Below are 71789 nucleotides of genomic sequence, written 5' to 3'. Positions count from 1 at the left end.
ATTTAAAAAAAATCATTCTCCAGGGGCTGAAGAGATGGCTCAGCCGTTAAGAGCACTGACTGCTCTTCCTGAAGACCCCAGTTCAGTTCCCAGCACCCAAATGACAGCTCACAACTGTCTGTAGCTCCAAGATCTGACACCCTCACACAAACAGACAGGCAGGCAAAACACCAATGCTCACAAATAAAAAAATATATAAAAAAATAATTTAAAAAATCACACATCATCTTACTTTGCAAAGCTAACTGTGACTGAGTCATCATGGTTGTGTTGAGACAGTAAGGGAGGGGCATTTGTCATTTGGGAATACAAACTTAGGGGCATTTTCCTTTCTCATAGGTAAATACCATCAATCTCTCTTGTCCCTCTGACTGACTGACTGTTCTGTCCTGTCCTGACTCAGTCCTCCCACAGGAAGGAGTCTGGCAGTCACAGAACTAGCCAGAGGACAGACCAGTTACAGGAAGGTCAGGAGGTGATGGCATTTCCCAGGCCCCACCCTGTTCCACACACCCCCTCCCAGCCAGGCTCCCTTTCTTGAGGATCCTTCGTTTCTGAGTTGCTTTAGTTTAGAAGGTAAGGGTTTTAGAAGCCTACCTCCAAACCCCACTCCTCTAAATCCTATATCGCATACTTCTCATCTGTGGAGATTAACTTTCAGCGTGAGTGTGGGAGGAACACCATGACATGATTCAAGCCCTTGCAGAGTCTGCTGGGGATTCTAGCTGACCCTCCAGTTTCCATGGTTACAACTGAGGTGACCCAGGGAGAACCGGCTGACCCTCTGATATCTCCTCCTTAGATTCGTGTTGGAGCAAACACTGACCACATCCCCAAAGGCAGCAGCAAATAAAATAAGCAAAACTCCAGGAGAGGGGCTCTGAGAGAGAAGAAATAACACCAGCTTTGGGGCTGGCCCGATATCTGCTCAGACCCTGGCCTGACCAACCACTACTCGTGTGACTGGGAATGAATTACCTACTGACTTCAAGTCTACATCCTCCTCCCTGTGAAACAGAGGGTGAGGTAGAGTTGAAAGGACTCAGGTCAAAGGCAGGACAAGGGAACTGGCATATATAAAACATGAAGCCGCCGGTACAGGGCAGGCGTGCAGCGAGTGTTTGTGCTTGCCCTTCCCTTTGATAGGAGATAGAGACTCAGAAGACTGGCATTCTTCTGGGGAAAGGGACAGGCTCTACAGCCCTCCCACTTAGAACAGACTAGAAGGCAGGCCTGGAGAGAAAAGGGCACGGGGTCACACTGCAATTTTCTCTCATTTTTAATCACAGGGATATAAAACGCAGTTCCTAAGGACATTAATATGCTTTATTTTTCAAAGATTTGTTTCAGTTTTAATTATGTGTATGTGGGGGGGTGTATGTGCACTGAGTGCAGTTATCCATGGAGACCAGAAGAGGGCGTCAGATCCCTGAAAGAGGCATCACAGGCAGCTCTGAGCTGCCCAAGGTGTGTGCTGGGAATCAGATTCGGATCCTCTGCAAGAACAGTATGTGCTCTTAACCACAGAACCATCTCTTATAACATGGCTTAGCTGAAGCTGTGGCATATACTACAGAATCTATACAGTGAGTATTCAGAACTTTTCTAAGGTATTTTTAGACGCTGTAACTTACAGAATGCTATTCTGTTCCACGTACTTTATTTTCTGCTTCTCTAATGGTGACTACGTGAGACCTTTACAACTTTACATTCTTTACAGCAATATTTAGAAAGGTTCTGTAGAATAAGCAAACTTAAATTCTTTCATTTGAACAAACGATGACTTATCCAAGATAGTCCATCTCTTCCCTGGCTACAGAGAAAGAGCTAGATGGGTCTGTCTGTCTGTCTACCTAGGAGACAGCCCCGGGTTGGACTGGCAATGTCTCGGGATGAAAGCTGCCGGGGAAGACGGCATCCAGGTCACGGGGAAGGAGCAAAGCCTGCGTGAGAACACGGGTCACACTTTATTTTACACCTGTGAGGGCTCATGGAACCGTCTCTGGAGATAAATCTGGTGCCAGAGAAGCCCCTGGACAGGCTGAGGGCAGTAGGCACAGGAAATGCAGAGGGTCTACGGTTTACCTGCCTGGAGAGAAGAAAGGAAGAATCTACTGAGGAGGTCAACCACCTGATGTGGGCCGGTCGCCATCCCTGAGGTGTGAGGATCTGAGAGAAACAGCTGGCAACCAGCTGAGCCCAGAGCCTGGCAGTTGGTGATTTTTGGGTCAGGTCTCTTTTTGCTCTTAGCACCGAAGAATAAAGGGCTAGCCTCACACAGACAGTGACTCACAGTCACAAGGCTTTCTCGCCCCCTTCAAGGATATAGATATGGGCACTATATAAAGAGAGGAAAAAATCCACACGGCTCGCAGGGAATCCGGGCCATTTAGCCTGACAGCGCTATTCAGCTTGGCTAATAACACCCCCGCCCCCGATTCAGGCACATAGAGAAAGCAGATTTCTTATAAAAGCTATTTGATATAAGCACATATTCTGTGTGCATAGTATGGTCTAAGAACTTGGGAGAGGGACATATCTATTCAAATTCCAATTCCCCAGTTCCTAGCTGCATAACAATCTCATTAGGACACAGCTTCCTTGTCCGTGAGATGAGATGACAGAGCCGTCACAGATCTGATGGGAGTGGGAGGACCATGTCTTTTGAATTGATTGCCCAGTATGGAAGTACTTGGGATGGAGTCTGGTTCTTAGCAGGGGCTGGTGACCCCCAGCAACTGTGGGCAAGGCTGCTTCCTCTCTCCCCCAAAGTTAGTCACGTGCGCTATTTGGTACAAGTTGTTTTAGAGATATCTTTCTCTTCCCAATAAACTTCTCCTAAACCAAGAGATAATTATCCCGGTATTTCCTAAAATAATGCTTAAAACTCATCTTTACATGACCACAGTGCTGAATTCATGTAAATTACAAGAGCTATTAATTAATACTTCAAAATGTTATCTCTTACAGCTACTGTGTTTTACAACCCTGAAGTCAGGAAATTCCCCTGTACCCATAGTCTGACAAAGGACAGAGTACTTAGAATTGAGACTTCCTCAAATCATCTTGACTATATTCTATAGTTGAAATGTATTGGGCTCGAGTGAGTTTTGTCATCGAAATTGCTTCCTAGTTCATTTCAGGCCTGGGGAGCCCATGGCATACCGCTTTGTGGCGATGGGCTGGGTTTCTCTTCTGGAGTGTTGCCCCTTGGTGCAATGAGATGCCACCCTCTCTCCAACTTGTCTGGTTTCTGGAGCAGCCGTTCTCACACAGCGTCCCTACAAACCCGCATCCCAGAGCCTTACAAGATAAGGCAGCATCACACTGTTGGATATGCCAGTCTCCAAAGCCCCACAGAGAAAGGAATGATTTATTCACCATCGGCTGAAGACTGTGCAGCTTTAACCCTTAGAAGTATTCAAAATGCTAGACTCTATCACATCAAATCCAACACTATATAAGCACACAAACACTATCCCCTGAGCTATGTGGGAGCACCCCCCTGAGTAATAGCCAGTGCTGGGCACTGTGGGAGCACTCCCCTGAGTAATAACCAGTGCTGGGCACTGTGGGAGCACTCATCTGAGCTATAGTCAGTACTGGGCACTGTGGGAGCACTCCCCTGAGTTATAGCCAGTGCTGGGCACTGTGGGAGCACTCCCCTGAGCTATAGTCAGTGCTGGATACTGTGGGAGCACTCCCCTGAGCTATAGTCAGTGCTGGGCACTGTGGGAGCACTCCCCTGAGCTATAGTCAGTGCTGGATACTGTGGGAGCACTCCCCTGAGCTATAGTCAGTGCTGGGTACTGTGGGAGCACTCCCCTGAGCTATAGTCAGTGCTGGATACTGTGGGAGCACTCCCCTGAGCTATAGTCAGTGCTGGGTACTGTGGGAGCACTCCCCTGAGCTATAGTCAGTGCTGGGCACTGTGGGAACACTCCGCTTTCATCATTTCACTTAGCCCTCAAGATTAAGGTGATCTCAAGACCAATGTGGACTCAACATTTTCAGAATCTTCTCCAGGAAACTTGCCTGATGGTGGTCAATTCAGTGGTTCCCAACCTTATTTGAAAACGGAGTGCATTGCTAAGAAGGACATTTCTATTAATATTTTTAAGAGAAATACCAACTTAAGCAACTGCTCACTGAATTTTAAGTATTGTTTCCTCAGATTTGGTTTAAAGTCAAAGTGACTCACGAGCAATTTTGTCCATTTGGTAACTCGGAGACCCTTTGAAGCTTTAAATTACAGAATGTCTTTGAGAATTTGGTGCGAGGACAAAATGCACACCTCCCAAGGAAGTAGACTGCTTCCCTTTCTGGTTCTGTGACTCATTGTGCCTCCCTTTTTGTTAGCTCTTCGGGATCACGAACGGGAAACAATGTCAACTCATGTTCCTCTCTCTTTTGCATTTACTTTTTTTTTCTTAAAAAAAAAAAGGATCTGGCTTCTCCTTGTTCTAATTTTTCTTTGTATTTAAGTTTTATTTGGATTTTTAAATTATTATTTGAATTATTCTTTATCTTCTTATGAGTGGTATTATATTATTTGTGGAGTTGAATAAAACAAATTAAACAAATCAAGCCTGATGTGGAAAACATAGGTCATGTGGCCCCTGTGTTATCAGGGGATTATCTTTGGTATAAAAGAATCGTCTTTAAAAATCAATACTATAAATATAAAATTATAGCTTGTGAGCATTAAAAGAGAGGTAAGGGGGTCTTCAAACAGAGGAGGACACTCTTGTAGATAGAATATAAACGCCTTTGCTGAATTTCTTTTGGGATTTATCTCTCTAGATTGCAAGCTAGATCCATGTCTATCAAAAGCAGTAATAAAATCACCCACAGACTGCAAGAAATAAAGGCATGCCCTATGCTAGAGCCCACTCTTGGGAAATTTAATTTACTTAACCATGTTTGAAGGACTACCCCTTCCTTAGGAAGTAGAATTTGGGGTTATGTCTGTTGGTACTTATGGGAAGCTGAGGACTACAGGTTCAGGTATGAGTTAAGGCTGGCTACCGTGAAACCCAGGGAGAGGAGGAGGAGAAAGAAGAAAAGCCATAAATACTTGAAGGAGGTCAGTTTGTAAAGAAAAGCATCTCATTTTGGTTTGCAGTTCTGGACCTTGTTGAGACCAGGCTCTGTTCTTCTCTGATACTTCATTTTGTGTAAAGCAGTGGTTTGTAAATTTCCTCTTCTGTGCAGGGCTTCCACTTTACCTCTGTCCCCTGTAGCCCAAAGCTAATGATAATAGAGCCACAGCACTGGTGGGGGAAGGACCTGTCCCTGCTGGCCTCTCTGAAGCTGTTCATCATCCCAGCAGGGATGTTCTGGGACATCTGAGTACTCCATCTGGTCCCCAGGAATCCGTCCACGAAAGTCACCCTGAATCTCAACCTCTCTCAATGACCTTCGAGGCCCACCCCACCCCAATGGATATGGAAAGGCTCGGGGCCCTCTGGTGCTCTTCCACGCTAGTGTAAGGCTTGAGGGAGTGTGTGCTGGCTTGGGCTCTGCCTAGACAGAAAATCTACTGGGTCTATTCTCTGGCCTGACCAGGTAGGTCTAAGTGTTACAAGGCTTATCACTTCCTGATGGTTATCAGGGAACAGGGGCCTTCTCCGTTGGGTTTCCTTCAGTATGTCTGTGTAAATGGATACTGTTCGTTCGTTCCCAAATAAACACACAAAAACTATAATAACTACAACACTCTTTGGCCTATTAGCTCAGGCTTCTTATTAACTAACACTTACATTTTAAATAAACCCATTTCTATTATTCTGTGTATTACCACGAGGCTGTGGCCTACTGGTAAGGTTCCGGGGCATCTTTCTCTTTTGGCAGCTACATGGCATCTCCCTGACTCCGCCTACTCTTTCTCTATATCTGTTTGGATTTCCTGCCTCTCTTGACTCTGATAAGTCATTGGCCGAAACAACTTTATTCATTATCCAATAAAACCAACACATATACAGAAGGACAGCCCACATCATGTCTGAGGTTTCTATTTCCTTTCTTGAGGATCTGGTAATAAATCTGAGTACAGCAATCTGCCTGGGGACCGGTAGCATCCATGTCCTGCCTTCTTCTTCTTCCTGCCCCTCCTTTTTCCAAACTTAGTCCAAAGGTTGTTTATCTCACCAGGGCAAGAACTTGCTTTGCATGGGAAATTTAGATTTGTGGTGTCAACTTTGACATTTGGGTTCTTTTAAAGGCATAACTGAGCCTGCTGGGTATTTTCTGCCGTACATGTATTCTCCTTTTCTACCCTGCTAACAGAGCATGGATCTTATCTATGGCAGCTGTGTGTCACGTGTTCCTGGGTATCCTGATGTTCTATGCCCACTTGACTACTGCCCGGCAAGTAAAGTGAAGTCAGGATTTCTGGAGTGGCCGCCTGTGGCCGCCTGTGACTGGAACTGTGGGAAAGGACACGCCTTCCCCATACGCCACCCCGCCCCCACTCTTCTTTTATTTCCTATTGTCTCAGATGTGAATTTATTGTTATTCAATAAAATCTGACATTGTGGACAGACACAAATGTGTTCATCTATGTTTCTAGCTTGGGGTGCTCATGACAGACTACAAGGTTTAGGACCCTCATCTGACGGTGGGCTTCTTGCTGGAAGAACCCCTCCAACTCTTCTAGGATTGCGAGCTCTTACTTTTCATTAATTTCTTTGTGTGTGTGTGTGTTCATTGGAGGTATGCCTATGCACCACATGTATGGCCGTAACTAGAAGAGGCCAGAAAAGTGTGTTAGATCCCCGGGAACTGAAGTCGCAGATGATTGTAGCCACCGTATGGGTGCTGGGAACAAACCTGGGTTTCTCTAGAGGAGCAGTCAGTGCTCTACCTGCAGAGCAGTCTCTCCAGTCTCAAGAGCTTAAGCTTTCAAATGCTCACATATTATTAAATACCTTTCTGCCAAAGCAAGGAAAACCATCTTTTCTCTTTCTCTGGAATCTGATGAACTTATCGACAGGGAACTGCACCACAACCTTTGAGAAGAAGCAGAGCAGAGGGAAAGATGTCAGGACATGCTGAAGAAAGGAAGGCCATGCAGAGGCTTCCTGCGAGGGCAAGGCATGTCTGGGCAAAGACGTCCCACACACCTCAGCAGTTCACAACTATCAATACATTCTTGAGGAGTTGCTGCAGGTGGCAGAGCCCTGACCTCATCCCCCTCTGATCAGAGCAATGAGCTTCCCTAACCCCACCCCTAATGAAAGCAAATGTGTTCTTCTCACAGATGGAAAGCGACAAGCTTCAAGTGCATGGTGACAGTTTTGTGTTCTCAGGATCCCCACCCCCGACCCAGTACAAGCCATCCTACCTAAGAGAATCACGGGAGTGAGCTCAGCTAGACACAGTGAACTCTCCTGAGCCATATGAAGACCAGAGACTCAGATCCTGGCATGCTGAGAAATCTATATACAGTCCAGAAAATGGTGATCTACCAACTCTCTCTCATATCAAAGAATCAACTTCAAAGCCACTGCTTTTGAATTTTGATTTAAGACTAAAGAAAGTCGTTCATCATTAAGACAGAGCAGGAGAAGTCATTCCCCACTACAAGGTCACAGATTTGCAAAATCAAGGAAGGAAAGGGGGAAAAACAAACCATGAAATGTCACCATAGACAGTTCTGTTGGGGGAAATCTGTTTGGGTTGATTGCTCCGAGATCACTAATAGAGCCGACCTCATTTCGGAGAGCTGAGTCCACATCCAGCTTCAGGACAGACCAGAGTTTCTTGGTGGGCTCAAGGGGAAATAGAAGGACACAGGGAGCAGGAAGAGGAGCTGAGGGGTTTCCAGGAAGTGTAGAGGGTCAGGATCATGTTTGGATCTCTTGGGTTTACTACCTAATATTTATCCCTGAGTTTTATTTTTTAATAAATGATAAAAGGAATTGCAAAACAGCTTCTGCTGTTAACTCAACAATTCATCTTGTGAAATTGGATTCGCCTGTGTAAGGAACTAGTGTTAGTCCCTAATCAAATTAGCTTGCTGTGGGCCACTTATGTCTCCTAATTTTTTAGGTGCCATAAATGTGTAATTATTTGTTAATTATAAACAAAATCCAGCATCAATATTCTGTGCTGGGTTGTAATAATTGCCACTGTCCCTTTGGTGTAAACATGATAACTATTCTGTAAGGTTCCCAATCTCGGGCCAGCTGGATCGCTCAGTGGGTTCAGGAACCTGCTGGTAAGGCTGATGGCCTGAGTTCAATCCCCAGAACCCACACAGAAGAAAAGGAGAGAGCTGCTTCTTCCAAGGAGCCTTTGACCTCCTCGTGTGCATGGGGGCATGCGCCATGTGCTGTGCCATGTGCCCCCGCCAAACAATCTTAGTCTTGTAAAACCAAGAAATCCGTGTAAGCCTTCTACTTCTCAAAATTTGCATTCTTATCTGGAGTGAAATTTCTCATCCATAAGGCTGTATACCAGGGATTAAAATGTTACACTTGGCAGTGTTCACATCTGGTTTCCTTTGGCTACACTTGCCATGCAAAAATATCACGTATTTATTGAAAGGATTTTTATACACAAGCCCCCATGTGTTGGGAATAAGAAAAATAAAAGTGTGTTTGGGCACAGGATTGCTTATCTCTACACTCCTGTCTTTCTCCAATCTTCCAACACAGTGGGACCTTTTCTCGAAACTTTCAGTGCAGTAGGGCCTTTTCAGGGTCTAAAGAAATGCATGGAGTGTGCTCACTAGTGCAATCCCGTCAGTAGAAAAGCTTACACAAGGAAAAGTTGAGAAGGGCACAAGTCTCTTTATGCGAGAAGTCTTGGTCAGCATCCCCGAAGACGCTGTCTGCATCTTCGTCTCCAACAGGACCCAAGGCTTTGGACTAGAAGCTTTAATGCAATGTGGGTGTTAAGAACTGGCACAGCCCTTCCAATGAGGTTCAAGGTGCTCCTGATAAGCAGGCAGCATTACCAACGCTTCTCCACACCAGGTAGCATCTGTCTACTCCGTGATGAGCTGTGGAATACAGAACTCCCAGTGAAGGGAGCACGAATGACTCAGGAGAGTCCTTCAGATTAAACAAAATACAGGTTTCCCTGGTAGTCAGCCAACCCCTGGTTTGCTGATGGTTGGGCTTAGGCGGAAGAGTTCTGTGAATGTCTATCAAGTCCGGTTCTTACCAAGCCCTCTGCCATCTGAGCTACGTTCCCAGCCCACGGCAAGTTTAGTGTTTGCATCTACTCACAGTGCCAAGTCACTGAAGTCTCTGCCCCTCCAACTTACATAAGTTTTAAATCCCAAGTTACTAAAAATGATTCTTAAGACTTTGACAAGCTCTATTAAATTATGATTGTGTTCACTATACAGAATGCAGGGTTTCGGGAACCGCCAAGGCTGATTGCTTAAGGAATAGGCTGTCTGTAGCTTAGTAGCCGAGTGACTGCCTACCATACAGAGGCCGTGGTCTGGATTCTCTGCACAGCAAACAATAAAGCACCCAGAATATTGCTTTAGTGCATTGATCAAGTTCAAGGCTTTCTGGATGCCCCCATGAATTTATAGCCAGTGCCTCCAAAGGGCCTCAATCTTTTTTTTTTTTTTTTTTTTTTTTGGTTTTTCGAGACAGGGTTTCTCTGTGGCTTTGGAACCTGTCCTGGAACTAGCTCTGTAGACCAGGCTGGTCTCGAACTCACAGAGATCCGCCTGCCTCTGCCTCCCGAGTGCTGGGATTAAAGGCGTGCGCCACCAACGCCCGGCTGGGCCTCAATCTTTTGAGGATGAACTCTTTTCAGGAGGTTTCACCACAGATAGACATACACTGTTTCCAGCCATCCAGTCCTTTAAGGGCCAACTTATCTTCCTTATGAACCATTTATTCTGAAGCTATGCTCTTTTCATTAAGACCAGTCTCTAAACAGGTGGTGCACAGCTTCCCAAAGGTCATACGTACCCTCACACCACACGCTGACTCTTCGGCACCTCCCGTGGTTATGCCCTCCTTCACCATGTAACCTCATGTAGATCTGATGAACTCTTGATGCCTTGTCTTATAGCGACCTGACCCTTCCATTGAGACCAGCTCACTTTTTGTTTACTGTCTAACCTAGTGAGGCACGTGAAATCTCCCAGCAAGCCCCAGTTCCAGCCCTGAAACCTGATCAGCTTCTGTTGTTGAACTTAGTTTCAGGCACTCAAGACTTCCCTACACGAACCAAACCTATCTGTTGCAATTTCCAAATTCAGTCCAGACCAAGAAATGTGTCTGGAAGTGTTGTTAAAAAGCAGTCCTAGGGGACTGGAGCAAAGGCTCAGGGGTTAAGAGCATCCACTGCTCTTTCAGAAGATCCAGGTTCAATTCCTAGTACCCACATGGTGGCTCACCAACATCTATAATTCCAGTTCTGGGAGATCTGATGCCTTCTCCTGTCTCCTGCACCGGCACCCAGGTGTTACACATACATACATGCAGGTGAACACCTATACATGCAACTTTAAACAAAAAAGAGTAAGCCTCGAGCCAGCTACCCTGAAGAAGGCAGTGACGAGGTCGAGAAGCAGGGAGGAGGAGTGGAATGGAAGAGGAGAACAACTTTCTCCTTATCAATAGCATAACATGTACACATCTTCAGATTGTTCCAAGATCAGAGGATGCTGCGCCTGTGTAATGGCTCTGAATCTACAGAACAACGTACAAACAGGGAGAATCAGGACCGTTTAATAAGAGAGAGAAAGAGCTAATGAAATTCAGTGCTCTGCTCTGTCTTTACACGAAGGATCATGCCTAAATTATCCGGAGAATTTGGTCTTTGAAAGACCGGTGTTATTACTAACATAAAAAAATATTGTCATTAACATAAATTATACTGCTGTTGTGACCACGTGGCATGTCAGCAGAGGTCCAAAGTGCGTAAAAGCTTCGTGGAGCTGACAGAATCTGAGGCAGAATCGAGGGAGGGATTTAAAAGCCCTTAATAAATGGGAAAGTGACAATAAATGCCAGTCATTATTATTAGCTGAACCAAGGAAGGTTTATTCAGATCGACATTTAAGTTCATGTTGAAAAAAAATCACCAACCAGTTTTCAATTCAGTGCCAAAGCAGTATTTATTGGTGCCATCTGCTGGAAGTTCCTGAAAAACTGATGAAGCCAGGATGAACCGAATGACAACAAGAAGGATACACTGTACTGCATTCATTCTCTGAACACTGAAGTTCACGTGGACCATGTTTCTGGGATGCGTTTACCAGATTCGATTCTGCCCTGTACACATCTGGGGCTTCGTGAACTACAGTGTTTGCTCGCTCATTCATTCATTCATTCATTCACTCATTCAAGGAAGATTTTGAGTCGTCTATCAGCCCTGTGTCAAGAAGCAGGCATGCGAGGAGGTGTGTGAGGAGGTGTGACCAGCTAACCAGCCTGTCGGGGCTTGCGCGCCGGTAGATCTCCTAAATGTAGTTAGTACACACTGGAATAAACAAAAACTCCAGAGGGAAACTAAGGTAGGGACTTTTTTTTTTTTTTTTTTTGGTTTTTTTCCGAGACAGGGTTTCTCTGTAGCTTTGGTGCTTGTCCCGGAACTAGCTCTTGTAGACCAGGCTGGCCTCGAACTCCCAGAGATCCGCCTGCCTCTGCCTCCCGAGTGCTGGGATTAAAGGCGTGTGCCACCACTGCCCAGCTAAGGTAGGGACTTCTTAAAAGAGGGCGGTGACCTTCTCCAAAAAGTACTGAAATCCACCACTTTTGCAGACAGGGGAAGAGAGAATTATTAAGAAAAGATCCATTTCAGGGAACACAGCCACCAGCAAGTAGAGGCAGGACTCGAGAAAAGCAAGCTCTCTTCAGTCCTGTGAAAGGTCTCTGTGCCACACAGCCCTGACGAATTGCTGGGCCAGACTCAGATCAGGGTAGTCGACTGTCTCTTCAACGGACCATAAATTTCAACATAAAATGTGAATTCCCTGAAAGCAAATTTAACGATCCTAAAACCTAGACCTGCTGTCCCCGCTGATGAATCAGATCGGGCCAGTGGGATGAGCTGTCTCAGCGCTTAGAAGATCCACCCCAGTGGGTTTATTAATCCCGCAACGGCACAATCCTGCAATGTTATGCGACTGAGATTTGTGGATCCAATCTATGGAATGTTGCCGTGGATTTACAGGTGTGTGAAAGTTACCAGTGGTTCTTAGACTTTAAGTGTGCTTCCAAATCGCCTGAAGGGCTTCTTAAAATATAGGTTGCTGCGTCCCATTCCAGCTTTCTCATTCCAAAGGTGCAGGGAGGGGCTGAGAACATGGAGTCGAAGAAGTTCCCAACTGTGGCAGCTGAGGACGGTACCTGAGTGCTTCTGATTTAGATTGACAGTATAAACTTAAAGGCAATAAAGGCAACACAGCCACCAGACTTACAAGCCTCTTAAGATGATTTGTTCTGACCTTAAAGACACAGGGCTATTGAGATGGCCCAGTGGGCAAAGGCATGCCACCAAGTCGGACATCTTGAGTTCAATCCTGGTACCTGTATAGTGTTTCAAATAGAGGATTCACCAGGAAGAATAGCTACAATGCTTCTGGAAGGGCTAGGAGGCACACACACACACACACACACACACACACACACACACACACACACACAAAGAACCAGGACAGTGAGATATTCAGGATTAGTAACTGCAATCTGCTGGCTCTCTAAGGCTAGAGAACAAAGCGATGCCTCAGGCCCATTGGGCATTCATCTCTGCTACTCTTTGTTCCTGCCACCCACTGCCCACCAGCAGCTGTGTCTCTGTCACCCTTCAATCACCAAAGGACACTTAGTCTGTCATTGTCTCCAGTTGCCAGAGAAAGAGCAGGGCTCCTCTTACCTCCTGACGCGCTCCGATGTCACCTGGAAGTTTATCTACAGGAAATTATCTCTGGGTCTAGAATTCTTTGCAGCAGAACTTTCTGCAGTGATGCAAATGTCTTTAAAACTGTGTGAGGTGGTTCAGTAGCCGCCAGTCACCTGGGGGTGGTTCCGTGTTTAAAATGAAGCTGGCGTGACGGAGGGACTGATCTTTTTCTAAGTTAGTGTAGCCGGAACAGTTAGGTGTGGGTATCAGGCTGGACTACACACATCCAGCACATCCAGCACCTGTGATATGCCCCAGATGTAGATGGCTGGATTTGACTAAGGCAAGTAAGTGACCGGTGGACAAGAGTACTCAGGAAGCTACCCTCATCTGTCACTCACTACCCGTGCAATCAGGGACATGATTCTCTATTTCTGGAAGCCATCAATTAAAATAGAATGATATAATTGTGCATGCTCTTGCTTTCTTGCAATCCCAGGTCTTGAGAGGCTGTCATGGCAGGGGTGAGGGGGACAAGCTGGAGACCAGATTACAGAGTGAATTCCAGTTCTGTCACATGGTGGGTACCCAAGGTAAAACAAACAGAATGTCGAGCCCATCTCCTAGGCTTCCAGAGCCATTACCAGAACTAAACGGAAAGATGAAGCCACTCAACAATGCCTGGCTCAGGCGGATGCCCAGTAAATGCTCATTTCCATCATCACTGTTGGATCCGGGTGGGGGGGGGGGTGCGCAAAGATGGGGACAGACCACCAAAGCCTAATAAACCAGAAGCAAACTTTATTCCAGAAACCAGAAAAACAGGAAAAAAAATAAAAAAATCTCCATGGGACACAGAAAGTTTATCAGCTAGCTGAGACCATAGTCAGAGATGGATTTTGTTAGGCTGTGGCAAAGGCTGGTTTCAGAACCCACTTTTTTTTATAGTAGGGGCACCAAGCATTAGGTGTGAACAAAGGAATTTTTACACTCTCTAGGTAAAACTCAGATACAGATTGCCTTACTTTACAATCTCCATCAACAGAGTTTTTCAGTTAAACTAGAGTTTGTACTTAATCTATTGCCTTCCTTGGTACTTCCAGGTGGTGTTTACTGAAGCCCTGTGCTCTTCCCTTTGATGCTGCCAGTTTCACATAGTAAGGATAATGCATAACCCAGAGGTCATATATCTATTTCCTAACATTTGACTCAGCTCATATCCATAGGCTAGCTCTCAGTTTGCAGAGAGATGCTTTGGCCTTGTAAATAGAGCTATGGGTTGTAAAGCAAAATAACCTGTTGTTAATAGTTAATCCTTTTTTTGTTTGTTTTTGCTTTTGTGGTGGTTGTTGTTGTTTTTGAGACAAGGTTTCTCTGTAGCTTTGGTGCCTGTCCTGGAACTAGCTCTTGTAGATCAGGCTGGCCTCGAACTCACAGAGATCCGCCTGCCTCTGCCTCCTGAGTAATGGGATAAAGGCGTGCGCCACCACTGCCTGACTTTTTGACAATCTATTCTCATTCTCCTAGGCTTACAACTTTATATTTATCTCTACATTTCTATTTCTGGAATCTACATTTTTATATTCTTATTCTTGGACCCTTCAGTCATCAAAATAATTATTTCCAGAACTTTGGTCTCAGGGGAGGAGGAGTGGTATTGCAGAAAGCTGGTCAAATCTGTCTCCAAGTGCTCCTTTCACTTTTAAATCTGTGATGTATTGATATCTGTTTGTTTTTCCTTTTTATATTATTCTTTGTCTCTTTGGCTAGCACTCAACTTCAGTCTCTTTTATTCTTATAATATGTATTATAGCTTTACTATTCATTATCATAGTGTTACGGTCATAATGTTACAGAAAGTTTACCTCATTATCATACGCGTGGAAGTTCAGGGTGATGTCATATGTTTGTTGAACCTGGTACAGTAACAGAAGTTCTCTTACTGCTTGTTCTTTGGCTCCCAACACTGTTTTGGGTTTTTTGATGACACTATTATGACATGCTAAGAGGTTTCAGTCATAACACATTGCATTATATGTTTACGTTTATGTCTTCCTTATCAAGCTGCTAGATAAGAGAAGCAGAAGCTTGGCAGATGTGTTTGTAGTGCGGCTCTAATATAGTATAGAGACTTAACTTCTTAGGAAACATGACATTTATGCCAAACCTAGCCATCTCCCCCACAAGTCTCCTCTGCACTCACAGACTGTGCTCTGGAGACTTACCTCTCACACAAACAATGTGGATGAGGCCTCTACATTGACAGTTGCTTAAAGAAGAATCTCCCAGAGGAAATCTTAGAAATTTCACAAGACAGATCCATCCTTGTAACTGTGTTCAAGGCATGCCTGATCACAGTTCACGCTGTTAGTGAGACACACCTATGAACGAGAGGGTTCTCATACCAGGGAAAGAAAACTGTGTTTTCATTGCTCAACTATATTATTAAATGTGTAACATTTTTGTAGATAACATGTGGGGGTAAATATAAAAGGAATGTTGGGCTCTGAGTCATCCACCAATAGCAAGATTCACCCGTGCTCAGCTCCACTGGCTGCTGTGAATACGTGTTGACATGACCAGAGGCACACGGTCCTTTACCGGAGCCAGACAAAGTCATGTGTCTTCCCATGGAAACTTAGCTAACACTGATGGGAGCTCTTCTATTCAGCTAAAACCAAAACCAAAAATCCCAGGGCCAACAGCTTTATTCATTTTGTTTGTGAGGTGATCTTTAGTGCAATCATTTGCCAAAACTCCCTGCTCCCCCCCCCCTTTTTTTTTCCTGACAGTGTTTCTTTGTGTAATAGTCTTGGATGTCCTGGAACTCACTTTGGAGACCAGGCTGGCCTCAAACTCACAGAGATGTGCCTGCCTCTGCCTTCTAAGTGTTAGGACTGAAAGTATGTTCCATTGCCGGGTGGTGGCACACGCTTTTAATCCCAGCACTTGGGAGGCAGAAGCAGGCAGATCTCTGTGAGTTTGAGGCCAGGCTGGTCTACAAGAGCTAGTTCCCCACCACACCTGGCTGGGACTCCATTTTTTTTTCAAAGACATCGCAGTGCATTTAGAAGGCAGAAGTGAATAATTGAATAATTTTCTCTGATCATTTTTCTTTTTCTTTTCAAACAATTTTTAAATTTTTAGATTTTAATTTACCTTATTTTATGTGCAGGAGTGTTTTGTCTGCATTTAAATCTATGCACCATGTTCTTTCCTGCTGCTTGTGGAGGTCGGAGGAGGGCATCGGATACCTAGAATTACAGATGGTTGTGACCCTGGCAACTGAACCCAGGTTCTCTGGAAGGGGCCTTAACGGCTGAGCCGTCATCTCTCCAGTCCCAGCTTTCTCGGATCTTCTTTTCTACCTCTGAACACTATTCAAGCAAGCAGAAGGAAATCAGCTGCCGGTAGTTAGTGCTTTGCCTAAATCATGGTACCTAGGTGTCTTCTCAGTCACCGCTCCTGTGAGTCCTGTGCTCTGCAAGACCACACGAGATTCTGGCGTAGCATGCAGACAGAGGAGAGCAATTTCCCCCAAACTCAACTTTCCAATAGTCATACTCAATCACCAAAGTCAGAGGGACTTGGTGCATTCTTGGAGAGCTTATATTAATGAACAATATGTAAGCTTGGAGTCTCTGTTTCCGTGGACTTTCCACAGGACACCCACATTCCAGTTCAGATGGAGGGATATTGGAACATCAGGGCGAACACAAACCACAACCTGTTACGATGTAAGGTGATCTGAGGACACCGACTTTGCCTCTTTCCTTGCACGTTGTGGTAAAGACTCCAAGAGCAGCAGCAGCTTGGCCCAAGCTCCCTGTTGAGTGTTATCAGATGGCAAGCTGTACTTAATGAAAGTGCAGCCCATAAAGCCCAGTTTCCACCTGGTGGAAAGTCGGGAACTCTCTAAATGGCAGGCATTGTGAAAGGGCTTACATACCTTCTCCAATATAATTCTCACACCAAAGCTATGAATGATTATAGCCTTTATTTTGTAGGTTTTTATAAATTGAGACTCAAATAGGAATCAGCAAATGGCTGAGCCAGGATTCTATCCCAGATATGCTAAACCACAAGGACCACTCATACAAAGTGTGACACTACACAGGACAGACCACCGTGACCAAAACAACTTGTAAGAGAAAATGCTAACTGGGTTTATATTTTCAGAGGTTTAGAGTCCATGATGGTGGATCAAAGTCACGGCGGCAGGAACAGCTGACAGTTCACATAGTGATCTGATATTCAGAGGCAGGGAGAGACTAGCAATGGCATGAGTCTTTTCAAACCTCAAAGCCACCTCCCCCCACCAGTGACACACTTCCTTATCCTTCCCACACAGTTTCACCATAGGGGACCAAGCTGGGGACCAAGCCTTCAAACAGGGAGGCCGTTATCATTCAAGCCACCACATGGCTCCTTACCAAACACAAGGAAGCAAGTAGAAAGAATGCTTCTTTCCCAGAGGAATCAGCTCCCCAAACATGAGAGTTTCCATCCTCCCCAGAAATGGAATGTCTGCAAATCAAGTTTAGAAAAACACGAGACAGGCTTTTGTGAGATGCTTTTGCAGGGAACCAAATACCGGGCAAATTGATCAAGGCAGCCCTAATAGTCGTGCATAAGATCCAAGGTAATTTGGGTTTTCTCCCTGAAATACAGCTTCTCCAGAGCTCATGGTAGTTAGGGAATGTCTCAGATTGCTATTTTTCTTGCTGAATATAGCTGCCAACACTTCAGCTATAGTTAAACCACTCCAACCAGGAGAAAAGCCAAGAAATGTGTCCTTCAATATTTCCTGCCCAGTCCAGCAGCATATAGCTATGTGCTATAAGATTTCTTGAGTGAGAATTTCATTTGACAAGCTAGCTGAAACATGATCAAGACATATGCTTCTCTAGAAATGTATTTGCCTGTCTAGTTTTCCTATGCAATTAGGAAATAACACTCATTTTTCTGCCTGTGTGTGTGTATGTGTGTGTGGTGTGTGTGTGTGGTGTGTGTGTGTATGTGTGTGTGTGTATGTGTGTGTGGTGTGTGTGTGTGTGGTGTGTGTGTGTGGTGTGTGTGTGTGGTGTGTGTGTGTGAGTGTGTGTGGTGTGTGTGTATGTGTGTGTGGTGTGTGTGTGTGGTGTGTGTGTATGTGTGTGTGTGTATGTGTGTGTGTTGTGTGTGTGTGTATGTGTGTGCGGTGTGTGTGTGGTGTGTGTGTGGTGTGTGTGTATGTGTGTGTGTATGTGTGTGTGGTGTGTGTGTGTGGTGTGTGTGTGGTGTGTGTGTGGTGTGTGTGTATGTGTGTGTGGTGTGTGTGTGTGGTGTGTGTGTGTGTATGTGTGTGTGGTGTGTGTGTGTGGTGTGTGTGTGTGTATGTGTGTGTGGTGTGTGTGTGTATGTGTGTGTGGTGTGTGTGTGGTGTGTGTGTGTGTTTAGTCACCTTTTACCACCTAGACACAGTGCCTTTCCATATATAATACATTAGGGCTCCATAATTATTGACTGAAGGCAGAGCCATGAGAACTCCCTCTACCACTCCACCCCAGCCATGCCGGGGGGGGGCCCTGATGATTCCTTCAGGCACCACTTCCTTTTGCTTTCACCCACGATCTGCTGTTTTAGGACACCCCTATATCAACTCCTTCTCCCTATACTTCATAAAGGCCCCAATAGGGACCTCCTAACTCCCCCTTTTCCTTTAAATTAACCATGGGACACCCCCCAAAAGCAAGAAGCTAGTCTTATTTTGGGAGTTTTAGGAATTATTTTCTCTCTTAAGATTCATTTATTTTTTTATGCGCATGGGCGTTCTGCATGCATGTCCACCACCAACAGAAAATAAACTAAAATACTGATATTTATCAGCTGTAACTTTGAAATAAAATCTCTCCCATTGATTTGCATTTGTTGTCTGTATCTAAAACTCATTGTTGAGACTAATGTCAAGGGTTTTCTGAAGTTTTACAGTCCCGGGTCTTACATTTAAGTCTCATTCATTTCAAGTTCATTTTTACATCTGGTTTAGATGAAGAAGGGTCCAATATATGCAGGGTCTTGTGTGGTACCATACAAATTTTTTGGTTTCTGTAAAAAAAAAAAAAGCCCACTCGATTTTGATATGGATAGCATTAAATCAAGATCACTTTGGGTGGCATAAACATTTTAACAGTATTAATTCTTATAATCTAAGGATTTCTTCCATGTATTTTTAAGGACAGTTTTTAAAACCACACAGAGTCATTAGCAGCCCATGAAATACAATCAGGTATAAAATTGGGTTTTCACATCAAAGGAACACAGTTAGTATATAAATCACTAAGCTTGTGGCAGGAAGCCCTAGATATTAGAGACTAGCTGGAGCGAAAAATACTACTTCTACTATTTGACTTAATGTGACTGCTTTGATAAATAAAAATATAGATATTAAATATTAAAGATGCCCAGATGGCAGGTGGTGAGCCACTGGGAACAAAACCCAGCAAGTAAACGCATAGAAACGAAGAGTGAGTCAAAGCAGCAACAGGGCTGAGCCCGTTTAGCTTCAGCATTATAAATCTCTTTATTTGCAAATGGCAATACCAGAGCTCCACAGAGGCAATCCCATGCATCAGACTGTCATTAAAATATGTGGCTCTGTCCCACCGTGTCATGTTACTAGTGCCCCGAAAGTTTACTTTTCCAGTCACACCGGAGGCAGATGTGAAGGCATATCATGTCTATATAGATATTTAGATTAAATGGCCAGCTATACAGATTAAACCAAGGTGAACCGCCGTGCTGCAAACACTGCCTCACTTAGATTGTAGAGCAGAAAGCCACAGGCAATGCATTTCATGTGGAAGTTCATTTTAAAGCAAAAACTATTCTCTAGGTCATGTTCACAGACACCCTTAAGTCAATGCAAAACTCACAAATCTCACTTGCAGAGACCCGAGTCATGGAAAGAGCTTTCAAGGCTTAAGAGAGGATGGAGTTGGGAGAAAATTTCAGAAGGGAAGGGACCCATGCAAGCACTATGCTTTCCAGCCATGACTGCCTGGCCACAGCGACAGGGACGAGTGACCACAGACAGAAACCATGAGCCAAAATAAGTTTTTCCTCACAAGGTGCTTATCTCGAGTATCGCGGCATGATAGAAGGTGGACAGACACAATGCCGGGCGCTGTTTTTCTCATGAAAACCTGCTCTCAGGAGAAACTACTTTGCTAGAACCTAAACTACTGGGAGCCCACGCCAACTGGCGGAGGTCAAGCCTTCAACTCACCGCTTCTAGCCACCTGGCCTGTCAAAGGAGGTTGAAAACTTAAGACGTTCCTGTGAATTCCCAGCCAAGAGTCTCCGGATCACAAAGGCTAGAAGGAATCCGAGGTCCCTGCAACAGCTCCCCCGCCCCCTGCACACGGGACACCATGTTAAAAAGGCCCCATCGTTTCCCCACTAGGGCCCAGTGGATCATGTTCAGCTTTTAGCAAAAATCACGAGGCATACTACAAAGCCAGTCAGAGACAAAGGAAACCTCAAAACAAATTTCAGACACAGCAATGATAGTGGAATTATTAGACTAGCAACTTAAAATAGCTACAGTAAATACACTAAGGGCTGTACCGAAAACAGTAGGAAATACACAAAAACGAGTGGGAAAAGATAAGAAACAGAAATTTTAAGGAAGAATGAATTAAAAATTCCTGGATATTAAAAAACACTGTAGTCCTAGAGTTGGCTCAGCAGTTAAGGGCACTTACTGCTCTTGCAGAAGACCTGGGTTCAGTTCCCAGCATCCACATGATGATGCATAACTGCCTGTAACTCCAGTTGCAGGGGATCAGACACCCTCTTCTTGCCCTTGTGGGTACCAGGCATGCCCAAGGTGCATGCACATACACACGGGCAAAACAAAATAAAAATAAATGGATCTTTTAAAAGGGAACCACTGTAATCAAAATAAAGAATTCCTATGATGGGTTCATCAATATTAGTAGATTGGAGATTTTTGAAGAGAGATGCTCTGAGCTCAAGATAAATCAATAAGAACTTGTAAACCCCCAAACAGAAAAGCAATGAAACACAATATTCAACACTGGCTAGGCTAAAAACTATCATTGATGGGAGTAGCAGAAGGATAAAAATGAAAAAAAAAAAACAGAAAAAAATTATTTAAAGCCACATGACTGAGAATTTCCAAGATCAATGCTAGGCAGCAATGATGTCAGGATTAATCTTTTGTCATAATATATATGTTTCTATTCTCATTTAAGGTATAGTATAGTACCTATGTAGCTCATTTACCAATGTAATGTAAATTTCTAGTCCTTGAAAGTTATTATTACAAACTATTTAGGATAATGAAGTGCAGGTTAGTAGTTAGTCATCTATAACAATCAAACTTGTAGTCATGTTAGGTATGTTTTCAAGGTTAAATAGAGATATAGTTTAGATATCTAGGTAGTCTTCAAACACTTCTGAGACCTACAGAATACAACATTTAAAATATTTTAATAACCTAAGGTTTTTCATGGCAGTGAGACATGTCTGCTCTTGGCAGCCATCAATCTACTTCAAAAAAGAATGTTGGGTATCAAAAAACCTCCATATGGAGTTTTGTTGTGGGATATTTGTACATTGCGTAAAATGTGATGGTGTGATTTGAACAGCCAATAGCTAGGCAGAAGGTATAGGCAGGACTTCCCAGCAGAGAGAACTCTGGGAGGAAGAAGGCTGAGTTGCCAGCTAGACATGGAGGAAACAGCCTGGGCAGTATGGAGAGATGTGGTAATGACCCATGGGACAGAATGTAGATTAAAATAAATGGGTAAATTTAAGTTAGAATAGCTAGTAGGCCAAGCCTAAACTAAGGCCGAGCTTTCATAATTACTAATAAGCCTCTGAATCATTATTTTTGAGCTGGTGGTCCAAAGAAAAATCTGACTACAGAGTTTGTTTTCATTTGTGACAAAGTTAGCCACTGGGCAAAGAAACTGTCCTTGTCTGGACTGTTGACAGTATGCTGTCCAAATTGGATGAGCAGAACACAAAGGAAGACAACTGCTGAAGGTAGAATATTCTTCAAAATTCCTGCTACATTTGGGACGGGGGGAAGTTCACCAGAGAAGAACAGACCAGAGAAGCAGTGCAGAAAGACAAGTGGGCTGGAAGATTTGCAAAACTGCCTTCAAATTAAAAGGGAAAGTCTGCTTCAGTTTTCAGTGACCACATCCCCAGCTTTAGATGAGAGAAACACGAAGAAACCAAGAAAGAAAAGACGGGCACAACCATCACTGTCAGAAAAAGAAATCTGTGTATTATATACAGATGATGATACGTAGGCAAAGGGGCTGAGCACTGTCAAGGGCCACACAGTTGGCAGGTCCCAGAGCTAAGCTTTGAAGCCAGCAATTCTGAACTTTCAAGCTTGTGTTCTTAATCTTATGCCAGTGAAGTAAGCTTTTTATATTGAAAGACACGGATGATACAGATAATTGCCTGAATGTTCCACATCCACCCTCTAATGTCCCCAAATCATTTTAGTTCATCACTACTCTCTATATAATTAAATGCAATTAAGGATAAAAATAGACTGCACTCCTGTTAAAAAAACACCTCATGGTGTTTCCCCTCTAAATCACATGGTATATGTTTATGGATTTCAAGTATATCACATTAAAATGCCACTACCTGGCTCAGGTATTCTAGCCTGACCATAGATATGTTCACAAAGCTTGTAAGAATAAGGGAGCTACAGAAATTTTTTTTCCGTCTGTAGTTTGATCATGGGCTCACGATATATCCCAGGGTGACCTTCAGGTTGCTCTGTAACCTAGGCTGGCATAGAATTTGAGATCCTTTAGTCTCTGTCTTCTGAGTACTGAAATTCCAGGCCCGTGACACTTCACCCAACTGAGAAATATTCCTTCTATACAGAAACTTAGAAATTTTGTGAGCAATATTCTTCCCATGTAGAAGGCTAATTCTCCATAGAGGAACATCCCACATAGAAACCCATTCTGCAGTACATAAACTGAGTTTGAATGATATTAAGAGTAATTGAGATAATATTAAATTTTCTTTAACACTACTTCGCCATTTACACTTGTTCTATGCTTTTGATTTTGTTTCTGTTTTGTTTTGTTTTAAAGCAGGGTTTCTTTGTATAGCCTGGCTGTCCAGGAACTCGGAGGTCGGCCTGCCTCTGCCATCAGGAGTGCTGGGATTAGAGGAGAACGCCAACATGCCCTGCTTGTTCTAAATTTTGGATAAAGCTGGAAAAGAATTCTCCTCTCCAAATTCATCTCCATTTTAATGTTTTGCAGATCTCAACTCTCTTCTGGATATTCAGTGGTGCTGTTTATCCCAGGTAATGACATGTGACATTTTTCTACAGCACAGTGGATTCGGCTAACAGCGGTCTCAGGTTAGTTTACAGGCTGGAAATGGAGTGTCGCATAGTAGGCATGCCATTGCTAGTAGGCACAGAGACTTGGGTTCTCTCCCCATTAGGCATCGTTGTTCCCACTTATGCTGTTTCCATAGCGAGAGCTCTAAGCACTCCCACGCCCCTTTTAGGTAATTTAACTTCTTCACAGTGGCAAAGCTGGTGCTACAAATCACGTTGACTAAAGCAGTTGAGCCTCTGTGGGGCTTTTCCGGCAGGAAAGCTGCAGAACCAGCCGGAGTGGAGTTCCACCGGCACCTGCCGTCGAGGGGGTGGCCACAGCGCCCGAGTTAGTAAACTTTTTTTTAGGCAAGTCCCCGGAAAGCTACACTCGGGCCAACTCCGAAGTCACCACGGAGCAGATCCACACGCGGGAAGTGTGTTCCGGATTGGGGGGGGGGGGGGGCTGTCGGTGAGTCCTAGGCTCGACGTGGGCCTGGCAGGCAGAGGGCTCGCCCGCTCTGCGGCGGCGGGGGTGGGAGGGGCAGGGCGGCGGGGCGGGGCGCAGGGCCGGTCCCACCGCCGCCGCCGCTGCTGCCGCGAGCCCCAACCTGCCCGGCCGACCTGGCGGTGCACGCAGTCTCGCGGGATCGCCCAGCTCTCGCTCCCCCCGAGGCCCCGGAGGCGGTGGAGGCCCGGACGCTGCCCCCCACCCCGCCGTACCCCACCCCACCGCACCCCTCCCCGGCCGGGCGAGCCGGCGGACGCGGACTGAGAGCCGCCCGAGGTGAGGCGACCCGGCCGACCCGACGGGGCGGGCGCCGCAGGTTCGTCTGACTCCGGGGTCCCCGCAGGCCCCGGGACGCCGCGGCTCGGCTGCAGGCCGGGAACAGGTGCCCAGGCGCGGGGCACCGGGAGTTCAGGGGAGCCCCCCATCCACACCGGTGCCAGGAGCTGCGGATGGAAGGTTTGCGCCGGGCGGGACGCGGGTCGGAGAGGGCACGGGTGAGCGCACCGAAGGGAAGAGTGAGATTGACACCATTGTAGACTCACCAGGCTGGCCCGCTCTTCCCTGGGGACCTCTGTCAACCCGGCCAGACAGAGCGGCCTTTTGGGAAAACAGGAAAAGCACATCCGCAGAAGACTGCCGTGGGAGCGAGTGCTAAAGTTAAAGAACTCTGGGTCTCAGGGACTCCCACTGGGACTGTTTTCCCCCCAATAGCGAGATTACCAAGATTACCGAGGGACCCTTGGCTCCACACCTCCTTCCAGCCCTTTGCCCACCTCCAACCTGCTCACCCCACGTTGGCCCAGCGTTTCTTCCCAAACCTTCCATCAGCCGCTCTCCAGAGTGGAAGCTTCCTCAGCAAAATGATACATTCCACGCCGAGGCAGGTGGAAACGCATCTCTAGGGTGGAACTTTCCAGCATTTCCCCCCATCTCAGTTACCTAGAATGAAGTTGGATGTGGCTTGATTGACAGATGTGGCTGATAACACACTTTGGGTTTGTTTTTTACAGGGGCTGACCCAGGACTCATTTTTTCAGGAAACAGTTTCCCGCAAAAGGGTGAAAATAATGGAATGAGGCGTTTTAACGTTTTTTCATCTCTGATGATGAGAGGGGTTTGAGGTTAACCCTAGCCATGCGGTAAAATCGGAAGTCTGAAGAAAATGGAAATGGCCCCATTTCTGTTGCTGGGCCTTTTCCTACCCTTGGTAAGAGGACACAGCCTCTTCACCTGCGAGCCCATCACGGTCCCCAGATGTATGAAAATGGCTTACAACATGACCTTCTTCCCCAACCTGATGGGTCACTACGACCAGGGGGCTGCTGCTGTGGAGATGGAGGTCAGTCATATAAATTAGTTTATACGTAGTTTTTTAATTATCACTTTTTAATCTTTAAATATAGTGGTTTTGTTCCAATCATGTTTTTAAAATTACTTTTGAAAATTTAGTTCCATCACCCTCCCCGCCATGTTTCATGCACATTAATTTGTTTAGAAGAAGGGTTAGTTCATGATGAATGGTGATTGCAGATGACCCAAACATTTCACTTTCCTGAGTTTTGGATGGTTGCTTCTCTGAAATGGTGGATTCTGAATTCTTTCAATGGTTGAGCTAAAGTTGAAGAAACTTGCATTTTTTTTTAAATAATTATCATTTGGTTTAGTTTTTCCAAAGTCAATAAATTACTGGAACCTTTCGGCATTAAGGACAATGTTTACCAGAAAAGTGACTTTTTCTCAGGCATGACATTTTAGTATGTGTTCTTTCTGTAAGTTACTTGTGAGAAGAAACCCCACTTGTGGGGTGAAGAGCGGGTGACACTAAAGATTGCCCCAGGTGCCTCGGTTACCTACCTACCTCTGGTTTAGAGATAGGCTAATGTCTGAGGGAGGTGTGGGAAGAAAGAGCTACCTGTAGAGACAAGAACCTGCCCTGCCACACAGATCTGGTAGGTTGATAAGTTTCATGAAGGAAAGAAGAGACAAGTGTGTTGTTTTGTAATGTTTCTCTAGAAAAGCTAAAGGCAGTAAAGCTTTTCCTAAAGTCAAGCTGTCTCCAAGAGACAAAACCCCTAGAAACAGAATCTGGCTAGAACTTTTAAAACTGGCTCTGTTTGATCTTGCAGCTTTGATGGTCTTCCACTGTCTCCTTGAATAGCTGTCTGACCCCCTCATTCAGGACTCCCGTCTGGGCAGGACAGTTTTGGATACTAAATGCAACTTTAAGAAAGTCACAAGTTACAATGTTGTAGTTTCAGTAGTTTTCCCAAACCAATGCAAAGTCTCCGTCGCTTTATCAGATGAGGGGCACTGAGGACTGAACAAGGTCTCTCCAAGGCAGCGCGGTCTCCCACTCAGCCACATCCTCAACCCCGTGAGGTGTTCTTTTGAACACTCAAAAGATCCTGGGAGACTTCCATTGATCAATCAGGACCCTAAGTATATGTGGGAACACCAGCAGGTGCTAATGACTGTGTTCCTTCTTGCTTTCTCCCATGATGCTATGTTATAGCTCATTTTCCAGGGAGTGTTCTTCAAGTACCTGTTTTAATCTGGCTTCCTCTCTGGGTAGTAGCTATGTGCATTTTAAGTCTGAATGCTGGCAGTGACCTTGTAAATTCCTAACATTTACCCCGAGTTCCTTCGTGAGGATGGCAGCGGGAGGTCAGAAGGACGCACTTGGCTGTGGGAAAGGCTTTCTTAAAAACAGTAAAACTGGTTTCTGCCACATGTAGTTTTTTTTTTTTTAAAGACAAGTGGTTGTTTTATATCTTAAAAAGTTGTTTTTTTACTTACCTAGCTTCTTCCCCAGGTAGTTTTTTGTCTGGACCCCTCTAGAAGGGTTTTCCTCTTATTTGTGTGCTGACGTTTCCAGTCTCTTCCTGTATCTTCAAGCACTGCACGCTCCTGGCTTTGGCACTGTCCAGGTGTCGTGTTACACATCCAGTGAATTAGCTTTAAGATATGGACTGAAGAATTTCGTGGCTGTCATGGCAGCCACTTGTTCCTTTGTTCTTCTCTTGTCTTTTTGCAAAGACTTTTTCTTTTGAGACGGGATCTTGCTTAACTGCCCAGTCTGGTCTTGAACAATCTCTGGAGGCCAGCTAGGCCTCAAACTTAAAACCTTCCTCCCCTTTCTTCCCCAGTGGCTGGGGTGAGAAGTCTGCCAGTTGGACAGGATGTCTTTTTTTTTTTTTTTTAACGAACAGGGTCTTTTGTGTTTTCCAGACTGGCCTAGAACTGGCTATCTAACCCAGGCTGGTTTTGAGCTCATGATCCTCCTACCTCCATGTTCTGAATGCTGGAATTATAGGCACTCCCCACCATGCCTGCCTCAAATGTACTCTCTTAGCTACCAAGAATTCCATGTGAGTCAAGAGATCTATCCCATTTCTCTCTTTTAAAAATGTATTATTATTATATGTGTGTATCTCTACAGTGTTGTGTGTGCGTGTGTGTGTACAGATGTGCCATGCACAGTGCCAGTGTGGATGTCAGTGTAGTAATAAGGGCAGCGGGGCTGCGTCCCCAGCACCCCGGCTGCCTGCTCGGCTAGCTTATGCCCCGAAATAACAACACACAAACTGTATTCATTTAAACACTGCTTGACCCATTCTCTTCTAGGCTAATTCTCACATATTAATTTAGCCCATTTCTAATCATCTGTGTGTAGCACCCCAAGGTGCGCTTACCAGGAAGATTCTAGCCTATGTCCATCCTGGGTTGGAGCTTCATCCTGGGAGCGGGGCATGGCGTCTCTCTCAGGCTGACCTCACTTCCTCTTCCTCCCAGTGTCCTGTTCTGCCTACTCCTCCCACCTATCTTCCAACCAGTAAAATGGGCCAAGGCAGTTCCTTTATTAGCCAATGACCTTCCTCCATCATGTCAGAAAATGTGTGTGGAGATGGGCTTTCTCTTTCCACTATGAGTTCTGGGGATCTAACTCAGGTTGTCAGGCGAGTACCTTCCCCACTGGGCCATCTTGTCAACTCTTCTTTCCTTTGATGACTCTCTTTCCATTTTTTTGCTAGCTAGTCTCTTTTACTGAGTTTAGGTAATTATGGGACATTGTTAATCTGTGATGAGATAAGATAAAACACTGGCTCTCAAAGTTTAGTTCATAGACAGCTGCTTCTGAGCACCTTAGAAACCCAGATCTCTGAAGACCGCATGGCTGTTTAACAAGCTCGTCCAGTGTTATGATTTGTTAAAGTTTAAGACCCACTAGTTAAACCTTTCCCATGAAGGGACACATATATTGGGTTTTGTAGACCAGCAGGCTCTGGCATAGCTATCCACCTTTGCGATTTGAGCAGGAAAGCTGTCATGGATAGTCTGTGAACAAAAAAGTATGGCTGTGTTTGGTAAAACTTCCGTGTGTCTGCAAAAGTGGGCAGTAGGCAGGCCTGCGAGCTGTACCTTGCTAGCTGTACCTTGCTAGCCCTTGCTTTACAGATAGAATATCATGGGATAAATAAACATTATTATGCATTCTTAATAGTATGTTACCCAGGCTGTTTGTTATTTACTCTCCACATGAATTATTCATTTGTGTGTGGTAGGGCACAGAGAGGTCAGACAGAGGAATATGTGGGTGCCTTTCTCCGTTGCTTTCTACTGTATTGTCTTGAGATGTGATCTCTCACTGAACTGGAATCTCACTGCTTGGGCTAGGCTATCTGGCCAGCAAGTCTTTGAGACATACCTGTCTCTGCCCCCATTGCTGGGGTCACAGGCATGCACAAGCCATGCTCAGCTTCTTATGTGGGTGCTGGGAACCCGACATTAGATTTCCATACTTGCCGCTCTTACTATTTGTGTGAAAGAGAAAGGCCCCCCCCAGGCTATCACAATGTGTGTGACTACTTTGTCCCCAACTGGTGAAACTATTTGGGAAGGATTAGGAGGGACAGCCTCACTTGGAGAGGCGTGCCACTGTGGGTGGGCTTTGAGGGTTCAGAAAACTGACACCTTTCTCAGTCTCTCTCTCTGCCTCCTGCTTGTGGATCAACATGTGAGCTCTCAGCTACTGCTCCAGCACTATGCCTGCCTGCCTCCATGCTCCCACCGGGATGGTCATGGACTCTAACCCTTTGAAACCATAAGCCCCAAATAAACTCTTTCTTCTGTAAGTTGTCTTGGTCATGGTGTTTTTATCACAGCAATAAAAAATATCTAAGACACTCCTTAGGCCGTCCTGCCAGACTCCAAGTGTGAATTTAAATTTTTTAATTATCATTTGAACTGTGTGTATGTGCATATGTTTGTGTGAAAGCATTGCATGTGAGTGCAGATACCTGCAGAGACCAAAAGAAGGCACAGATCCCCTGGAGCTGGAATAACAGGCAGTGATAAGCTATCGGAAATGGGTCCTCTGCAAGAGCCAGCAAACACTTTACTACTGCGCTATTTCTCCAGCTCCACTCTCCTCTACCGTATGAGTTTTGTTGTTGTTTTTGAGACAACTTCTCACTACATGACTTTGTCTGGCTTAGAGCTTGCTGTGTAGACCAGGCTAGCCTCTAGCTCATAGAGATCCACCCACCTCTGCTTCTGGAATGCTGGTATTGAAAGTGTGGACCGCCATACCTCACTCTATATAAATTCCTAGAAAAATTTATCACAGGTCAAAAGGATCTTAAAATAAGAGATTCCCATTTTTCCTCTTTTTATTACCTAATCCTTAGGTCTTTTGTGTTACAAAGAGTTAAGTGTGGCTCTGGCTGATAGCTTGGCTTTGTAATAAGAGGATGTTGTGCAAGTGAACTCTCCCTGGTGGGAAAACAAATGGCGGCTGCTTTTCCATTATGTTTCCTTTGTTTTCTGTCTAGAGCATCGTTTCAGAACTTATGAGGCTGACATCCTGTGAGAGAATGATTTCATTCCCTAGGACTGAGGTTGCTCTAGGGAAAATGGAAACAGGAATATTGTATTATTCTTTGTTGAGGTCCAGGCTGAAGCAGAGTCATGTGTGTTTAGACTACCAAGTGGTCATTCTGCTTTTAAACAGTATAAAGGAAGTAAGCCATAAAAAAAAAAAAAAACTTTTCTACCTGCTAGTATGTACTATTAAAGTGTTAATATTCAATTAAAAATAAAAGGAATGGTCAGACACAGGATCTACAGATTCTAAGAAAAAGTGTTTCTGTTGTAGAGTGACTTTTTTAGACACTTGCTGTGTGTGTGTGTGTGTGTGTGTGTGTGTGTGTGTGTGCGTGCACTTTTGGAGGAATCCCGGGGACTCTGACCTGCTATCATTTACCATCTCTCTTCATTCTTACACCCAAATCTCGAAAGGAGAGCAGATGTTTCATGTGACCCAGCTACATTGTTGTTAGGGTGCACTGTGTAAAATGGCTGTAGCTATCCCACAGGTACTCCAGGAGCAACGGAGTTGTCTTACTATTTCATTATAGTTTTCAGCAAAGGTTTGTATTCTTAGATTGCCTTTTGCCCACAGCACCTCATTAAGCAAATGCCTTATTTTGTTTACAGAATGCACATTTAGAACTATTTTAATATTATTAGAACTATTTTAATATTATTTTGCTCTTATCGTTGTTTTATTTCTCTTTGTGCTTTTGGTTCTTTGCACTCTGTAAAAGGAGCCTCCTTGGGTTTCTGTTTTCTACTTAAGGTAGGGCATCTGGACCAGTCAGGCGGGAAAGGAGTTGACCAGAGTAGCAGTGGGCAGCTCGGGGCAGCTCAGGGCAGCTCAGGGCAGCTTGCATACTTAACAGGCAGATGGGAATTAGAGCCCAAGCTCAAAGGAAACAAACTACACCCAAGACCCTGACGTAGGAGGAGTCTACTTAAGAGAACTTAGACTTTCACTGAGGGCAGATGCTGACGGGAAGGGATCCGAGGTCTGATTTACATGGCTGCACAGTCTATCTGGATGTGCTGATGTATTAAGGACTCCAGACTGTTTGCTGTCCTGCTTTGGGCATCCTGACCCCTTAGCAATAGCCAGGTCAGCCCCAAGGGGAAGTCATATCATTGAATTTAGATATTTCTTCCTGCCACTATGACCCCTTTGTTCTGGAGCCTTAACAATCAAATCTTGGAAAAATGAGAAAAAACAAAAACAAAACAAAAAACGTGATTGACTCCACAGAGTGGATATTTAGTCTACATGGTTAAGAGCTTCCTCTGTATTGAAACCTTTTGGCTTGCGTTCACACACAACCAAATCACTGGACATTATAAGCTTGTTTTGGAAAAAAATGTGCTCACGTACTTTTCCAGATTTCCAATCTCAAGTCCTCCCATCTTCCTCTTTAAAATAACCATGTGGGGCCAGCAAGAGGGCTCAGCAAGTACAGGTGCTTGCCCTGAAGTCTGATCTGAGGTGCATCCCTGGGACTCTCATGGTAGAAAACAAACTAAAAGTTGTCCTCTGACCTCTACATGTATGCCATGGTCTCTCTCTCTCTCTCTCTCTCTCTCTCTCTCTCTCTCACACACACACACACACACACACACACACACACACACACACAGAGAGAGAATTTAAAACAAATTTTCTTTTTACAATATCCCTACCTGGTTATTAGTCATATTCTATAGTGTAACTTATCTCAGACTGCCTTTCAGCTTATAATATGGATAAGATATAATAGTTAAAATTCTATTTACTTAGGGCTCTCTCTGAATAAAGTTGCCATGATATGACTCTTGGCTGGGCCAGCTTGTATAAACCAGGCTGTTATTGTTCCTCTTGTGTCATTTAGTCAAAGGGAACTCTACAAGGCCATTAGTACTGCTGCTGCTGCTGTTGGTTCTGTTGTGCTGGTTTTGAATGCAGGGCCTTGGGAGTGCCATGCAAGCTATCCAAACGTGAGCTACACCCCAGTCCATCAGCAATTTTTAAGGAAAAAACAGCAATATGGCAGAAGTAGAAATTCTAAGAACTTAAACAATAACAATCCGCTTATGGTGCCACTCCATGATTTTAAGATATGCTTAGCCACTTGAATGCTACTGGGTGGGTATGCCTGACGTCACGAGTAGGTGGGTTCGATAGCTCCTAGTTCATGAGAAGTGACTTAGGTTGGTGATCTACATGTTATTTAGATTCTCTAGATATCCCCATTGTTTTGCTCACTGTTAGGACTAGTGTTTTTCCCAAGGGGGAAAGTCCCTTTAATTCAGTAGATTTATTTGCTCTTATGTCTTACCATGGATATGAAACCTAGGTCTCTGGCCTCAGTGTAATGAGTGTAAGTCTGACATCTGTGAAACGGCAATGTGGTTCAGGGTCTCTGGCAGGGAAATTAAGATGCAGAGCTGAAGAGGTGACTTAAGGCAGTGTGGTTCTCATCTAAAGGGTTACCAAATAGATCTCTGGTCCCAACCCCAGTTCCCAAATCAGTAGATCTAAGATCGATTGGCAAATCTGCCTTTCTAAGAAGTTCCTGAGAGTTGCTTTAGCTGCTGATCTACGGACTACTCTTTGAGAATCCTTTTCTAAGGTAAGTTCGTCTGGATGCACCCCTGGCCCTTCTGTGTGTGCTAACGAGCACTGGCCAGGTTAGAGCTGCATGCAGTTGCATGGCCACACAGATTTGTCGCAGTAAGGAAACTACATCTGAAAAAGAACTTTCACCATGCACGTAGGGTTGCTTAAGACTAAGAACACATCTAGTTTCACTGGGATGTTAAAATGGGCAACGAGTGGGAATTACTGGTTTTGATGGTGTCACTAATCTCAGAAAGCTCTATTTCTCTACATTAAATTTTTAAAAAATTTTCTACCATGATACAGAAAAGTTCTTACTACCTTATGTTTGGCTCTTTTCCCCATGATAATGTTTGTAGAAAACCAAGATTGTGAGTGTACTTTTGCTAGATAAAACTATTTAGGGCATATACATAGAGATTTTATAGGTGACAGTGGACTGACTTAGTGCAAAGCCCATTTACTGTATGGCCTCCAAAAACCACACCAACTCCAGATTCTCTGAGAAACAAGCCCATAGTTATTGTTGGTTTTACTCTTTGGCTCTTTGTGGGGGAGCCACCCAGCTCGCAAATGAATCACACAGTGTCTTATTCTTTCTTAGGAATGCCCGGCCTTAGCTTGGCTTGCTTCTGGCAGTTTCTCTTTACTTCTGTCTACCTTTTCCTCTGGGCTTTTATCTTTCTCTATTCTCTACCTGTCTTCAATTCTTACTCTGGGCTGGCTGTGTAGTTGAGTGGCTGGTCCCATTGTATCCTCCTCTTCCTTTTCTCCTTCCTTGATCTTCTCCTCCTTTTATTCTCTCTGTCTGCCAAACCCGACTATCCTTTCTCCTGCCTTGCTATTGGCCATTCAGCTGTTTATCAAACCAATCAGGTGTTTTAGACAGGCAAGATAACACAGATTCAGAGAGTTAAACAAATGCAACATAAAAGAATGTAACATCTTTGCATCATTAAACAAGTGTTCCACAGCATAAACAAATGTAACACATCTTCAGTTAATATTCCATAACACATATTGGTATATAAAATTGTATTCCTTTTTTCCATCTTTCTCTGGTCGCACAGAAGAAAATCTCAACATTGTCTTGCAACTAGTTTTAGCTTTTTGTTTTCAGACTTTGATTTGACCCTTACAGTTTATGCCAGAGTAGAACTCTTTTTTTTTTACATTTATTTATTTATTTATTTTTATTTATTTTTTAAAGATTTCTGCCTCCTCCCCACCACCGCCTCCCATTTCCCTCCCCCTCCCCCAATCGAGTCCCCTCTCCCTCATCAGCCCAAAGAGCAATCAGAGTAGAACTCTTGATTGAAGCATTTAAGAGTGATGGGGAGAGCCGGGCCATGATGGTCCATGCCTTTAGTCCCAGCACTTGGGAGGCAGAAGCAGGCGGATCTCTGTGAGTTCGAGGCCAGCCTGGTCTACAAAGGGAGTTCAAGGACAGGCTCCAAAGCTACAGAGAAACCCTGTCTCAAAAAAAGAAAAAGAAAAAAAGAAAAGGAAAGAAAAAAAGGCAATTTACTTTCTTTTTACAAAGTAACACTTTCCAAGAAGAAAGACCTAGCTTCAAAACACATGAAACAGCACTCTGACCTTGTCACACTTCATCATCGTCATCAGGACACTGGGTTCCACTGCTTCCTAAGCACTGTCAGATATGGTCTGTGGGAAAGAAAAGCATCAAGCTGATAGAACTTGACAGCCTGCAGCATCAAACTGTGTCTTTGCTTTTCAGCTTCTTGGGCTCTCAGTCCTTTTTAAATCTCATGTTTTAGCAGGGCAGTGGTGGCGCACGCCTTTAATCCCACCACTTGGGGGAGGCAAAGGCAGGTGAATCTCTGTGAGTTCAAGGCCCACCTGGGAGCAAGTTCAAGGCTGGCTCCTAAGCTACCGAGAAATCCTATCTCGGAAAAACAAACAAACAAAACAAAATCTCGTGTTTTACTCTGTATGAGTCAGGAAATGAGGGCGCTAGTCATCCCGTTCGCGGAACGGTGCTCTTGGAACCTTTGCTTCACACCGCCATCTTTGTGGTCTTCATTCTGGTTTTGAGTTCTCTGGTGGCAGCTGTGCCGGTGATCTCCTGTTGTCTTCCTTCATTGGATGGATCTTTCCCAGGTGTGCTCAGGATCCAAGAGATTGCAAGACTAATTCAATCTGACATCTATGCATCGTATGTTGCCAGATTTTCATTTCTGAATGGTAATAGGAGGCTAACTGCTTCTGGTCTCCAGTTGGCCAGAAACTCAATTCTAGAATTTGTACCATTTACTGAGATCATTTACAATCCAGACTTTGTGGAATTTCCATGATAGTTAGTCTTTTTGGTTGGTTTGGGGCAGGGCAGAGGGACAATGAATGGAGCTTGAACAGCTTGTAGACTCCATGGTGCGACTGGCCAATAAGATTCAGATCTTGGGCAGCCATGCCAGACCTTTGGCAACAGTTGGTCTCACTGCAGCCATATCACCTAATCTATTTACAGCTCTCTTCTGCCCAGTCTCTTCCCAACAGTCATACACCTACGGCATCTAGAGGGCCAGGCCTGTGAGTTTGTTGTCAGAGCACCCCCTGTCCCCTCCTCAGCTTCTCTAACATCTCCCCTACTTTGAGATTCCCGAAGTCAAACTGCTGAAGAGATGGAGAGTGAGTGTTCTCGCAGGTTGCCTACCAAAGGAGCGCTGTGCTGTGTTGGAGTTTAGCGTTGCCACACAAGTCTCTGTTGCTCCTCACAGACTCTTGAGCTGTCGTGAATGTCCTTAGAGGTCATCTGGGAATCTTCTCTCATTTCTCTCTGAGAATACCCTGAGACTCAGACACAAAAAATTATCTTGTAAGGTAACACAGGCAGTTAAACAGTATTTAGATTTTAGTAAGATTTATAGTACTGGCAGTATATCCTGTCCTTTAGAAGATCATATAAAATAGTTCCCTGTTCTTGTTCTCGTATCCATTTATTCTATTTTAGCTGGTTTTATTTATTTATTTATTTTTTAAAATATTTATTTATTTATTTATTTATTATCTATACAATCGTCTGCCTGTGTGTATGTCTGCAGGCCAGAAGAGGGAACCAGACCTCATTACAGATGGTTGTGAGCCACCATGTGGTTGCCGGGAATTGAACTCAGGACCTTTGGAAGAGCAGGCAATGCTCTTAACCACTGAGCCATCTCTCCAGCCCCTTATTTATTTATTTTTTCGGAATGGAATAGAGGTGTGAAATTCCCTTGTCTAACAGTAGCCGTTCTGTCTAAGGGTTTCAGCCAAGGATTGACCCTTGAAAGGAACCTACTTTTCACTTCTCTGAGGGTTAAAACTTCAATTCACAGGACTACTTATTTTTTTATTTATTTGGTTTTCAAGACAGGATTTCTCTGTGTAGCCCTTGGCTGTCCTGAATCTCTCTCTGTAGACCAGGCTAGCCTTGAACTCACAGAGATCCACCTGACTCTGCCTCCCGAGTGCTGGGGTTAAAAGCGTGCACCACCACCACCCATCTGAACTATTCTAATTATTAAATGCTAGACCCTCAAAAGCGTTGTTGATACTTTTTGTTTGTATGACCTTCTTTGAGACTACAATAGAGAAATGAAAACTACACGAGTTAGCTCACGAAGACATAGGCTGGCTAGAGGGTCGAGATAGTTCACCAAGTAGAAAAAACAAATCGAAGCGTTTGAGCATTCGTTTCCTCCGAAGTTTGCATGGCACTCCCTGTGCAAATACCCACAATTATACCGTGGAATTCAAGAGTATAAAACTGAAAGACATAAGGAATATCACAGGCCAGGTTTTTAGTATTTGCATCTAAAGGTTTGGTTTCCAGATTAAGGAGAATGAACATTCTGTGGGAAAACATTGATTCCTAAAAAGACTTTAACTTCAAAAGATGGGGAAGAGACTCTCATCCTGTCTGTGTTTTCAAGTGACTTTTATGCTGAGTCCAGTAGCAGGCTGACCCATTGTTTGAAGTAGTGCGTGATTCTAAGTTATTCGCTCCAGAGTTACCTGTGCACATTCGAGAGTCCGCGCCTTGTTTGGGATGATAGATGCAGCTTGAGGGCTTTGATGTGTGACCTGTGAGTTTCTGTTGTTGTAGATTTCCAGTCCCCTGACACATCCCCTCAGTCCTTGTTGGATTGGGGAAGGTTTTCTTGTCTTGTGGCGGGAGAGAGAGATTTTTCAGCAAGACCTGGGTTAAAGAGTTCAGAGGACAGACTCTGGGGTCACATGGTTTAGAGTCTCCTGTTGCCGGCAACTCTGTCACTGCACAAGGTTACTTAACCTCTCAGAGCCTGACCCCTTATCTGCAATGTTGTTCCTCAGGGTTATTGTGGTGTCTAAAAAAGCTTGTTGTCAGTTTTGATAATTATAAGATTTGTAATATTATAATAAGAATTTATAGAAGTATAAGACTTGCAATCCACAGTTGAGGTTCTGCTAACAGTAACAGTGAGTCCAGCATAGATTTGGAATTTCCAAAATAATTGCAGTAAGAAATTGGCACACTCTCCTTGTGATCTGAAGCCTTGGCCCAGCTCTGTGGTTGTGGGTCTGTGATGTCGCGGTGCCGTGAGGTCACTGTGGAAGGAAACCTAGAGAAGTCTCTCAGCAGGCAGGGTTTCCTCCCCGGCCAGAGCAGCTGTGCCTTTGTTTGTTCAGTGTGGCACTGTTCTTGTACTTCCCACTTAACTGTTTATTGGCTAGACGAGGTTTACCCAGATGTTTTGAGAACTCAAAGTTCCTCTAAGGCCCCAAGACTAAGTCCTGCATCTTCTTAGTCCGCATCAACTTGAAAGTTGGTGGCTTCTGTTGGATCTGACCCAAGGACATGTGTCCTTCCTCCTGCACAGCGCTTCAAATGTATCAATTAAAGTGCCAGGACTCAAGATTTGGGAGATTTCTTACCTAAAAATTGAGGTTCTCTTTTTTGTCAGTGCCAAAATTGATGTCTGACGATTCTGTGCTCACATCTCCAAGGAAAGGTCTGCGGGATCTAGGTAGCAGCTGCTGTTAGCCATTCCCCTGTCTGGCCTTCAGACATGGTTTCAGCTTTCAGTGTCTGATCTAGTCTCTTCTGTATATAAATGTCAATGTTGCTGTAGTAGGCAGACTGTGTCAGGGCTCTCTAGAGGAATAGAACCCATAGAATATATATGTACTAAAAGTAGATTCATTAGGTTGGCTTTCATATGGCATACTGAGTGCTCCAACAATGGCTAACAGGAGGCTGGAGATGCTGAGAAGCCAGAAGCTGCTCAGTATCCCACACCTTGCTGCACTTGTCCTGAAGAAATCTGCAGAGCGGAAGTATATGTGTGATGTTCATCTTGCCATTGGACTGAACATCAGATCTTAAGTGTTGGCAATGAAGAGCAGTTTCTCTGTTAGATGCAGTACTGTACTCTTGCATTCTTTCTACTGAAGAATCTGGCTGTCAGACACTTAAGGAACCCTATCATATTCATAAAGTCTTTCACCTATACTTAAGCTATGTTGGAATATTCAGGGCCCTCTGTGGTAAGATTGCTGGGCTCTAGTGTAAACATAATTGTCCTGGCTGTTATTGATTGTGTTTTTACGCTGGTGTCTAGACATCTGGGATTGGAAAGATCGTATCTAGGTGCTGGTATTTTGTCTTTGTTGGGTGGGTGTTTTGTTCTTTGGTTTCTATTTCTTCTCTTGTTCTTAGGAGTGTGTGGTGTCTGTGTGTTGCCTGTATGAAAATCTGGGGTCCTGATAGGTGTGGGCACTGGGGGTTCCAGATAAAATGTGTTTCTGGGTATTGGGACCTATTGACAAAGGTTTCTGTCTCACCAGGTCCCGCAGCTCTTCAGTCCCAAAGAAATACATTAATCATAAACTGGTTGGCCTATTAGCTCAGGCTTCTTATAGCTCTTATAATTTATATTAGCCTATAATTCTTGTCTGTATTAACCACGTGGCTTGGTACCTTTTTCAGAGAAGCATTCTCCTCTTGCTTCCTCTATGTCTGGGTGATGGCTGCACAGTGACCGTTTCCTCTTTCCAGAATTCTCCTGTTCTCATCGCCTCGGCCCCTAATTCCTGCTTGGTCACACCACGTATACTTCCTGCCTGGCTACTGGCCAATCAGCGTTTTATTAAAATACAAGTGGCAGGATAAAAGACCATTGTCCCACAGCAGGGACCTGAGACTTAGGAATGTGGAGGGGTTGAGGGTGGTGGAGGTACCTCACAGGAGGAGGAAAGCAGTGTGTTCTACCAGGATCTGCTTAGTTAGCCCACTGGGTATGGGGCAGAAAGTGAGGGAGGCCATAGCCGAATGTTTGCTAAAGAGCTAGGGATGAGACTGGGGATTGGACTTGAAGGAATAGAAGGAGAGGTGAAGAGCTGCAGTTAGCTTTCTTGCGTCTCTGGCAGGAACTGCTAGGTAGTAGTTACTCTACACTGAAATACCCCGTGGCTACTGTCCCATCAGCAGCTGGATGAACGGTGTAGCAATACAGTGGGAAACTATTCAGCAGTTAGAAGGTGTGAACGATTGCTCCACAGAACAACATGGATGCTTCTCAAAGTAACCACCTTGGGCTGGAGAGCTGGCTCAGCAGTTGAGAACACTCCCCGCCTTTGCAGAGGACCAGGAGTGGGGTTTCTGGTACCCATAGCAGATGGATCACAGCTACTTGTGACTGCAGTTCCAGGGACTCAGATGCCCTCTGGCCTCTTGACACCTGCATACACACATGGAGCACATAATCTCACGCGGGCACACATAACTAAAATACATAAATAAACCATTGAGACCTGTGATGCTGAAGCTAAACAACAACAACAACAACAAAAGAAAACATACTGTATGGTTCCACCTACATAAAGTTACAGAAGTGGTTGCCAGGGATGTTTTGCTGAGTGGATGAGGTGGGGGAAAGTGGAAGGGAGGGAAGGATTACAAGGGCGTACTAGATTATAGTCACCTTGATTATAGTAATGGTTTCAAAACTTACCTAATTGCACACTTCATATATATTCATCATATATGATCACCTGAGTAAAACTGGGGGAAACCCTCAATACCAAAAGGCCTTCAGCAGAAAAGCAGCAGGTCCTTGCCTCTGCTTCTCTGCCTCCCCAGCCCTGCTCCTCAGAGCAGCTGCTTTAAACCCTTCCATGTTTTCTCCATCATCTGTTGACTGTCTCCTCAGAACTCAAAGCAGTCCCTGTGTGTAGGTGAGAGCCCAGTTCTCTTATTCCACCGCTTTTACTTTCCTACATCCTAATGACGGTGTTTAACCAAATCCGTATCAGTGTTAGCATTGCTGAGATATTCAGTATCGGACTCTGCTGTGTCAAGAAGCGTATTGTATTTCTTTAGTATCTCCCACAGTCAATGCAATAATTGCACTTCCCCAGTTCCTGACTCTTTCAAAGGTCTGAGTCGCCTTGTCAGGCACCCCACATCGATTTCCCAAGGTGCTCTGGGCATTGTACAACCTGTTTAGTGTGGGTGTTTCTTTTCATTTCTTCTTGGAGTTTTACTTTTGAGACAGAGATCCGTGGAGCCCAAACTGGCTTCAAACTCACCTGATGGAGGAAGGTCATTGGTTAAATAAAAAGAAACTGCTTGGCCCTCATTGGTTAGAAGATAGGTGGGAGGAGTAAACAGAACAGAACGCTGGGAGGAAGAGGAAGTGAGCTCAGACTCATAGCTCTCCTCTCGGGAGCAGACGCCTCAGAGAGACACCATGCTCCCAGCTCCCAGGCAGACGTGATGAAGCTCCGACCCAGGATGGACATAGGCTAGAATCTTCCCGGTAAGCGCACCTAGGGGCGCTACACAGATGATTAGAAATGGGCTAAATTAATATGTGAGAATTAGCCTAGAAGAGGCTAGATAGAAATGGGCCAAGCAGTGATTAAATGAATAGAGTTTGTGTGTTGTTATTTCGGGCATAAGCTAGCCGAGCAGGCGGCCGGGGTGCTTGGAAGGCAGCCCCGCCGCTCTTATTACTACACTCACCGTAGCCAAGGATGATCTTGAACTTCTGGTCAGTCTCCCTCCCCTTCTTGAGTGCTGCGTTTACAAGTCACCGTGCCTGGGTTAACGGTGTGGGACCCTACACATGCTAGGCAAGCACTCGGCCTGCTGAGCCACATCCCCAGCCCCTACACTCTGCTTATTCCAGTGGCCTGCTCCCCTTCCTGGGCCCTTTCCTTCACTCTCTGTCTTCCTAGGCTCTGATTGCTTGGAGCACTAGGCCCGCAGCTGTGCTGCCGAGGACCCCTTGGTCACCTGAGTCCTGCGTTCTGTACCGTTTTCCTTCTTCAACTTCTCATCAGCGTCTCTTTCAGGAATGTTGCATACCTTACTCCCTCCCCCTTTTGTTGAATATAGGTTTTTACCTTCACATAATATATCCTGACTATGGTTTCCCTCCCTCCACTCCTCCCCACCTCCCCTGCCATCCAGATCCATTCCCTTTCTGTCTCTCATTAGAAGCAAACAGGCTTTTAATAGAATATAATATAATATAACCAAAATCAACACTTCAGAATAGAACAAACAGAAGGAAAAGAGCCCAGAGAAAGCCCAAGAAAGAGACCCACTGTTCATACACTCAGGGACCCACAGAAACAATAGACTGGAAACCATAGTGTATATGCAAAGGGCCTGTAGGGTCAAAGTAGGGAAGAAAAATTATATATAAATAAAAAATAAAAACAATACTAAGATAAAAATATTTTTAAAGGAAAATTCTGACAGGCCAGTAAGAGACAAACATCCAAGATGCCACTGAGTTCCTTTCCTGTGTGCCGTCTACGGCTGGGCATGCAGCCTACCCTTAAGAGGAGTTTGTTTTCCCCAGTGAGACTCCCTTGGAGGAAGCTAAATTTTCATTGCAAGTGGTTGTTTATTTGGAGATATCTCTGGGATAGGGATGGGGACACCTGTCCACTCTCCCTTTTAGCTCCTGGATGCCATCTAGTGCAGACCCACCTGTCTGTTCAAGTCGTCTCTGTCTCTGAGAGTTCGTATGCGCACAGATCCTGTTGAGGTAGCAATTCTTGGTGTTCTCCACCCCCTCTGGCTGGCACACTCTTTTAGCCTCCTTTTCTGCTGGGGTCCCTGATCCCCGACAAGAGAAATTTGATGCAGACATTCCTCTTAGGGCTGAATGGTCCAAGGCCTTACTCTCTGATTAATGTCTGGTTGTAGGTCTCTGTATTTGTTCCCACCTGCCACAGGAGGAAGTTTCTCTATATACTGTAATTTTCCGTTTGAAAGGAAATTTTTAAAATTCCTTCCAGGGCCAAAAAATGTCATTATTTTACCCTAACCTAAATATTTGGCTAGATATAGAATTTTGTATTGAAAGGGACTTTCCATCTGAATTTTAGAAGTATTTCTTTATTACTTTCTAGCACCTGATATATTTTCAAATATTTAGAATTTAATCCTTTGCCTATGTCCTCCTTTGGACACAGTTGCGTTCTTCTCTTTGCTGGCCTAATGCTTTGTTTAAGGCATGGTTTGTCATGGTTCATCCATCCTCTACACAGACATTCGTCACCCAGTTATAGTTTACAGGTGACGTCATAAGGCAACAGACACTACGCTAGGCCCTGGGGACACAGCAGTGGGTGGGACAGAGGTCCTTTTAATTTAATCCTAGTGGTAAAGGCAATGTCATGAAACAAATCACATAACAACTTCTTAGGTATAGGTTAGGACAAGCTACAGTAGGGGGTGGAAGGAGAGGGTGCGTAGGTAGAAGGTGCCTCTCCAGGTGACAGGTAACAAGTGACAGGTGAGCAGGCTCTAGCGAGGTCTAAAGTCACAGCTGTGGCAGCGTGTGAAGATATGAGACAGAAGCACCATGGAATGAGGGCAAGCAGAGGAGAGCAAGTGGAGCCAGGGCCAGGGGTTGAGGCCGGAGCACACAGTGAACGGCTCTCACGGTAACGGCTCTGCCGGTTCTGTTGGCGTCCTTGAGCAAGGGCACACTTAGATCTTAGGAATCACATTTGTGGGGCTATGGATTGATATGGGTGTGAGATTAGCAAGCGGGATACGGTGAGACCCATAGGGGTCTTTGCAGTGGGCTAGGAAGGATACAGTGACTCCAGCCAGGTGGTAATAATGGGAAGTGGTTGAATTTGAAGTATAGTTTGAAGGAAGAATTGTAGGATTTGTTGACAGGCTGGATATAAAGTGCAGGAAAAACAGTAAAGAATGAGTTCTTTCATTATTTTCAAGATTCTTGGCCTGAGCAGCTTGGGCGTCATGAGATGGGACATTTGGGGGTGGTTTGGACACAGCGGGGCTGAGTGTGAGGTGGTTGGCGACAGCCAAATGGAGCTGTCGGGAAGCAGATGTTCACATCTGGAGAGCACAGAGAGGCGGTACTGGTGGGTTTCCCCGGCGCAGGAGGCGCAGGATCTGAGCTGTAGAGCATTTCTTTATTTATAATCAACAAATAGACAATCAAAAGAGGAGCGGTTGGTGAAGTGGATAGGGATCCAAAACATCAGTGTTCTGTAAGACAAAAGGAAAATGTTCAGAAAGAGGAATTGTGTTGGTTGGTGACATAAACAGAGTAAAGGCTTGGAATTTACTGCTGGACTCAACTCAGTGTGGCGGCTGTTGCAAGTGGTTTTCCATTCTGTTCCTTTCACTTCTGCCACAGCCGTGATTTCTGACCTAGTGAGAGCCTGCTCACCTGTCACCTGTCACCTGGAGAGGCACCCTTTACCTACATCTGTCTCCTTCCACCCGCCCCCCTACTGCAGCTTGTCCTTATCTAAATCTAAGAAGTTGTTATGTGATGTTTGTTTCATAATGTTTGCCTTCACCACTAGGATCAAGTGAAACGAGGAAGGACTTCTATTATACTCACTGCTGTGTCCCCAGAGCCTAGCACAGTGTCTGCTGCCCTGTGATGTCACCTGTCAACTATAACTGGGTGACAAATGCCTGTGCAGAGGACGGATGAACAATGACAAAGTGTGTTTTCTAAAAAAAAAAAAAAAATGGTCTAATGTATAAAATGATAATTACCATCTTATGTGAAGGACTCACACATAACTCTCACGGACAAGAAAGTTACTAACTCAAGAATTAATCTCCCTGAAAGAAAGAGTTAAAGACTCGTTTAGAGGCTCCGTAGAAAAGTATATCCAAACACATCCGTGATGAACATTTTTCTGTGTCGTTCTGTCTTTTAATAGCACTTTCTGCCTGTCGCGAACCTGGAATGCTCACCCAATGTTGAACTATTCCTTTGCCAAGCTTTCGTACCAACATGCACAGAGCAAATCCATGTGGTTCCACCATGCCGTAAACTATGTGAAAAGGTGTATTCTGATTGCAAAAGCTTAATTGACACTTTTGGGATCCGGTGGCCGGAAGAACTTGAATGTAACAGGTGAGTTTTCTTCACTGAAAATGAAAACTACAAATACTAAATCCTAATGGAGTTTTGGGATTGTTAGCTCTCCATGCTATCGCTAACATTAGTTGACTCATTGCTACACACTCAAGAGGCAGGCACAGTAGCGGTGAGCACGGTCGACCTACTGGTTAGCAATGAGCAGACTTAGTTCTTGCTCTCAGGGAACTTACAGTGAGGAAGAAGGGGCAGGTGATAATCAAGTAACTGTGCCAGGGAGTGCGCTGATGCCCGTGAGAGACGCAGCGAAGGGGTGGACATAATTGTATGAGAACCCAGCTGCCTCTCGCCTAAACTGGGGCTGGGGAGTGGTCAAGAAGGAGCTGACCGTGCTTTAGGAGTGGACCTCAAGCATGAAGGATAAGGCTGAGCTGCTTAGGGGTTGAGACGGGAAGAACATTCTAGACAATAGGAGCAACTTGTTCAGTATCTTGTGATACATGCCTGTGAGAAGCTGAGCGTGGTGCCACATGCCTGTCCTCTTAGTGATCAGAAGGCTGTGCCAGGCGGATCCAGAGTTCAAGGCTATGTTGTGAGACCCTGGCTCAAAAAGCAAATAAAACAAACACAAGCCAGTGTAGTTGTAGTGATGAGGGGACAGAGGAGGAGAGAGAAACAGCAGTCAGGCCCTTCCAGGTCCCTAGCAGGTATTCTGCTGAGAGCAGGGGCTCGCCAGGTGTGTTGGGGTAGGAGTGGCTTCTGTGTAGAGCAGGGCTCTCTCACTGTGGTCTCATGAGGGCTGTTGGAAAGCTCTCCTTGGGAGTTCACCTCAGGACTTCAGGCCACCTCCCTTTTCCAGCATTGATGAGTTGGGAGTTCACCTCAGCTGCCTCTGAGAGTTTAGCCCTTTACATACAGTTTTTTTTGGCAAGATGTCAGTCATTTGGTAACAACTGAACTAATAAGAAAAGTGCAAAATGCATGTCCAGAAAAGAGAGAGGAATCTGAGGATGAAGCGGCACCAGGTTCAGCCACTGTGGAGGAGTCTCCCCTCTTACTGGAGCAGTGGGGACAAAGGACAGACACGGGGCTGAGGACATGGAGGGAGTGGGAGAGAAATCGGACACATGAACAACCTTCAGGAAACTGGGTGTTGAAACAGAGGAAGAGGGTGTGGCAGCCAGAAGGAAGCCCAGGAGAGTTCCTCTAATGGGATAAGTGGTGAGAATCAGAAAGCACAGAGAAAATAAACAGTTTATCTGTGGTTAGGGCTTTATTGGACAGATTTAGTACAAAGATGAAGGAGCAATATGGACTACTAAAGAGCTTCCAGGATTGAGGGAAAGCAGGCACGTACAAGGTAGAAGAAACAGTTAATGGAAGTCTTCCAAGGAGGAGGCAGGATCCCAAGCACAAATGTGATAGAGGCACCTCCTTTGTAATGATGGGACGGAGTCAGGATGGCCCAGGATGGTAGGGCTGTGTGGTTACCAAGGCTCTTAGAGAAGGCAGGAACCTGCTAGTGTCTGTTGGGAAGTAGCTGGTGCCTGGATCCTGTTGAGCCGGGGAGGTGGGTTTGGGTTATAACTTTGAGAAGCGACAGACAGGTGGAGCGAGTGAAGGAGCGAGCAAATTGTAGAGCTTTTGGAAATGTGGGTTACCCTGAGTTAGTGGACGCTCTGGTCCCTCAAAACACTCTGCAGCAGTGGTGGGTGCATGGGCCTGTCACCTGGGAAGCAGATATTTGGGTTTATCTGTGATTGGAGTTCTATCAGATGGATACAATGCAAAGATGAGAAAGGGTAGCGTGAGGGGCTGGAGGGATGGCTTAGGAGCACTTGTTCTTCTTGTAGATGACCTGGGTTTGATTCTCGAGCACCCACATGACAGTTCACAACTTATTGTCCTGTTCCAGGGTATCTGAAGCCCTCTTCTAGCCTTTGAGGGCACCAGGCATCCACATAGAGATAGAGAGACAAAACACTCAAGCACATAGAATAAATAATAAAAGGGAAGAGTAAGATGAAGGAACAATGAAGGGTATTACTTCAACATTAGTTAGCCGGTGATTGTCTGAATGGATGAGGACTGAGGGGGAAAAGTTAAAGAAAGCAGGACATCCCAGGGAGGTTTGAAAAGGCAGTATAGACGGTTCCTGAAAACACGCTGTCTGATGAGCACTTACAGAGCAGAGGCAGGGTACCTGTGTTGATTACAGAAAATGGCCGGTTCCCAGGTCACCATAACTAAAGGTAGCTGGAGTGGGGATTACCACTGGAGAGAAGAAAGTTCAGAAGCCAAAGTTTAACGAGCTGTCCACAGAACGGGGTCGAGTCTTGGAGGATGATGCCAGCAGGAGGAGAGAAAACGTAACACCCTTCACGTAATCTTCACAGCCTTTTTCCTATATGCCCCCTGACCTATGCGCTAAAGATATGCAGAAAAGAATTCCCATTGCCCTGGATCTTCAATCTTAGTGGCAGGAGGAAGAAATAAGTAAATTCTAGGTGTTCTCAGAGGTAGTTTCTGTGGGAAAGACGCTTGCTCTCTCTGGGGTTGCTGGTGCAGTTTCAAAGTGTGGAGATCGTGACTCACAGAAACAGCAACTGGTGTCAATGCTGACATTTCCTCCTCTTCTCAGAGTTTTAATCTATAAAGTCGGATTTTGTTGAGAAACATTGTTTTCTTATATCAAATGAAATTTGTTTTATGTTTGGGAATACCTGATAGGTCACATTGGGAAGTGGAATCTCCATCTCTTTTATAAAATTGTGTAAACCCAACATCAAACCATACATATCTCACTAGTATAGAGCAGATGAACTTCTCTTTTTAAACTATTGATTGATCACTAGATATATTCTCATTTCTTCATAGATGTAAAAACGGTCTTCAGGGTTTTATGGCATCTTATCTTGCAAACACAAAAGCAGAGCGAATTTCTGATTGCAGCCCGAGTCCGAGCCTGCTGGAAGCTTTAACATCAGCTCAGTCAGCTTCTGTTCAACTGTGGGACGCAGGAGGAATGGCGCACTTTAGGCTCTGGGTCCCCAGGACGAGGCCTCTGCCCTTCCAAGTGCCTTTGCTTTAGGACGGGTGGGAAAAGCATCCTAGTTCTTGGAGGCACAGCTCCCAGCCTGTCAGGGTCCAGGCACACTTTTTATGCCAGGACCATGTTGCCAGTGGTCAGCATCTCTCCTCCCAACTGCACCTCCTCCCCGCACTCTCCTGCCTGTCTTTCCCCGTAGCACAGACTCTCCAGCATGCCTTGGGAAAGTCTTGGGATCTTATTTCTCTTGCCCTCTTTCTTTCCCTCATTTTCAGTCTTCCATAGCCACACTCCCTAACTGTGTACCTGTCCCGTTTTCAAGAAAACACACTTTGGGGCTGGAAAGCTGGCTTGTCTTGCTCTTGCAGAGGACTGGAGTTTGGTTCCCAGCACCCATATTAGGTGGCTCACAGCTGCTTGTAATTCAAGCTTCTGGAGGACCCGACCCCTCTCACCTTCACACACACCTGTGTTCACATGCGCACACACATACAGAAACATGAAATTTTTTAAAGAAAATGTACTTCCCTTTTGTAATCCATCAGCAGGTGCTCCCACCACCCAGATGACTGGGTTGTTTTATTGCTTTATTTCAAAAGATAATAAGCAGAACTAAATGATAGTACATTTTTAATAAAGTTGAAAGATTGTGAACATTTATTTTGGAGGAATTTATTTCTATCTCCCTGTCTTTGTTTTGAGACAGAGTCTCACTGTGTAGTCCTAGCTGACCTTGAACTCACTCTGTGAACCAGACTGGTCTCTAGCTCACAGAGATCATCCTGCCTCTGACTCCTGAATCAAGGTGTGTACCACACATACCTCCCAAAAGTATGTCCTCTGGAAGAGCAGCCAGTGCTCTTAACCACCGAGCCATCTCTCCAGCCTCTTATTCTCTATTTTTATCTTAGCCTGCTCTATTTTGAATGCATTCTCATTGTTTTTAAACCATATAGACCCTTCAAAATAACACCAGTACACCCAAATTCAGTTCAGTGGTACAGTTCTGCACAGAAGAGAGTAAGCTGCGTGTTGCTCCAGCAAACAGCCAGTCAGGTTGGTGATGTGAGCAAGCTGGTCCTCACACTGTCCTGATGGCTGCCTTGTCCTTCTGAGACTGTAAGCTCCATCTGTTACCTCTCACAGCCACCCTAGTTTTATCCCCTTGGTCACGTGATTAGTCAGCATCGCTGTGAGCATTAGAGAAAGAACATAGGATGGGGGCAGGGCTCAGTGAAAAGAACACTTGTACCGCGTGTGCAGAGGCTCACACTCAGCCCTGCGTGTGCAAAGGCTCACACTCAGTCCCGTGTGTGCAGAGGCTCACACTCAGTCCCATGCACCTGGAAATGAAGAGTGGCTGATTTCCTTGGGATTTATATTTCATATGCCATAGTTAGGCAAGCCAGTATTTTGTCTGGGAATTACCGAATTAAGTAAACTGTACACCCTCTTAAATAGTCTGTCTTAAAAGCAGAAAATATTTAAAATTATGACGCGACTTAATTATCTTCTGAGGAAATAGATTTTTATGGCTTCCTGTCTTCTTGTGATGCATTTATGTGAGCTGAGGCTTCATGAACAACCAGTTTTTAGTTGGTTTTTAAAATTCTACCCAATGCTAAAGATAATCTTTCAGCCTTGCCATCTCCCGTCAGCTATGAACACAACAGGGTTGTGGTTTATACTGGGAAAGCACAGGAGAAAGTGGAGTAGACCTGAGAGGGCTTGGGGAAGAGGCGTGAACTGATCAGAGTGCATTGCGAGCTTGCCCGAAGTTCTCAGAGAATTAATGGGAATGTCATTCCATGCTGACCTCACACCCTGAGTCTCTGTGGTCTTTACAGGCTGCCACCCTGTGATGACGCTGCTCCCGTGACTCCCCATCCGCACACAGAGCTCGCTGGTCCTCAGAGGAAAACAGAACAAGTCCCGAGAGACATTGGCTTCTGGTGTCCAAAGCATCTTAAGGCTTCGGGAGAACAAGGCTATAAGTTCCTGGGGATTGACCAGTGTGCCCCTCCCTGCCCCAACATGTATTTTAAAAGTGACGAGCTGGACTTCGCCAAGAGCTTCATAGGAATCGTCTCGATCTTCTGTCTTTGTGCGACTCTGTTCACGTTTCTCACGTTTCTAATTGACGTCCGGCGGTTCCGATACCCCGAGAGACCAATCATCTACTACTCCGTCTGTTACAGCATCGTTTCTCTCATGTACTTTGTGGGGTTTTTGCTGGGCAATAGCACAGCCTGTAACAAGGCGGACGAGAAGCTGGAGCTCGGGGACACGGTTGTTCTGGGGTCGAAGAACAAGGCTTGCAGCGTGGTCTTTATGTTTCTGTATTTTTTCACAATGGCCGGCACGGTGTGGTGGGTAATTCTCACCATTACTTGGTTCTTAGCCGCTGGGAGAAAGTGGAGCTGTGAGGCCATCGAGCAGAAAGCAGTGTGGTTCCACGCGGTGGCCTGGGGCATGCCTGGTTTTCTGACTGTCATGTTGCTCGCTATGAACAAAGTCGAGGGGGACAATATTAGCGGCGTTTGCTTCGTCGGCCTGTATGATCTGGATGCCTCTCGGTACTTTGTCCTCTTGCCCCTGTGCCTCTGTGTGTTTGTGGGGCTGTCTCTCCTCCTAGCCGGCATCATTTCCTTGAATCATGTCCGACAAGTCATACAGCACGATGGCCGAAACCAAGAAAAACTCAAGAAATTCATGATTCGAATTGGAGTCTTCAGTGGCCTGTATCTCGTGCCCTTGGTGACTCTTCTTGGTTGCTACGTCTATGAGCTCGTGAACAGGATCACCTGGGAGATAACTTGGTTCTCCGACCATTGCCGCCAGTACCGCATCCCGTGTCCTTATCAGGTAGGAGCTGTCATTTGGGTGATGCCACTGTTTGCTCTTCATGTCCTGGCAGTGCACTTGTGTTAGTCACGGTCAGGAAATGAGACTTCGGCTTGAGAAGACATAACAGACGTAAGGGGGGGCCATCCCCTGTGCACCAGCCAGGCTGGGTGACGTGCTCAGAGTTCATTCCTCAAGCGTTAACTCTAGTTACAGTTATAATACAGCAAGTCTCCTGCAGTTATGTTAAGCATTAAATCGAAAACAATTAAATTGGATTATAAAAGCAGATTAGCAATTATGAAGAATAGGCCTCATCAGAGGGATTAAAAGGAAAAGTAAATTCTACTGAATTGGAGAGGTTTGCTTTTATTTTTTTTCACCTCCTCTATTAGTAGGAAAATGCTATGCTTGGGTTTAACCTTTTGCGCAGTGTATGGTTCCAAAAATAGAATTTGATTTTTGCCCAGCCCATCCTGTCATTCTTAACTGAGAAAAACGCACAATTGAAAATGTTTTTTGTGTCTCTGATGCTTATGATTAGTATAAGGAGCTGTTTTTAAAATTAAAAATTGTAAATTCCTGAAAATATATAATTTCTGAAAGCATTTCAGTTGAATTGTTAAATAAAAATTTGGGGGTTTTTAAAAGGCAAATTTTGGCACTGTGCCTGTGTGCTTGGGAGGTTGAGGCAGAAGAACTGTTGAGTTTGAAGGCAGCCTGGGCGATGCAGTAAGACTCTCTCCAGTAACTTCATTAATCTCAGATAGCTTTGGCGTGTCTGGGGATGTAGCCTGGTGGCAGGGGACTTGCTGAGCATGTAAGGTCCTGGACCTTCATTACCCTCCCTCCCACTCTCCCTCTTCATTCCTGATCTTTGGCTTCTCCTGAAGACTCACTTGGGATAATACAAGGATGGGTACTGCCACATTCCGTGCAGTTGGGACTGGGTGGGGGGTGACCTAGATGTGTGTAGATGGGGGCTGGGTGAGTAGCCCTCAAAGAACAAGCCTTGCAAAGCAAAGTTCTGCCTGTGCGGATGTGAGTGGAGCTCTGGGCAAATTAATAAACAAAAATGCAATCTGTGTAACACTTGAACACTTAGGATCGTATTTGAAAATGTTTGTATAAAAAAAAGCATGATTTTACTTTTTATGATATTTCTACATTTTCACATCATAATATTTGGTCTGTGATAACCAAACAAATTTTATTATCATGTGCATTGATACAGAAAGCCAGGAAATATGAGTTTGATTGTCTGTTAATTTTTTCTTTTTATGCATATGAGTGTTTTGCCTGCATGTGTGTGTGTGTACCACATGTATGCCTGGTGCCATGAAGGACAAGAGAGGGTCCTGGTACGGAATTGTGGACAGTTGTGATGCGCCATGTGGTGCCGGGACTGAGCCGCAAGAGCTCTCAATGGCCGAGCCATCCCTCCAGCCCCTAAATACATTCTAAACATAGATTATAATGAAGGAAAATAGGTAAATACTTGCAGACAAATATTTTAATAATTATGAGAGGCCCCTCTACCAATAGGAGAGGAAAAGGTCAAGAGGTCACACCAAGATCCTGAGACTCATAAGTATTTTCCTCTGTTGAGAGCCATATTTTGATATACTTAAAAGTTCCTTGTTCAGAACTCCATAAAGATGTGTTGAACTTAAAATATTGTTTCTCATATTATTTATTTCAAACTTTTTGCAGTGAAACAGACTGAAGATGTGTAATCTGCTCACATTTTACCTTGACAGTGTAGGTTTTCTTCATGTTATTATTTTGTTTTTGTAGGCAAACCCGAAAGCCCGACCAGAACTGGCTCTGTTCATGATAAAGTATCTGATGACACTCATTGTTGGCATCTCTGCCGTCTTCTGGGTCGGGAGCAAAAAGACCTGCGCGGAATGGGCTGGGTTCTTCAGACGAAACCGCAAGCGAGAGTAAGCGCGGACTAATTGCCTTAAGGTCGTTTTAAGGAAACAGAACAAAATGCCGATGTTTTTACCTAAAATGATAACAATTCAAACTAATGGGATGTTCTGTAATATCATTGTATACTTAGGAGTAAATAGTTAATTTTGATTCTTTATATGTATTGTGTATCATGTGCTATAGATTTTTTTTATTTCCTACTGATTTAATTATTGAACTCTTTGTGGTACAGATTTCATAACTATAGCTGGGCAGGGGGTGGGGGTGGGGCTACCTGTAGCCTGATGGCCAGAGGCAGGAAGATGGCAAATTTGAGGTTCACTTGGATAGCAAGACCCTGCCTCCAAAATATTTTAATTCAGAACTATATGCTTTTTCACTAATAAGTTTTGAAGGCTGGAAATTACATTTAACAAGCGCTTTATTATTTTCTTTGTTATCTGTGTTGTGTCTCATATTTATGTACCTATCTGTTGATAGAGGTTTCTATCCTGCCCGGTCCCACAGCTCTTCAGTCCCAAAGAAATACACAGAGGTCTAGCTCAGGCTTCTTACTAATTAATTCCTACATCTTAAATTAGCCCATAATTGGCTTGGTACCTTTTATCAGTGAAGTGTTCTCATCTTGCTTCCTCTGTGTCTGGGTGATGACTGCAGACCAAACCTTCCCTCTTCACAGAATTCTCTTCTGGTTGCCCTGCCTATACTTCCTGCCTGGCTACTGACCAGTAAGCATTTTACTAAACCAGTACACGTGACAAATCAATACAGGGAACAAGACTGTTGTACCACAGCACCCACACTCACTGCACTATAACCTGTCAACTTTCATGTTAGAAAGCAGAGGTCATAGGTTACACTGTGTCCTCTTTCTCTGGCTTACCCCTGTATTTAGCACAGACACACACACAGTCAGTGACACAGACACAGTCAGTACCATGGCTGATTTGTATTTCCTTTGCCTTCAGGCTTAGATTTCTGACTGTCTTAATCTCTCACTAGTATGCTGCTTCTGTTAGCAAAAGCAAAGAAGGTGTTTGCACAATAGATCATGATCTAGGAATCCCGCTTTTGTAAAAGCTACAGACCATATAGAACTCCTAACGGAGGAGAGTCTGTCTGTAACCCTTACGATGGACTGAGCGCTTTCTGCCCTGGGTCTCCCCGCAGCCCCATCAGTGAGAGCCGGCGAGTGCTGCAAGAGTCTTGTGAGTTCTTCCTGAAGCACAACTCTAAGGTGAAACACAAGAAGAAACACGGCAAACCAGGGACGCATAAGCTGAAGGTCATTTCCAAGTCCATGGGAACCAGCACAGGAGGGACGGCAGACCACGGCACCTCTGCCATGGCCATCACTGACCATGACTACCTAGGACAGGAAACTTCTACAGAAATCCAGACCTCCCCAGAAGCATCCGTGAAAGAGGCGAGAGCAGACAGAGCAAACACGCCCAGAGCGAAGGAACAGGACTGTGGAGAACCTGCTTCCCTGGCGGCATCCAGCTCCAAGCTCCCTGTGGAACAGAGTGACAGGAAAGGCAGAGCCGGCAGTGTGAAGGAAAAAAGTGTTGTGTCGGAAGGGGCTCCGAGTGAAGGAAGGTAAGGCTAACCGACTGTTGTCTGATTGTCGTCATTTGAAATACAGCATTATTCATTTTTTTTGGCACATATTGTGTCCGGAATGAAAGCATTTTATAATAAGATACCAATACTTTTAATTCAAAGAAGTTTGGTTTCAGCCAGTAGATGTGCTACTTAATAGTTTAGTTTTTAGTTTTAAGAAGTCTTAATATATTATGTTTGAGTTGGAAAGTGATGTTCATTTCTTGTAATTGCTAAGAGTTAATTGGCAGTTAGGTAAGTGTTTAAAGTGTATCTGAAATGCAGGCCAGACTCCCATCAGACATCATAGCTGAGCATGGCGGTCCATGCTTGTAATCCCAGCACTGCAGAGATGGGGTTGTGAGGGTCATGAATTTCAGGCCAACCCAGGTTACATACAACACAAGTTCAAGGCCAGCCTGAGTTATAAAAGTAGCAAGAAAGAAGCATGTCAAGGAAACAGAACACATTTGTATCATTCTGTATCTAAGGTGATTTTTATACAAAGATGATTATAAAATGCTTTTAGTTTCCAAACATGAAAAGATATGGTAGATTTTTCCCCATGGTCAAAAGTAACGGAAGCACAGGGCTGGTTGTGTTTTTGGGGATCCCCCCTGCCTAGAATGTTGATAGCTGACTATAGCAAACTCAAGGTTGCTATGCCCTTTCAGACAGGGCTGAATATACTTTGTGTTCCCATAATGCTTCCATATTCCTGACTCTAACTAGCCAGATGCTTTACCCTCCCCTGGGTTTGAGCTGAGGTCTTGCTCATCTTTGTATTCCTAAAACTGTGTTTTAACACTGCTGGGGGATCAGAACGCTGGGAGCAGGATTCTGCCCGAGAAAGTGTTCCCTGCGAGATCCCAGGCTCGGCCATACAGGACAGTACTGGGTGAAGTCTCTGAAATCAGCAAAGGTTGTATTTGAGAAAATCATTTGTGATTTGAAGTGCTACCAAGAGCTTTAGGGGATTGTCTTTTGATAGCGCCAGAGCTGCTTGCGGGTAAAGGAGCAGCAGCTAGAGAGATGGTTGGCATCCTTTGTGCCTCTGTATGTGCGCGTCTCAACTTTCTTCTTTTCTAGGGTAAGCCCAAAGAACGATGTCACTGAGACTGGCCCCGTGAAGTGCAACAGTTGGCAGGTCCCCAGTTCTTCAGAGGCAAGCAGCCTCAAAGGCTCCGCCTCTCTGCTCGTCCGCTCAGCCTCCGGAGTTAGAAAAGAGCAGGGTGCAGCTGCTCATTCAGACACTTGAAGAAACATTTTATCCAATGCATTTGTCTCTTCTCTTTTACAAAACCACCACAGGGGAGACTAAACAGAGTGGTAGAGCCCTCACCCCTATACTTGAGGACCTGGGCTCATCTCCCAGCACGGCAGAAAGAAAATCAAGGTTACATTCTTCTTTGCACTTAAACTAGCTTTGTCTACTGTCCAGTTGTTTGTTTGTTTGTTGTTTGAGACAGGGTTTCTCTCTGTAGCCCTGGCTGTCCTAGAACTCACTCTGTAGACCAGGCTGGCTTTAAACTTAAAGATCCGCCTGCCTCTGCCTCTTGAGTGCTGGGGTTAAAGGCATGCCCCACCACTGCTGGCTTTTTGTCTACTGTTATACTGGGGGTGGGGGTGGGGTGCAGGTTTCAAGAATAATACAATGCATTTATACCTGGAAAAGCGGAAACATTCAGGTTAATAATATTTTTGAACTGTAGGGGGTGGGGAGCATTAGAGGAATCTTTCTTCTATTTGTGAAGATTCTTTTATTAAAGTATTTTAAGATGTTATGCTGTTTCATTCTTTTGATATAAAACCAAGATTTTTCTTTACTTAAGTATTTAAAACTCATCATTGAACCTTTTATATGTAAAAATATATATTTGAAAATACTTATGTATTTGAAATTTTTGAAAATCCTGAAAAATAGGTTCAAATATTTTTATGCTGTTATTCTAATATTTTGATAACACTTTGATACTATGGTAGCTGTTACACTGAATTTTTAAGAAACTTGTAAAACAGCATTCTTGTGTGAGTTTTATAAGTGTTGACATTTGAAGATTTCACAGGTCTTTGAAAGGAGATGCCTGTGCAGACAGTGTCCCTCCTTGATTGCCCTGCCTCCTACCTTCTGCATCTTAAATTAGCAGGTGAAATGTTAGTTTTATAAATTACACCAAGCTGCTGAGTTCCTTTTTTATTTTTTAAGGTTTTGTGACCACTCAAGATTGAATTATGGATATTTATAGTTGCTCATAACTTTTTTATTTTATTATATATTTTTTTTGAGACAGGGTCTTACTATGTAAACCCTGTCCTGGAACTGAGTATGTAGACCAGGCTGGCCTTGAACTAACAAAATGTCGCTCCCTCTGCCTCCCAAGTGCTAGGACTAAAGGCTTCAGCCACCACATTAGTTTTCATCCTTCTTTAAAACTTAAGTTTTTTAGATTACTACAGACACTTTGCATTGTATCTTTTTCAGATGCCAGGCAAAATTCATATCTGCAACAAAACATGCAAAAGAAAGCGTGCTAACAACAGTAGGGAAACAGACAGGGGTGTAACCCTGCATGAACAGATGGAGTTTGAACAACGTACTTGAAAACACTAAGGAATTTCTTTAATTTTGTTTCTTATTAAGTATTATTTCAAGAGCAGCATTTTCTTGGATGCTTTTGGGCTGTTTGATCATCTGTTAAAGTTTAAATTAAAATTGTCATGTACTGTATGGAAAATGTTGTAAATGCTAACTTTTCCACATTTGTAAACTTTGTACACAAGAACTTTTTTGTGTGGTCTTTTCATCAATAAAATTTTCTTTGTATAAAGGATTGTATTATGTGACGAGATATTTAAGTACTGACACAGGAAATAGTGTAATTTTTCAGATTAATGATGGTGTAGCTAATAAACCAGAAACTTCTTTTTAACTGAGGACAATGAGGACAGTTGCATTTGTCAGTGTCTTGTGCCAGGTCTTTTGGGCCACCAACCAGTTCCCAAATCATGACCCAGAGACTTATTGTCAGTTGTTAATGTTTGGCCTTAGTTTAGGCTTGTTCCTGGCTAGATTTTTAAATTTATATTAGCCTGCTTCTCTTCATTCATGCCTCTGGACTTTTTACCTTTCCTTCCTTTTGTATGTCTGGCTGGTGGGCTCTGGATGACTCCTGCTCTTTTTCCCCCATTCTCTCGCAAAGCCTAGATTTTTTGAAGAAATCTTACTTAAGCTTTCCAGGTAAAACCAGTCTGGAATGTCCAGACATCATCAAAATCAGTTTTCCTGCTGCCTCAGTTCCACCCAGAAATGCGCCACCAGCGGGTGTGTCCACAAGCTGCCTCTGGAAAACAGGGCATCGCCAAGGCAACAGTGAGGGCACACACCCACCGGGAGACGAAAGATGTAATTTCTAATAACCACACGGAGACCGGCTGCTGCCTCTCTGCTTGGGAAGCAGGATCTGCAATAGCTCGCTGCCCACAGTCTAGGTGGCAAAGGCCTCGCAGCAGCCACAGTGTCACGTGCAGAGGAATTGGCTGCTGTGAACTCACACTGGCAATGTGTCCATCCAGAGAACGAGGGAAGCTTAAACGGCTAAGCTGAAATGTCCCAACAGCTCCAGCCCAGAGTCAGCGGGAAGTGAAGTTCATGGGAATCCTTGCCTGGAGGAGGGAGGCCTGCTGGGGCGGCTGCCAAAGAATTGGAATGTGTGGTGGTAACCGCTCAACGCGAATGGAAAGAGATGGGTTAGGTGTGGAGCCAAACCTGAGGTATCTATTTTCCATCCCCAGAAGAAAAATAGACAAGAAAAACTTTGATGGAAATCTTTCTAATTTTCTGCCACAAAAGGAAGTAAGGGTGACCCTACTTAGAGTTTTGATTAAAATGTCCTTTTAAAAAGTTTTCCAGCCGGGCGATGGTGACGCACGTCATTAATCCCAGCACTGAGGAGACAGAGGCAGAGGTAGTCCGAGCTCTGAGTTCAAGGCCAGCCTGATCTGCAACATGAGTTCCAAGATAGCGAAGGCTACACAGAGAACTACTGTCTCGAACCAAGCCAAAGTTTTTCAAATAAATTATTCTGCAAACATATACTTTAAATGTGTATATGCTCTGTATGTTTCCTACACACCTTTCACAGATGCCGAATTTCAACGTACTTATGCAAAGATTCTGCTAACTCCTCACACATGTATATAGAAAGTAAGCAGATCATTACATACTATTATTTGTCGTATTTCTTTAAATCTTTTGCTGTTTTTATCTTTGTTTGTTTTTCATAGAATCTCACTAGGTAGACCTGGCTGACCTCAACCTGTGGCAATCCTCCTGCCTCTGCCTTTCCAGTGCTGGGATTACAGGTCAGTGCGGGCACAGCCAGCTCAGACTATGATGTTTTATTTTTATAGTTTATTTCATGTGCATTGGTGTGAAAGTGTCAGATCCCCTGGAACTGGAGTTACAGACAGTTGTGAGCTGCCATGTGGGTGCTGGGAATTGAGCCAAGGGCCTCTGGAAGAGCAACCAGTGCTCTTAACCACCGAGCCATTTCTCCAGTCAGGGTAAGAAGCATGAAATCAGCAGTGAATTAGAAATATTTTTCCTAAACTCAGAAGAAAATAAAACACTATAATGGTCTCGCTGTAATTTCCCCAAAGTATTAGCTAGTTTGTGGACTGATCTCCTTAGGGATCAATCCTAGGGATTCCAGGAATTCCTTTGTCTGAGTAGACGCCATGTAGCTGGGGAAACTGTGGACTCAGTGGTTTGTGCGCTTCCAATTGCTTCACTTGAAATGCCTTGCTCTGTCAAAGTCGGTCACTGGCAAACCCTTTCTGGCACGTTGCATCTCTTACCTACTCCCACAGCTGGGACAGGCAGTCTGGGAAAAGGACAGCACAGTGTGTCTAAAGCTGTCCCCCTCGGCAGGCTCTGAGCAAACAGAAAGAACAAAACGGCAGGCCTGCGTTTCTTCAACTGACAGGCATCACTCCCTCTTGGTCTCTGGCTCTCAGACTCTGGGTGTCTCACGTGCCTGGCTGAAGTTCTTTTTGATCTGTATGGAATCACAGACTGGCAGAGAGGCTGCCCTGACAGTCCCAGCAGCTCACAAGCTGGCCTCCCAAATCCAGAAGGTTTTAGCCCTAAGCCCTGGGAACTGGAGAGTTTTGGCTGCAAGCTTTCAAAGCCAGCTTTGGGTGCTCAAGTCAGAGGCTCATTGCTTACACTTAGAGCCTTGGGTACTGAGGCTCTTGGCCTCCTATTGGGTGTTACAGCCCTGAGCTGTGGCTACTGAGGCTCCTGCCCTTTAGGGGCTCTCCAGGTACCCCCTTGTTGCTACTCCCACCCTAGGACTGAAAGCCCATGACTTTGTCCACTCAGAATCAAATCAAAATGCAATTGTCTCAGCCCACTCAACTCCCAATAATGACTATGAATTGGCAAAGTAGAAGCCTGTATGGGGCCTAACGCTAAAACACTTGGCAAGATGTGGGCGTGGGAGCGGGTGTCAGCGTGCAGGCGAGCAGTCTCCCAGACTGACCCCAGAAGAGGGGCAAGCAGCCTGTCTGTCTATCCAGAAGATGGTGTGACACGCTCCTTCTGGGATTACAATCCAGCCTGCCACATGCCTGTTGGGACCATTTGGAGTCCTGGCCTCCAGCTGCTCTTCCCTGCTAGAGATCTTTACTTTCCTTCTGATTTGAGTTACTGAAAGCTGTGCCAAAGTTGTTGACCAGCTCTGCTTCACGAGCGTGTGTTGCCTTGGCCTTGAGGATCAGAGGATGAGGTTTTCACCTGTTGGCCCGCCAGACTGTGTTGGGTAATATAAGCCTCTGTGGCGCTATTGAAGAAAGGGCTTCTTACCAGTGACTAGAGGTCTGTCTCTCTGTGTGTGATTGTGTGTGTCAACCTCCAGCCCCTTGCCCGAAGCTCGGGAACTGTATGGTAGCGCACAGAGTGCAGACTGGTGTTGTGCGCTGCACGTGCCTACTTCCAAGTCTGCAAGTCACAAGCCTGCTGTTGCACACTTTTTACTGGAGCCGTCGTTCACCCCAGACATCGCTGAGGGCTGCTATTCTGAGCTCAAGGGCAGGTAAGGGCGGGGTCTTCAGTAGCTGTCACAGGCTGGACTCCTGGGAGGGAGGTTCAACCGATAGGAGGTTCTCTGCTAATGTAGACTGCAACACTGTAGCTAGGGCAGGCTCTCTTGAAGCAGAAGTTTGTGCGTTCAGAAACAGAGATAGCTGTATTGTTTGTTGCAGCCAGGAGTGGAGTTCCTGCTTGGGTAACATCTCCTCCTCAGGGCAACCAGGAGCAGCAGATGTAAGAGAAGGGTCTGCTAGGTTGTTCTGTCAAACTGCTGGGATCTCCAACAGCTTAGCCTACTAAACATTAAAGAGGTTCCCGATATAGACCTATTATTAATATCACTTGAAACAGGGTCTTGTGTATCCCAGACTTGCTTTGATCTTGCCTTATAGCTGAGGTTGACCTTGAATTTTTGATCTTTCATCCTTGTCCTCCACAGTGCTGAGGGGACAGACATGTGCAGCCATGTTCTGTCTTATAGTGCTGGGGACTGAACCTAGGAACCATGCAAGCAAGACAAACACGACACTAGCTGTTACATCCTCATTCTCTAGACTTACTGGTAATAGTAGCTTTTTGTTTTCTCACACACAAAAAAAAAATAGTTCTTTGAGGATTTCATGCAGTGTGTTTTTATCATATTTGGTTTTGGTCCTCCAACTCCTCCCAGATCCTCCTCTTCCATATCCAGCCAACCTTGTGTCTTTTCTTTAAACGTTCATTAAGTCCAGTTTGTGCTGCCTGTATGTTCTTGTGTGTGTGGCCTTCCACTGGCGCATGGTTGACCTACCAGAGCAACACTCTCATAAAATAAAACAACAACACCTGACTCTCCTGTAGTAATAGGTGCGGCAGGGCTGCATCCCCAGCACCCAGGCCGCCTGCTAGCTTATGCCCCGAAATAATTACACGGACACTGTATTCTTTTAAACACTGCTTGGCCCATTATATCTAGCACCTAACTCTCGCTAACTCTCGCACCTGGACTAGCCCATTTCTAATAAAGTGTGTAGCACCGAGGTGCGCTTACCGGGAAGATTCTACCTTAGGTCCATCCTGGACCGGAGCTTGATCGCATCTGCCTCAGAGAGCAGAGCTATCGCGTCTGCCTGGGAGAGGGGAGCATGGCATCTCTGAGCTCACTTCCTCTTCCTCCCAGCATTCTATTCTGTTTACTCCACCCACCTATGTTCTAATCAATAAAATGGGCCAAGGCAGTTTCTTTCTTTCTTTATTTATTTTTTTGTTTTTGTTTTTTTCGAGACAGGGTTTCTCTGTGGCTTTGGAGCCTGTCCTGGAACTAGCTCTGTAGAACAGGCTGGTCTCGAACTCACAGAGATCCTCCTGCCTCTGCCTCCCGAGTGCTGGGATTAAAGGCGTGCGCCACCACCGCCCGGCAGTTTCTTTATTTTTTTAACCAATGACCTTCCTCCATCACTCTCCCCCTCCTAGCAGCTGCCAATTTCCAGTAGTCCCGTGGCTAGGGGTGGGAGCCTCCCGCCCAGGTCCCATCTCCACGCTGGAGCTGGGCTGCTTGAGGTTGCACAGATCCCATCTCCACCCTGGAACTGGGCTGCTTGAGGCTGCACAGGCCCCATCTCCACGCTGGAGCTGGGCTGCTTGAGGCTGCACAGATCCCACACATGCTATTAGAGCCGCTGTGAGTTCATCTGTGAAGCCGACCTGTGGTGTCCGGAAGATGCTGGTCCCGGCAGTCATCCACTGCCTCTGCCTCTTCTGTCTTCTCTCTCTTGTGGATGATACCTGAGCTGTGGGAGAAAGATCTACATATGGCCTAGTTAAGGCTGAACAGTCTACAGCCTTTTATTCTCTCAACATCAGCCAGTTATGAGTCTCTAGTTAGTCATTATCTGCTGGGAACAGAATCTTCTCAAATGAAAGTCCATAGATGCATTAATCCAAGAGTGTGACCACAAGCCATCAGAGGTCAGTTTAACACTATGTCCATTAGAAGAATAATAGTAATAATTTCTTGCCTAGATCCTAGGATCTATCTGGTAACAGAGTCTTGGACTGACAGTGGTGCTGGGTATGGGCTTTATCTTGGGATGGGACTTAATCCAAGCAGAAAGTGATGTTTGTGTTGCTACTGCAGTTATGGATGTGTCTCGCCAGGCCTGTCATTATCGTAGCTTGCAGAACCCACGGCTGGATAAGACTGAGGATTGCTTTTCTCCTCCAGTGTATGCATAGAGATACCTGTTCATCCATGTTCACTGCCTCCCTATTCCCAATAGCTAGGAAATGGACACAGCCTAGATATCTATCAACTAACAAATGTAATGAAAATGTGGTATATTTAAACATCAACATTCTTCTTGTTGCTGTTGTTTTGAAACAGTTTCTTACTATGTAGCCCTAGCTGACCAGGAGCTCACTATGTAGACCAGGCTGGATTTGAACTCACAGAGATCTGCCTATATTGGTGGAGGCTGCTTGCTTGTTCCCAGCTGCTCAACCCCAAAATAACCACATAGAAACTATATATATATATATATATATATATATATATATATATATATATTTGGTTTTTCGAGACAGGGTTTCTCTGTGGCTTTGGAGCCTGTCCTGAAACTAGCTCTCTAGACCAGGTTGGTCTCAAACTCACAGAGATCCGCCTACCTCTGCCTCCCGAGTACTGGGATTAAAGGCGTGCGCCACCATCGCCCGGCGAAACTATATTATTTAAATCATTGCTTGGCCAATGACGTAAGCTATTGCTAGCTAGCTCTTATATCTTTGGTTAACTCGTTTCTATTATTTTATATTTTCCAGGAGGTTCGTGGCCTACCAGCAAGGTTCCAAGTGGCAGCTTGCATCTTTCCCCTCTGGCAGCTGCATGGTGTCTTGCAACTGAGCCTTCTTTCTCCCAGGATTCAGTTTAGTTTTCCCTCCTAGCTCTACTCTGCCCTATCACAGGCCAAGCCAGCTTCTTTATTCATTAACCAATAAAAGCAACACATATACAGAAGGACTTCCCACACCATGCCTGCCTCTGCCTTCTAGTGCTGGGATTAAAGGTGCACAACACCACCGCCTGGCTAAAATATTAGCATTTTTTGTCTTGGTTTGGTTTGGTTTGGTTTTAGTTTTTCAAGACAGGGTTTCTCTGTAGCTGTGAAGCTTGTCCTGGAACTCGCTCTGTAGACCAGACTGACCTTCAACACAGAGATTTGATGCCTGCCTCTGCTTTTTTAGTACTGGGATTAAAGGTGTGTGCCACCACTGCCTGGCTAAACATTAGTATTCTTAATAGTATCTTACAGTACCTAATTCCTAGCCAGATACCTCTGGAGAGAGCTAGGACCTTCCATCCTTCTCATGGGTAAGTTTTCCAGACATCATAGGGTCCAAAGGTGTTCTTGTTGTTGCTGTAGTCCAGGTACTAGAGGTGGAACTTGGGGCTTCAAGCATGCTACATTATTGCTTTTTTAGCTAGACCCCCCCCCAAAGGTGTTTTTCATGATATGAGGGATCTCCTAGGTTTTTAAGGCCAGACAGAGCATAAATGTTCACAAAATGCTCATGAGACCACATGCATGTGGCCTCCACTCAACAAGTATACAGTGAAGCAAAAACTGAATTTTCACATGTGAGAGATGAGAATATATGAAGAATTGCAGTTTTATAAAGAATGAACAGAAATGTACATACTTCAGTATCAACGCCTCTGGGGACAAACAAGAAACTGAAGTATGTTTATAGACGGCAATGTTGTGTGAGCAGTCCAGGGAGCAACACTTTATGTTTACTGTGACTACATATATGTAAGTTTAGCAAAGATCGCACATATCTGTGTATATATTCTGTGTGTGTATATCTAGATGCGTGTGAAGACAACTGGCCTAATGATACTCTGTATTCTACCGCCATTCTAGAATCATTCACTAGATAAAAATTCCTTTCCTCCTCCTCTCCCGTTTTTCAGAAGACACAGCATAGTTCTTTCTAGAACATGGCACACAAATTTTATTTATTCATTCTGCATATGGAGGCTAACATAGAAAATACATGACTGCTGTAGCTGATCCTTCCTCCTACTGTAGCTTGGTTTAAAACTTAGCTTAGAAAAATGACCTGTGTCTCCAGATAGAAAGTTTAGACTTGGCATGTCTCAGTCTCTCAGTCCTAGGCTGAATTTGAAGTTAAATATTTCAAGATGCCTTTGGTCAGCCAAGCCTGACTCTTGGTATGCAGACATGAGCAAATCACTAAGAAAAATAATTAAAACCCCGTCTTTGGATATGCAGCTTAGAAACCAGAATATCTGTTGAACCTATTAACAGTGACTCATAGCCACATGAGTTAAATAGACTGAGGAATTGAGTGTTTAGATCATAGTTCTGGATGTGCTAGGGTCTAAAATGATTAGAACTCCAAAAGAAAATTGGGATTGAATTAGAGATACTGGACCTGATTTCTAACCTCAAGGCCAAGAATTGGCTAATAATACACCCTGTTAGGCTCAGACGTGAGAGGAACGTCCCTCTCTCCCACAGTCGCCTCTGTTCCAAGTCTCTCGAAGGCAGGCGGGCAGAAAAGGTTTTGGGGAAGCCCATAGTGTGACTTGCATTCTCATGTCTGGTGGAATGTCTAACGGTCTCAGAACAAAAGGAGTTCTGGTGACAAACTGTAAAAGAAGGAAAACCGCTTGGAGGTCCCCGAGAGCTCCATTGTGTCTGGAGTCCCTCCATCAGTCACAGAAACTGCTTGGGGGTCCCCAGGAACTCTACTGTGTCTAGAGTCCCTCCATCAGTCAGAGGAGGAGAAAGCTGGTCACAGGCACACCATTAGCTGGTCAGAGGAGGAGAAAGCTGATCATGGGCACACCGCTAGATGGTCTTAACATATCCTTATCCTTGAGTATCACAGAGCCACAGCGCTAGGACCTTGGAGTTCTTGGGGCTCCTGTGGTCCAATCCAACCCCCAGAAAGGAGCTGATACTTAGGGTTAGGGTTAGGAGGTTCACTTCAAAATACGAATGTTCACAGGATGTGACCCCTGATAAAAGACAACCAAGTTATGGATTTCACTCAGGGTTCCTGACTCATGTGATGATTGGTGGGCCCATCAGAAACATTCTGCCAAGTGAGAGAAACAAAGACAACTGTGGGACACTGAGAATAAGCGGCCTGGAATGAGGTGAGTGGTGGCTAGGGTGGTCAGAAGGGGGTGTTCTGTGTCTAGCACCCACCTTTCTGTCCAATCTCCAGGTAGATGTCTTCTCCCTAAGCCTTGTCCAAAGTTCTGACAGAAAAAAAAAACAGTTATATTAACACATCTGTTCTCAGCCAGAGGTTTTGTCGTTAGCAGCATCCATCCCGCCACTCCTACTCATTGCAGAATCCCAGTCTCAGGAGTTCTATTCTGGGTGGGGCAGGGGTCCCACAAGTTGCTTCTTGATTGGCCTTAGTCCACGTGGTTGTCATAGTCACTGGCTCATTGTGTTTGGTTAGATGCATGGCCGGGTTATAGCCACCAAGGTGGGAAACAGAGGATTCCCTTCCTCTCAAGGAGGTAAGGCCAGAAGTCGTCACCTTCCTCCTCCGAGTGCTGCTGCATCTGCGCAGAAACATCTGGACCAAACGTTACGGAGGGAAGATGGCAGCATGAAGAGGAAACTGGAACACTGAGGATAGCAAAAGCATGAAGAAACAAAAGCCCTGAGTCACGGGGTTACTTACCTAACTCTAGATCTGTGCTCCTTCGGAGCTCCTTTTAATAAGAGGAAGTAAATTATCTTATTGTTTTAAGTTGTATTGAGTTCATCTCTGTGTGTGTGTCTATGTGTGCATGTGTGTAAGCGCATGTGGAGGCTAGAGGTGCCTTCCTCCCCCATTCTCTCTTTTTGATACAAGGTCTCTCACTAAACCTGGAGCTCACTGATTCCGCTAGGTTGACTGGTCATAAACTCCAGGGATCCAGCTATTCTCACCACCCCACCTCCCTGCAACTCTATGTTGCAGACACACACTACTGTGCCTGGCTTTTTAAAATTGTTGCAGGGGATCTGAACTCAGATCCTCATCTGCGTTCATGGCAGGTATTTTAACCAACTGAGCCATCTCCCCAGCCCTGAGTTTCTATTATTGTTGCTAGAAGCTTATTAATCAATTCAATAATCAGTTCCTTGGATGTGATGCTTATACCCCAATACAGAAGACCTGCCACATGAAAGACAGTCAACGTCTATCAGAATATTCTAAGACTATCCATCAGACCCCGTGATGTGCAGTGTTTGGGGACAATAGATATGGCAATTAAAAAAAAATAGGTACAAAAAGGTCAGTTGTGGCATTCCGTCAGAGTATCACAAAACTCTTTTGGTGACAATCAAAACCCAAATTTTCTGTACACACACATATGCAGGTCATTTTGTGAACATTAGATAAACCGCTAAGGCATTCTTGAGAAACGTGAGCTTTCAGATGGCTCACCCAGCTCACTGTCACCGCGTGTTGAATTATTACAGCAGAGCAGAAGAGGGTGCAGTCGTGACCTGCTCCACTTCAGACGTGAAGACCAGAGGATGACTGTCTTTGGAGAGATTCATCAAAGGATCAGATTTAGATTTTGATGCAAAAATACAAAGAGATCCTCATGGAAACGAACAGCCATGGAGCTCATGTGTGTTCATGTTTGTAGTCCTAGAGGCAGGAAAGGAATCAGTAACAGCAATTTGGAAATTGAAAGTCTAATAATGGACTTCCTACCAAGGGACTAACACCCCAGGAACTTGAAGACTGTGGGGAGTGTGGAGAAGGACATCTGTCTGTGAGACTGCCTAAACGGTCCGGAGAACCATCGGGAGGTAACAAAACACTACGGAGAAGAGACTGACAGGGAAATGCAGCCTGTCGGTGACATCGTCCAGACGAACTCACGACTTTTCAGTAAATGGGTCCCTCAAATGTCACTCCCAAAGGAGAAGCAGCTCATTCTATCGAGACTCATCTCCAAAGGGAACAAACATTTTACAAACATGACGCCCAGTGAGCAAGGACATTTGTGCTGGTTTGGGGCACTTTGCATAAAGCATTCACCCAGAAGATCTTCTGTGGAACCCTCCATTACAAGCAGAAATCAGCTCCCTTAGGAACACAACTGGAAAGAACCCATACAAGGAGAGATCGGTGTTGAGGACTGACATGGGTGAAGGGACCTCGCGGCTCTTTGGACTTAGACCTAGTGGCCCCGGTACTTTATCCTAAGCCTGCCCCCTAGAGGTCTCCCATTTCCACAAGGCACCTAGATGGAGATTAATGGGGAGATCGCCAAACCAAATTACCTTTCTGACTGCAGGAAGCAGGGATGGGTAAGATATTCGCCCACCCGCCGCAGTAAGACTGCCCGCCGCAGTAAGACTGCATTCTGTGGCAGGCACCCTGAGCTGTCTCCCCACAGCTAACTACCAAAGAGGGGCCCTTTTGCTAGAAGAACCTGATTATGAATGTAATCAGCTATGTCCCTGGAAATTTACTTGCTCGGTGACTTGTTTCAGCAATGAACATGTGAAACAGTCTTGACCAATGAGACCGTGAGGATGTCTACCTAGAGGATTCTGGGAAGAATTGTATCAGTCTTGGAAAAGGTCAGTCAGTCCATGTTTGGGACCAGTTAGGAAGGTGCTGTGGTTAAAAGACAAAGGCAAGGACACAGAAGGTGTAGAACAACACCAGGGTTTCAGTAACATCAATTCGCTCCAAAGCCCATGAACTCACCTCACCTCCTCATCCCCACACATCCACCCACCTCATCTCTCTCTGGCTTTGGAGCATGAAGCTTGGGCACTGAATTAACATCTCTCCTAGCTCTGGGATACTTACATACTTCAGATCATGCTTTCTGTAGCATCAATAAAGAAACGAGGGAGTCAACAGTATCCACAAACTTATGAATTATTAATTTGAGAATTAGAAGGAAGAGGCAGCAAGGTTTCTCTGATGATTTTGATAATACCACCCAATTATAATATCTAATAATATTTCTAAGAGGTTATTTTTAAATTATTGCAAGGCATGTAGGAAGGAAAATTGTCAAGACTTCTTTTTCTATACAGTAGTTAGTCATACAGCAATATAGCTATTGTTATAGTTGGCAACAAACTATTTTGTTATGATTGGTTGTTGTCATCTAGGTAGTCATGCATTTGTTGTTTTATATCTAAACCTCTTGGGCTTCCTTTTTCTCACCACCAAGTCCCATTTTGTCATGTTTTAGCATTCTGTATTGGTTTTTGGAGAGGCACATCTCTATTCAGTTTGCTCTGTAGCTAAATACCTTGCAAGGTGAGAGCGACCAATATTGTGAGGTCTTGAAGGGTTGTTATTTCGGGGTGTCTCGACTTTATGTCGACAAAGCAAATCCATGCATCAAGCTCATGGAGCTGAAGGAAGAATAGCAAGGAACTGAAGCTAAACTGACGGCCTCGAGAACCATCGGTCTACGGTGGGGAGGTGGGAGACCAGGCTATATTTTGTAAAGCTAAATGTTTAGGGATGTAATTCCAAAACTCCTGCTTACTTTGGTTTCCTTTTATCTCAAAACAGGCAGCTCTTTGTGCCTTGAGAGACACGCAGGCTGCAGAGTCATCCGAGCTGCCCAGAAATGCCTTTAATCTTGACCACTTTCAACCCAGATCTCCATGGTGAATTATTTTCTGAGGATGAGGATTCTTACAATAAAGAGTCTGTCCGGAAGACGCTGATTGAAAAAACAAATCCTCCTGTACATGGACCATAATGAAGAGGGGGAAATTGGGCACAGCTTCGGGTAACTTAATAAAAAGGAAGAAAATTTGACGGGAAATGAAAGACTCCCCAAGTTGAAAGCGTGTTGCACACAGAGCCAATGAAATGCGCTTCTTGCAGGTCGCGCACTGCTTGCCCGAAGCCCTGCAGCAGACGCCAGATCCCAGTTGTATAAACATCTAGAAATAAAAAAGGGATGGATGCAGAATATACTCGCCATAATTGCAGGCCAGGGACCTTGGGTCATCTTTCACCAATAATTTAGATTCTATAATTTTCCATCAACTAGTATTCTCTAAAAGTCCTAGCCATTTGTGGGCTGTAAGGATGCTAACCATCTCCGAGGTGAGACTATGGGTAGGTCAAACTGACTGGCAATCTGGAAATTTACGGCTGGAGGGGAAGCCACCACAGCCCTGAAGCATAAAGCAGACCCTATGACAGAACTCAGCTCCTCCTTCCAGGATTGGTTGGCACTGTGTGCCCTCGGAATCATCCTCGTGTCCCTCCTGCTTGTCCTGACCACCACAGGCTCCTTCTCAGGCTTCAGCTGGGCTTGGCCAACTAATGCATAGATTAGGTGCCAGCCTTGTGTTTGACTTCCTTTTTTTTTTTTAATGTGGAACAATGTGGAACTTTGACTTATAAAAATAATTATAATGAATAGTTATAAGTTCTCTTTTAGAGTTGGATATTGTGTTGAGGCAGCATTCTCTTGCTGTTTTTCATTCAGTTCGGTAGCTGCCCCTTTCGCAACTGCGGTTGCAGCTCCACAGCTACCAGTGGTGGTTTGGCTACATGCACTCTCTCACTGCTGCTGAAGGAAACTTTCTCTAGATCTCTATCCCTCTACAGAACTCAGGACTCAAAGGCTGAGGTGAAATTCTGATCGCTCAGAGAGGCTGGATAGCAAGTAGCTAACCTCCTCTCTTGGCTCTCCTCTCCCACAAAACAGGGCGTCCTTCTGCTAGACCCCCACTTAAGAACCCTAGCTACACATGGCTCCTCCCACCACTTCCTGTCAACTAGTTGCTGACCCTCCTGACCCCAGGTTAATTTTATTTAATCAAACACAAGTCTTCGCATCATTAAATAAATACTCCGCAGCATAAACGAATGTAACACATCTTAAATTAATCTCCTCATGCAGTCCTATGAAGACATATGATCGTGACATTCATTTGCCAAAAGTGGACTTCAAATAGATTTTAGGTAGCTTGCTCATTAAGTGGTTAGATCAGAATTCAGCCAGAATCTACATAGTTTTCCCCTTCTAGTCCATATATAAGTTCTGTGTACTATAATTGCTCTGTTCTGTGGCTGTGGAAATGTGGATAAATGTTAAATATACTAAAATTACAACCACTGACATAAGTTGCTCTCAATTATGCATTAAAGTCATAAGTACATGCATTGAATTAGGTGATCTTAAAAATTTAATACTGCAATTCCTTGGTTCGGTGGGGTTGTATTAGAACTTGCATTACAGATAAACTGTACTAAATAATTCTAACCCATTCACTTCCCTCCCTAATCCGTAGAGTGTTCCTGTTTGTTTGAGAATGGGTGCTATCTACGCATGGGGAAAAAATACAGTCTTCAGCTCCTTCCAGTTATTAACTGCTTAAATATTCTTATTTTCCCTTCACAGCAGTGAAGGGTGAACCCAGGCTTTCATAGGGCTTTAGTCCTTAGATATTTAAATCCAAGAATCAAGTTTCTCTTACGCTATTAAGGTCAACATAGAAGCCTTAGGTTCAACTGGCTCAATTATTTACAAGATTTAATTGTCCTAAAACTCAGATCTAAATAGAAACCAGGTTGAATAAATTAGTCTACATGTTTTAAGCTACATTTACAAATTTATTGGACCAGATTTTCTAAGGTGCAAAATTCCTATCAAGGAAAAGTCAAAAGTATAGTAAGTTGTTTTTTGTTTTGTTTTTATAAAGTGCCCCAGCACTTCTTATAAACCCAGGGGACTAAGGGACTGGCACTGTGGCTCAGAGACAGAGGGTCCAACACAGTAAGGCGAGTGTTCAACTCCCTGCAGGGTATTTAAGACCTGGTTGCCAGACCAGCAGGTGATTTCTCTCCTGCCTTTCCAGAGTCGCTAGGAATTGCTTGGCTCTGTTTATTAAATCTGCACTTATTAATTCAGCCTGTTCTGACTTATTGCATGGGCAGAGGAACCTGATAATGGGGAATCCAATACTGATCAGGTGTGTCAAGGCCTTCATTCCACCATTGATGTTCTGAAGGAGTCCTTCTCTTAGCTGACCCTACCTGGCAGCTAACTTCATCTGTGAGGAGGATTTTTTCCCAGCATGGACAATGGACAGATGGATGGAACTTTTTATTAAATATATAATTTTATTTTTTTATTATTTTAAACAATTTTAAATTTAAATATATTTTGATCATATTCTTCCCCTTCCCCAAGTCCTTCCAGATCCACTCCCATTTCTACTCACTTGACTTTAGGTTCATTCTCAAAAAATAAACATAAACCCGAAACGAGAACAAAACCCCCCAAAAGCAAGAAAAATAAATAAAACACCACCCAATAAACAAACAAACAAAACCTTCCCAAACTAAGTAAATAAAAGCACACACACAAAAAAACCTATGGAGTCCAAGTATATGTTTGCCAGCTGACCATGAGGCCTGTCACACTGCTGGAAAAAACTGACTCCCCCTCCCAGCAGGCAAAAGGGACAGGTCAGTTAACCTTTACCCTAGTGGCTAGGTGGTCATTCATTCATTCATTCATTCATTCATATAAATACAACAAAATAAAGTATAATAAAATAAAACAAAAACTATCACATCAAAGTTGGACAAGACAAAGCAAAAGAAGGAAAAGAGCCCAAGGGAAGGCACAAGAATCAGAGACCCACTTGTTCCCACACCTAGGAATTCCATAAAAACACCAAACTGGAAGCCATAACATAAATGTGAGTTGGTTTTGTAGCCAGCTACTTTGCCAAAGGAGTTTACCAGCTGTAAGAGTTTCGTGGAGGAATTTTTCAGGTCACTTTTGTATAGTATCATATCATCTGCAAATAAAGATAATTTGACTTCTTCCTTTATAATTTGTATTTCTTTGATCACCTGCAGTTGTCTTACTGCTCTAGGTAAAACTTGAAGTTCTATTTTAAACAGACACAGAGAGTGTGTACAGCCTTGTCTTGTTCCTGATTTTAGTGGAATTTGAGTTTCATTCCATGTATTTTGGTATTTACTGTGGGCTCGCTGTAAACTATCTTTATTATGTTGAGGTATGTCCCTTATATCATTAATCTTCCCTGGACTTTTATGAAGGAGTGTTGGATTTTGTCAAAGGCCTTTTCTGCGTCCAATGAGATGATCTTGTGGTTTTTGTCTTTCAGTCTGTTTATATGGTGGATTACATTTATCAATTTATGAATGTTGAATCATCCCTACGTTTTGGGGCTGAAGCCTTCTTGATCATGGTGAATGACCTTTTTAATGTGCTCTTGGATTCAGTTCGCAAGTATTTTATTGAGTACTTTTGCATCTGTGTTCCAAAGAGAAGTCAATTTGTAATTCTTTTTCTTTTTTTTTGTGTCTTTATGGATCAAGACAACTGTGGCCTCATACAATAAATTGAGCAATATCCCCTCTGTTTCTATTTTTTTTTGAATAATTTAAAGATGATTGGCATTAACTCTTCTTTGAAAGTCTGGCAGAATTCTGTACTAAAACCATTTGGCCTTAGGCTTTTTTTGATTGGGTGACTTTTAATGACTGCTTCTATTTCACTAGTGGTTGTAGTTCTGTTTAAATTGCCTATCAGATATTGATTTAACTTTGGTAAGTGATACTTATCAAGAAAATTATCTATTCCTTTTAGAATTTCCAGTTTTGGTAATTTTTTGAGTACATTTTTTTAAAAAAAGTATGTCATTATGATTCTCTGGATTTC

At 44.5% G+C, this 71789-nt stretch overlaps 1 protein-coding gene across 3 annotated transcripts; it reads left to right on the top strand.

Moving 5' to 3' along the window:
• Positions 1 to 23871: 23871 nt before the first annotated feature.
• On the top strand, positions 23872 to 55901 carry Fzd6 (frizzled class receptor 6). Of its 3 annotated transcripts, none has more exons than XM_041637791.1 (7): positions 23872 to 23981; positions 24716 to 25044; positions 43384 to 43580; positions 48441 to 49458; positions 51235 to 51383; positions 52546 to 52974; positions 54067 to 55901. In XM_041637791.1, the coding sequence occupies exons 2-7, from the start codon at positions 24868 to 24870 to the stop codon at positions 54233 to 54235; spliced, it is 2139 nt and encodes a 712-aa protein (XP_041493725.1). In that variant the 5' UTR covers positions 23872 to 23981; positions 24716 to 24867; the 3' UTR covers positions 54236 to 55901. The 3 variants fall into 3 exon arrangements, with proteins under 3 accessions (XP_041493725.1, XP_041493726.1, XP_041493724.1); XM_041637792.1 differs by having other exon boundaries at positions 23935 to 24021; XM_041637790.1 differs by lacking the exon at positions 23872 to 23981 and adding an exon at positions 24003 to 24161.
• Positions 55902 to 71789: the final 15888 nt, after the last annotated feature.

This window comes from Microtus oregoni, unplaced genomic scaffold (genome assembly GCF_018167655.1).
Source record: "Microtus oregoni isolate MIOR12 unplaced genomic scaffold, Mior012 000053F_ref0000044, whole genome shotgun sequence".
In the NCBI taxonomy this organism is placed as follows: Eukaryota; Metazoa; Chordata; class Mammalia; order Rodentia; family Cricetidae; genus Microtus; species Microtus oregoni.
The sequence above is the reverse complement of the archived record's forward strand: the minus strand, read 5'-3'. Positions and strand labels throughout refer to the sequence as shown.

Excerpts from the sequence above, each read along its gene's own strand:
- Fzd6 (XM_041637791.1), top strand. The coding sequence starts at position 24,868 with ATGGAAATGGCCCCATTTCTGTTGCTGGGCCTTTTCCTACCCTTGGTA. Across the intron at positions 51,384-52,545 it reads AGACGAAACCGCAAGCGAGA|CCCCATCAGTGAGAGCCGGC; the intron begins GTAAGCGCGGAC and ends GTCTCCCCGCAG. Across the intron at positions 52,975-54,066 it reads GGGGCTCCGAGTGAAGGAAG|GGTAAGCCCAAAGAACGATG; the intron begins GTAAGGCTAACC and ends CTTCTTTTCTAG.